We start from the raw sequence: 72,089 nt of genomic DNA, 5'->3' as shown, positions 1-72,089 counted from the left end.
AGTGTTCCTCACTCTAACTTCTTTGCAAGAACCACATGTGAGAGAGTTTGGCCATTTCACGCTTGCAAGCGGAGCAAGCCATCAGCACCCTCTGTGGTACAGAGATGCTTGAAAGCAGTCTGACTTAGGCCTCTTGCAAGCGAATATTTATGGAAAGAAAGCAGGGTACGGGCGAGAGTAAACAGGTTTCAGGGGTCACCTCTGCAACCGGTTTAATCAGTGCAGAGGGTCTTAGCTCTTTGTTTTACAAGGTTGTGGAAACAGAAACTAGTGGAGCATTTTAGATAACTAAGCAAGAATGTTTCCACATCATTTGGAAAGTTTCAACAACTGAATGTGGAAACTTTCTAGAGTCAAGGAAAGGTGAAAGGTTTTAACAAATTTGATGATTCTAGTCTACATTCCAACATATTCATACGATCACAATATGTCAACCCTAACACTTTTGTTGAAGTGTTCAAAGTGGACATAGTTGTTGAAATACATAGTCAGAAATCTACATTCATTAAAATTTGAAGTAATAATTTTAGAAAGAGTGGAGCGGTGTGTAAGGAAGATGATATAATAGGGCAGTGGCCCCCAAACTTTTTTCCACCATGGACCGGGTTGTAGTCAAACTGATATTTTTATCTCCAGCAACCCCCTGCAGTGGTGATAATATCCAATCTCGCTTTATATGCTTTACTACAGAAAGTGTGTGTGAGTTATTTTTTTTTTTTTTTTAAAGATTTTCTTCACGGCCTGTTACAAAGAAGTCTGCAGGCTGGCACCGGCCTTGGACCGGTGGTTGCAGACCACTGTAGTCGGGGCTGAAACGCTTGAAAAGCGAGAAAAGAAATCTCGCCATTTTTCAGAACACAAAGTATGCATCGGAGGGATGAGATTGGTTGACAATAAACACCTCCCCCTCCACCCCTGTGGCCAAAGAAATTGTGCACGGATACGCAGATAAAAAAAAAAACTCCCTATTTCTTAAGTTGACAAGTAGGATATGATGCAATTTGATTTTTACATTTTTTTACCTACATTTAAATGAACTTGACAGTCTTCCAAATATAACATTTCCTTCTTAGATGTATGCCTCCATTAAAATGTGATTCGATAAGTATTATTTTTAAGTACTATTATTTAAGTAGTATTTTCTTGTTGGCGCCGCGGTAGTGGCGACAGGTTTGCAGCAGCTCCGTCGACTTGTCTGTATATTGTCTCGTTTTATATGTTTTTTTGGACCATTTTTTTCTTTTTCTCAGTCCTGTTTTTTTCTTTTTTTAACGGGCAGAAACATGTTTGCAAAAACAGTGAGGCTGGCCCTTTTATTTTTCCTATTTTTCACCTGGTTCATCACCCCAGCAACCACCGAAGCAGGGAGTAAACGCTCCATTGTTTACACCCGTGGTCAGCTGTTAGCCCTCTGTAGCCAAGGGAAGCTAACCGGCTACAAGCCCGATGTTTCCCCCGAGCTGAAGAGGAGGAAAAGAGGACAACACTCGGGTGTTATGTGCCGGAAAAAGAAACGCCGCTTCAAGCCCACACTCCCCACCATCATCACCGGGAATGTGAGATCCATCTGTAATAAGATGGATGAGCTAACGGCGCTGGCACGGCACCAACGGGAATACCGGGAATGCAGCATGCTGCTGTTCACGGAGACCTGGCTAACGGAGCAAACACCGGACTCTGCCGTCGCTCTGGACGGATTTAACCGGATAAGGGCAGATAGGACACGAGAGAGCGGTAAGAGGAAGGGAGGGGGGGCTTGCTGTGTTTGTGAACGATAGATGGTGTAACCCTGGGCACATCACTATCAAAGAGCAACTCTGCAGCGCGGACATTGAGCTGCTCGCCGTTAGCATGAGGCCACACTACCTGGCGCGGGAACTCTCGCACGTTATTGCGATAACTGCGTACGTTCCCCCTAATGCTAATGCCGACACAGCCCGCAATGTCCTGCACAGCAGTGTAAGCAGGCTGCAAACACAGCATCCACATGCCCTCCTCCTTATTACCGGGGACTTCAATCATGCCTCTCCTTCATCCACAATTCCAACTTTATGCCAATATGTCACCTGCAGCCCAGAGGAAATAAAACACTGGACGTTTTTTATGCCAACCTTAAGGAGGCATATACATCATCCCCCCTCGCCCCCCTTGGAAGATCTGATCACGATCTGATCCACCTTCTCCCCCTGTATCAGCTTCTGGTGCACAGGCAACCAGCAGTCACCCACACCAGACAGATCTGGTCTGAAGAATCTCTGGAGACTCTTCAGGACTGTTTTGAGACCACGGTGTGGGACGTGTTCTGTGAGGACTACGGGGACGACATCGATGGTCTCACCAGCTGTGTCACAGACTACATTAACTTTTGTGTAGACTCCACCATACCCACCAAAACAGTCAGCGTTTTTGCAAACAGCAAACCTTGGATCACCCCTGAGATTAAAGACCTGCTCAGGGACAAAAGGAGGGTCTTTAAATCAGGAGACAGGGACCTGCTGAAGACGGTGCAGCGGGACCTGAAGAAGAAGATCAGGGAGGAGAAGAGCAACTACAGGAGGAGGACGGAGGACCAACTGCAGCGGGACGATGTCAGCAGGGTCTGGAGGAGCCTGAACACCATCTCAGGATGTAGCAACTCCAGACCTGCGTTGGACAGGGATCAGGAGTGGGTGAATGACCTGAACCAGTTCTTCAACCAGTTTGAACAACCAGCCACTACTCCCCCCACCCACCCAGCCGGAACTTCCCCCAACTGGAGCCTCTTCTGCTCCGAGGACTCTCACCTCAACCCCGCCCCCTGCTACTCCCCCTCCCAACCCCCCCAGCCAACTCTCAACTCCACCGGACCCACCAACCACCCTCCTTGCACCTCCCCCCCACCCCCACCCAGCATGGTGCTCTCCACAGCCCAGGTGGAGAGAGGACTGGCCAGGCTCAAGGTGAAGAAGGCGACGGGTCCAGATGGCATCACCTCAAGGCTGCTCAGATCCTGCTCCGGGCAACTGTGGAGGATCGTGGAGCACATAATCAACGTGAGCCTGAGGCTACACAGGGTACCACAGCTGTGGAAGACGTCCTGCGTGGTACCGGTGCCCAAGTCATCTCGCCCCAGCGACTTCAACCACTACCGGCCGGTGGCCCTGACATCCCACCTGGCGAAGACCCTGGAGAGGCTGGTCCTCCACCACCTGCGCCCCCTGGTGAGCTCCTCCGCCGACCCCCTGCAGTTCGCCTACCGGCCGAGCATCGGGGTTGAGGACGCCGTCATCTTCCTCATGCAGAGGTCCCTGGCCCACCTGGAGCGGGCAGGAAGCACTGTGAGGATCATGTTTTATGATTTCTCCAGTGCCTTCAACACCATCCAGCCAGAACTGCTGGGGAACAAACTGCACCATGCTGGAGCCTGCCAGCAGCTGACATCATGGGTCCTGGACTTCCTCACAAACAGACCGCAGTTTGTGAGGACAGGAGGCCGTGTGTCTGACACGGTGGTCTGCAGCACAGGAGCTCCACAGGGGACCATCCTGGCCCCCCTCCTCTTCACCATCTACACAGCTGACTTCACCCACCACACATCAACCTGCTACCTCCAGAAGTTCTCGGATGACTCCGGCATCGTCGGTCTCATTAACAACGGAGACGAGATGGAGTACCGAGAACTGAATCACAGATTCGTGGACTGGTGCCAGCGGAACCGCCTCCAGATTAACTCTGGAAAAACAAAGGAGCTGGTGGTGGACTTCCGCCGGCGCAAAGTCCCCCCCTCGCCGGTGAACATCCAGGGAACGGACATAGAGATTGTGGACTCTTACAAGTACCTGGGTGTTCACCTGAACAATAAACTGGACTGGACTGTAAACACTCAGGCCCTATACAAGAAGGGCCAAAGCAGACTCCACGTGCTGCGCAGACTGAGGTCCTTCGGAGTGAGGGACGGCCTCCTGAGGACCTTCTACGACTCTGTGGTGGCGTCCGCCATTTTTTATGGGGTGGTCTGCTGGAGCAGCGGCATCACTGCAGCGGAGGGGAAGAGGCTGGACAAGGTGGTGAAGAAAGCCGGCTCTGTCCTGGGCTGCAGTCTGGACGGGGTGGAGGTGGTGGGGGAGAGGAGGATGGTGGCTAAGCTGTACCCCATCATGGACAATGTCTCCCACCCCCTTCATGAGACTGTCAGAGCCCTGGAGAGCTCCATCAGTGACCGGCTTCGTCACCCACGATGCACCACCGAGAGGCATCGCAGGTCCTTCCTCCCTGCTGCCATCAGGCTGTACAACCAGGCCGATCACTGTAGCTAACGGAAAATAATAACATGCAAATAACGTGCAATAACCATATGTGCAATCATATGTGCAATATCTGCCTACCTCACACTCTTTTTACCTGCTTTTTTTCCACTGTTTCTTTCTTCCTCTGCACTATTTTTTATATATATTTTCTTTTTTATCGCCACTGTATATTGTATATTGTGTATATACTGTCAATATTTTTTAATTATACATACCTTTTACTTTTTAAAATCTTTTACCCCCTTCCCCGCATGCGTGTGTGTGTGTATATGTTAAGTGTACTGCTGCTAACACAGGAGTTTCCCCATTGAGGGAATAATACAGGATTATCTTATCTTATCTCAATATAGTTCAAAGTGGAATGATTAAATTTTGTTTGATTAGATGCATTCATCTTTTAAAACCTAGAAACGATTTCCTGGTTCTAAGCAGTTTTCTACACAGTTCATCAAGACTCTGTCTATGAACTATTATATGTTGATATGTCATGTCCCTAATTGACCCTGTGACCCAGTGAGTGTGGGCGCGGCTACACACCTGTGTGCAATCAATAAATGGCAGCAGCTCATTCACAAAGGTGATCACATGCAGGCCGAACCATGTTCATGTCTCTGCGTTATATTTGTCCTCTGCCTTTATCAACTCTTACCGCAATAACCAACAGGTTATGGGCCGAGTACAGAGTTTGGGAGCCGATGGAACCATTTATGTTTTGACGGAGATGAAAAGAATTATGAGCTGTGGGAAATCAAGTTTTTGGCACGCTTGCGTCTGCTTGACCTCAAAAGCACCATACTGAGTGAACCCCCGACGATGCGGATGATGAAGGTGCCGAGGAAGACGCCGGTAAGAATGAAGAGGCGTACGCAGTTCTGATTCAGGTGTTGGATGATAAAAGTTTGTCCCTTGTAATGAGAGATTCTGCCGATGACGGCAGATCCTCCGTGACCATTACGGAGGGAAAGGAAAGCCGCGCGTAATAGGTTTGTACACGGAGCTCACATCTCTCCAAAAAGGTGTGAAGGAAAGTGTCACAGACTACATTATCCGTGCAGAGACTGCTATTACAGTCCTGCGTAATGCAGCAGAGACTTTAAGTGATGGCTTGTTAATGGCAATGATCTTAAAAGGCCTGCCTGATACTTATAAACCATTCTCTGTACACGTTACGCAGAGTGATGAAAAGATGACATTAGCTGAGTTTAAAACCAAACTGAGGAGCTATGAGAGCACAGAAAAGTTTGGCGCTTCTGGCTCTGGAGAGGACAGTGTGATGAAAGTCAGAGGAAGAGACAATTGGAGCGTAAAGCTTACCTGTTACACCTGCGGCCAGAACGGCCACAAGGCTGCGAACTGTGCGTCAGCTACTGGAGAAAGCAGAGATCCGAGGCAGTGGTGCAGCTTCTGCAAAAGCGTCACGCACAAAGACGCGCAGAAAGCGGGACAAGGTGAAGCAAGCGGTGGATGAGGAGGACCATACGTTTCCATTCAAGGTCCAACTGGAGGACGCCCCGGTCGGAGTCAAGGTGAAGGGTCTTCTGGTCGACTCAGGAGCGACAAAACACATCATTCAAGATTCAAGAGTTTTTATTCGCCATGTTTGAGCGTGCCAAACAAGGAATTTGACTTCGGTAAATCACACCCTCTGTTCAACATTTAGGTGACTAACAACACAGGACATGTGAAAAATGGCAAACATCCCCTGATCTTTAACTCCCAAAAGGGGCAAGGAAAAACTCAAAACTCCAGCTAGGGGAAATGAGAAACCTTGAGAAGAGACCACTGATGCGAAGGTCCCTCTTCCAGGATGACCAGGCTGCAATGGATGCAGAGAGGGCACATAGTACAAACAGTGTAGACAAATTCAAAAAAGGTGTGGAGAGCAGGATGTTATTGCACAGTAATGACTGAGACTCTAAGAGTGGTGTGAGTTCATCAGAGCAACAGCCTGGGGGAAGAAGCTGTCTCTGTGTCTGCTGGTTTTGGCGTACCGAGCTCTATAACGCCGTCCGGAGGGGAGTAGTTCAAAGACTGCAACCTGGGTGAGAAGGGTCTGTAGAGATGTTCCTTGCACGTTTCCTGGTCCTGTACAGGTACAAGTCTTGGATAGATGGGAGGTTGATTCCAATTATCTTTTCTGCAGTCCTGATTGTCCGTTGCAGTATGTGCTTGTCTTGTTTGGAGGCCGATCCAAACCAGACAGTGATGGAGGTGCAGAGGACAGACTGGATGATGGTCTTCAGAAGCTCTCGCGGCAGGTTGAACTTCTTGAGCTGTCTCAGGAAGTACAGCCTCTGCTGGGCCTTCTTCCGGACAGAGTCTATGTGGCCGGTCCATTTCAGGTCCCGAGAGATTGTGGTTCCCAGGAACTTCAAGGTGTCTGTGGAGAGAATAGTATTACTGCGGATAGTGAGGGGTAAAAGTGGTGAAGGGACTCGCCTGAAATCCACTGTCGTCTCCACGGTCTTGAGCGGGTTCAGCTCCAGGTGGTTTTCGCTGCACCAGTGGACCAGTCACTGACATCGGGAGATTTGTGCAGTTTGACCCAACATTCAAGGCTCAGAGCCATATTCTGGAGTTGGCTGATGGAGAGCGTGCCACCGGGATTGCGCAGAGGAAAGGGACTGCCAAGTTGCACTTGAGAGACGGTAAAGGCCGCGTTGTGGATATGTTCCTGATGGAGGCGCTCTATGTGCCATCATTTTCCCAGGACATCTTTTCTGTTAAAGCGGCTACAGCGCAAGGAGCGACAGTCATCTTCAAGGAGGGACAGAATCGGCTCATCCATAAAAAAATGGTACGAGTTTTGACATTCATATGAATGAGAGACTGTTTTATTTGAGTACTGTTGAAAATGAGACTGATAAATGTAGTGTGTCATGACATTCAAACATGGCATGAAATTTTGGGACCCAATATGACATTTGAAGTATGTATTAAAGATAAATTTGCTCAGAGCAGAAACATAGATGCAGATGAAAAAGCTAAGGACATTTTAGAGCTTGTGCACGCAGACCTGGTTGGACCTATAGAACCTGCTGGAAAAGGTGGTTTCAAATTTGCTATAGCTTTCACTGATGATTATTCTGGAGCTGTTTACTTATTTTCTTAAAACCAAGAGTGACACTGTTGTAGCTACTGAGAGGTTTATTGCTGATGTAGCCCCTTATGGCAAGATTAAATGTATAAAGTCAGATCATGGAACTGAGTTTACCTCTAATGTGTTTCAGTCTTTGCTATGTAAAAATGCTATCTACTGGGGAAACGCAGTCATTGCAGGCAAAATGACTAAAAAAAAAAAAAGTTTAATAATACAATTTGTTCAGGGTTGGCGGGCCGGATTAAACGGTCCCGTGGGCCGGATGTGGCCCGCGGGCCGTAGTTTGCCCACCCCTGGGCTAGGTGCATGTTAATTGAGTAACTTACCAAACAAAGTATATGGAGTACAAACAGCTGGCATAATCAGAAATAGATGCTATAATAGACGACTTAGACAAACCCCATATTTTGTATTAACTGGGAAGAAGCCAGACTTGTACAAACTGAGAGTGTTTGGGTCAGAGTGTTATGCATATAAATATGATAAGAAAAAGTTGGACACACGCTGTGAAAAAGGCCTATTTGTTGGCTATGTAAATATTGTTTTTGTTTCCTGCACTGTTTACATGCTTTATCACTGCTGCACTCATACTTATCTTATTTCATATTTATATAGTAATGTCACTATTTATTCAGCCGAAATATCATTTCGTTGTGGAGAGCCGTCTGCAACGAAATTTCATTTTGTGTGCACCAAGTGTTTACAAAATGACAATAAAGTCTGTCTAAATCTAAGTCTAAGTCTATGACAAAAACAGTCCAGCATATCTTATTTTCTATCCAGAGACAGGGAAAGTACCGTATTTTCCGCACTATTAGGCGCACCGGATTATAAGGCGCACCTTCAATGAACGGCCCATTTTAAAACTTTGTCCATATATAAGGCGCACCGGATTACAAGGTGCATAAAATAGAAGCTATACTGCAACAAACTGAGGTTGACTAGGGTTGTGGTATGCATCCACTAGCCAATAACCAACGAGCCCTCTGTAAACAATCGCGTTTCTCAAACGATCTCCTATAAAATGATCGGAACTGACTAAAGTTCGATCTAACGCATTGGTACTACTTACCTATGTTTCCCTTCCATATCGATCCGTAGATTTACTCAAAACATTAACAAAGCAGCCTATTTTGACATGAAATAGCCTGGTGCGTATAGCAGCTATCGTTATAGCATTAGCCATCCGCAAATTACCATGAGCCTCAGCTCGCAATCTCCCATGAGCCTCAGCAAAGTGTAAACAATCGCGTTTCTCAAACGATCTCCTATAAAATGATCGGAACTGACTAAAGTTCGATCTAACACATTGGTACTGCTTACCTATGTTTCCCTTCCATATCAATCCGTAAATTTACTCGAAACATTAATGGAATAGCCTCGCGGGTACAACAGCTATTCGGTGACGCCCCCTGACTACAATTGCCGTAATGTTGGGAAGCGATGCGACCTTGTAATTTACTAGTCGTACTAAAACGTACTGAAACATTTTGGCAGAGCACTGTGTACAACCAGTGTGGATCAACAAATTCATCAATTGATCCATATATAAGGCGCTCTGCATTATAAGGCGCACTGAGGTTTTTTTTAGTAAAATGTAAGTTTTTAGGTGCGCCTTATAGTGCGGGAAATACGGTAACCAAAAATAGATTGGTGAAGTTTGTTATAAAAAGGTCTATTGAATGTGACACTCAGACACATGACCTGTATGAACATTTTGAGTCTGAAAGGAGGGTGGAGACCCCACAACCAACACCGGATGAGACGCAACCAATCCCACCTGATGTAAATATAGAGGTTTGTGATACAAACTTAAAATGTAATGGTGATAGCAGCCAGAGTGGTCGTTATCCAAAGCGAGAAAGGAGAGCCCCTCAATATTATACAGATTGTGATTATGAGGTAAAATGTGATGAGGCATTCACAAGTATTGAATATTGTTATCATGTGACTTGTGATGTCCCACAGACCCCAAAAGAAGCTTTGAGCTCTTCTAGTATATCAGAGCAGTGGGCCAAAGCTATGAAAGAGGAAATTAACTCTCTAATAGAGAACGATACTTTTACTTTGACGACTTTACCTGAGTAAAAACATACAGTGGGGGGGGGTAGATGGGTTTACGCTATTAAAGAAAATCAGTTGGAAACCATTTACAAAGCCAGATATGTCGCAAAAGGTTACAGTCAAGTGGCAGGATTTATAATGAAACCTTCTCACCAACTGCTGATATGACTTCTGTTCGTAATTTGATGCAGCTCGCAGTACAGTAAAATTTAGAGCTACATCAGATGGATGTTAAAACAGCATATCTCCATGATCCTATAGACTGTGTGATTTACATGGAGCAGCCTGAATGGTTTGAGGTTAAATCCAAAACAGGAGAGAAACTAGTGTGCAAGGTCAATAAGTCACTGTATCGTTTGAAACAGTCAGGACGAAACTGGAATAGGATGTTACACGATTTGCTTATTGAAAATGGTTTTGTTCAAAATATTGCTGACTATTGTGTTTACTGTAAAAATGTTGGAAATGACTAAATCATATTGATTATTTGGGTTGACAATCTTCTTTATTGCCCTACAGATGATATGGTGGCCGATGTTTTTACTAAACCTGTTGCTAAGGTCAGGATGGACACATTTGTATGTTTTCTATTTGGTAACTGAACAATGGACTTGGGAAATTGAAATGTGCAGTGTATGTTTGTGTGTCAATTAAGGAACAAGTGGGGTTGTTGATATGTCATGTCCCTAATTGACCCTGTGACCCAGTGAGTGTGGGCGTGGCTACACACCTGTGTGCAATCAATAAATGGCAGCAGCTCATTCACAAAGGTGATCACATGCAGGCCAAACCAAATTCATGTCTCTGCGTTATATTTGTCCTCTGTCTTTATCCGGCTGCACCAGCTCTTACCGCGATGGCTGTGCCAGCATCATACATAAACAGATAAAATGGTCTGAAATTTAACATGTTACAGTTTCCCTTGAAGAGTCATCAAGACTGTAAATCCATATGTTTCATCGCTTCCTCATATACTTCACACTACAAATAAGATTTTTTTAAAATCAGAAGTCAGGAATAATAGTTTGTTCAACTATTGTTACTCAAATAGAGGAGTTGAGGACAATAAAATGCTTGCAATATCTGTGTTACAATTTATTACATTTTGAACTTTTGGTAAAGACTTTAGCAAGCATCATGGAGGTTGACATGCTCGAGTTGCTTTTGCGAGCCACATAAAATGATATATGGCAGAACTGGTTTGGCCCAAGGCCTAGAGTTTGACACCTGTGCTTAAGGCTATTGTGATACTAGGTCAGTAAGTGAAATCATTTTTATTGTAAAATATTTGATAGGGTTGACAAAAGCCCAGTTGGATTCAACTCAGCCACTGTAAATTACAGAGAGTGCTGGACCCCAAATTTCGGAGCGGTGACTATAAAGGAGTCCTATCGTTTTGGGTTGGGTATCTCACTGTCAGTGAAGCAAACAACGATCCCCACTCTGACAGGCGATGGGATGTTCCGGTGTCTCTGTTCACCTAGAAACAATGGGGACTGCACTAACCAGGTCGATCCTCTGCTGCATGGTGGCTTAGTGTGCCATAGTTCACTGTTTTATCTGAATAGACTGACCGACGAGGTCGACCAAAGGGACAGATGGACATATGACAAAAACCATGAGGACTGGTTATGGGACCTAAAACCCCCATAAAATCCAATACCTGGTACCATTCACTTAGAAGCCACTGTGACGAACGTTACTAAAGCAAAATGTATGGCCTCTATGGGAGGAGTTGGAGATCAACATCATGCCGTCACTGTCATTGACACGGACCCTTACCCGCCTGGAGTTGCAGAGGGAACCTGTGATCAACTCTTCTGGATAAATCTCAATGTAACCATCAAAGGACAAAAACACCACAAGTGGCCTATTTAAAGAAAAACCATCTGGAATAATTTACACGAGTTTCATCGAATCATATCAAACCCACACGTGCATTAATGACAACTGCCCTCCAGGAGGAAGCTGGTTGTGAGCCTTGGACATCACCGCTGAGTGCCAGGATAGAAGAGCTTCTTCTATTGGCGAGGGCTTTCCGACCAACATGGGCACACCATCAAATGGAACTTCTTCATACAGAATGACTAGTGGCTTTGTGGTCACAAGGTTGAGCTGATGCTGCCCGCCAACTTGACAGGAGTGTGTGCACCAGTGTGGGTAACAGACCACTCTTACAAAATACAGCATAATCAGCTGACAACCACACACAAATCCGGACGTCAACGCAGGGCTATTACAGCCTTTAAACCACATGATCTCATCTGGGTTTCAAATGTCCCAGACAGCTGTAAAGTATGGTCTGTCGGAGTTGTCCATGCTGTATTTCCTACGATCAGAGATGGATAAACAAGCACTCTATATAGAAACACTGAACTATCGTTTTAAATCTTTTGTGAATCTCTCTCTGCAGGACAATGTCGGACAAAACAGAAAGATGCAGGCTACTAGATTAATGGTATTACAAAACAGGATGGTCCTGGACTTGATGACCGTAGCACAAGGTGACGTATGCCATGTTATTACTTCCTGTTGCACCTACATACCAGAAGAAAATGACATCATCAAAGTTATGGCCTAACTAAAGAACTTACAGCGGGTAATGTCAGAAGCTAGAGTCCCACAACAGTGGTCTCCTCATGGTTAACCTCTGGCATCTGGTGGCAACTGCTGTTAAAGTTGTGAATCCTGTGCTTGCTGTACTGGTATTGTTATGCTTATTTCCATGTTTAAAGTCTGCAGTATCAATGTCTGTCTCCTCTACCTTAGGGTACAACTAAAACAATTTAGGCATGTCAAATGTATCTGTATCACACTACAGAAAGAACATTACGATAACTGTGAGGATGTTGTGTAAACAAACATGCATTACAAGGAATTGATGAGTTCACCATCAAAAACGTTGCTTAGCAAGTGATAGAGATACGATACTCTGTTTTCTTGCCTATGATTGTTACCAAGGAAGAAATAATCATATGGTAAATAGGAGGGAAATGATAGGGTTGACAACTTATTTTGAAGTGTTGAACGGAATCATTAATCATTAATTGTACGAAGGCTTGCATGCTTGTACAACATGGTCCGCCCGTAGGGTGGAAATTGTTACGCCCTTTTGCTTATGTTGTGGAAGCTTGCATGTTGTTGTCCAAACAAGCTCCACTGGTATATGTTTGCAAGATGTTGTAAAGATAAAGAAATAAGAGTCTCAGGTGGGGTGAACCAGTTTGCAGAGACGACACCAAACCTATTCACCCCACCCTGATTTCTTACAATAAAAAGTTGTTGAAGAGAGGAAGGCTTTAGAGTTGCTTTGGCTCTCCCCTTTTTTATGCAGAAATACAAAATGGCCAGACTGTCTCCTGTGGTTCTTAGGAAAAGGTAAAAAGACTGTGGAAATCTCCATCAACATTCATCTGTGGTCTGTTTGTTATGTCGGACCACAGTCCTTCTTTAGTTACCATCGTGAGGTAAATTCAACGTATACTGTATAATTAAAACCAATAAAGAATCTCAAAACACAATTTTAAAAGCATCTAACATCAGTTCAAGCCTGCCCAACCTACGGGTCCCGAGCCGCATGCGGCTCTTTGCCTGGTTTCATGCGGCTCTTTTACGTTCATATCAACATTTGTGGGTTTTTTTGTGCGTGTTCGCTTCGCTTGAGTTCATGATCCACCATCCGGCGTTTCAGGAGGGGGAAGCAGTGCACAGTCAACAGTGTTTACAGTGGAGATGGCATGCTGCTGACCTCGACTCGGGACATTGTGAGTCGGTGGAGAGAATACTTCGAAGACCTCCTCAATTCCACCGACATGCCTTCCAATGTGGAAGCAGGGCCTGGAGGCTCTGAGGCAAACTCTCCAATTTCTGGGGTCAAAGTCACTGAGGTAGTTAAAAAAATCCTTGGGGGCAAGGCCCTGGGGGTGGATGAGATTCGCCCAGAGTTCTTAAAGGCTCTGGATGTTGTGGGGCTGTCCTGGCTGACACGCCTCTACAACATTGCGTGGACATCGGGGAGGGTGCCAATGGATTGACAGACTGGGGTGGCAGTCCCCCTTTTTAAGAAGGGGGACCGAGTGTGTGTTGCAAACTACAGACGAATCACACTTCTTATTCTCCCTGGTAAGATCTATTCAGGGTCCGTCGGGAGGTCGACCGTAGAACAGTGGACCAGGTCTACACCCTCGGCAGGATCCTCAAGGGTGCATGAGATCAGTCAACATGTGTTTTGTGGACTTGGAGAAGGCGTTCGACCGTGTCCCTCGGGAAGTTCTGTGGAGGGTGCTTCGGGAGTACGGGGTGCCGAACCAACTACCGTTTTTTTCCATGTATAATGCGCAAGATTTAACTAATTTATTGTCCTAAAATCTGTGGTGCACATTATACATGGGAACAAAAAAAATAAAAAAAAATTTTTTAAATCCGGATATCATACGGAGACCGCCATTACAGATGCACTTTCTTCTCTGCTGTTCACTTCAAACACTCTCCATACGAACACAATGCTCTTGTATCAGACGCTTGCTAGATCACCTGCTCGTTTGCTGTCACAATGTACCCTACACAAATCCGAAACATTTCTTCGCTATTGAGTATGCTAGCGCATGCGCAGTGATACTGACCGGCAGAATAACATCCGGTTGTTCCCAAAGATTATCTTTTTTCTGAAATAATTTTACGTTCACGGACTTAAGTAGGAGTCAAAATTTGGGTGCGTATTATACATGGGTACAGGCTTTTTTCCAGCATCAACATGCCATTTTTAGGGTGCGTATTATACATGGGGGCGCATTATACATGGAAAAAAACGGTAATAAGGGCGGTTCGGTCCCTATATCATCGATGCCAGAGTTTGGTCCGAATTTCCGGCAGTAAGTCGAATTCGTTCCCAGTGAGGGTTGCTGAGTCCAACTGCTATTTGTCACCGATTCTGTTCATAAATTTTATGGACAGAATTTTAAGGCGCAGCCGAGGCATTGAGGGTGTCCGGTTTGGGGACCTCAGCATTGCGTCTCTGATTTTTGAATATGACGTGGTGCTATTGGCTTCTTCAAGCCGTGATCTCCAGCTCTCACTGGAGCAGTTTGCAGCCGAGTGTAAAGCTGAGACCACGGTCCTTAGTCGGAAAAGGGTGGAATGCCCTCTCCGGATCGGGGATGAGATCCTGCCCCAAGTGAAGGAGTTCAAGTATCTTGGGGTCATATTCACGAGCAAGGGCAGGATGGAGCGTGAGATCGATAGGCGGATCGGTGCAGCGTCGGCCGTGATGCGTCCTCTGTACTGGTCCATCATGGTGAAGAGAGAGCTGAGCCAAAAGGCAAAGCTCTCAATTAACCGGTCGATCTACGCTCCTACCCTCACCTATGGTCACAAGCTATGGGTCGTGACCGAAAGAACAAGATCCCGGATACAAGCGGCCGAAATGATTTTCCTCCGCAGGGTGTCCAGACTCTCCCTCAGAGATAGGGTGAGAAGCTCAGTCATCTGGGAGGGACTCGGAGTAGAGCCGCTGCTCCTTCATGTTGAGAGGAGCCAGATGAGAGGACGAATGAAAGCCAAAGCTCCCATAAGCCGGAGTGCCTGAGAGAGCGGAGGCTTCGTGGCCGTTTGTCTACCGTCGATCATCGGACACAAAGTATGGCTGCGGATCAAGAGGTTTGTATGGCTTTGTGCACCAACTGCACCCGTCCAAAGTCATCTCGGTCTACTGGCCCTCACATTTTGGTCATAGGTGACTCCACTACCCGAAATATCACGCTTAAAAATCCAGCCACGGTAATGTGTATTCCTGGGGGCAGAGCACCCGACATAGAAGCTAATTTTAGGGAGCTGACTCACAATAGGTCTAGTCAACAGCGTAGTTCCAACAACACTAGCTACTCGGACATAGTGATACACGTCGGCTCCAATGATGTTAGGATGAGACAATCAGAGATCACAAAGAAAAACATAGCGAGGACTTGTGATCTCGCCAGAAAGATGAGTCAGCATCGAGTATTTGTCTCGATGGATGGCTGGGTTCAGTAAAAAACAGGGACTGTATTTTATAGATAACTGGCCCTCCTTCTGGGGCCGCCCCAACCTGCTGAGGAAGGACGGCCTTCACCCTAACCGTGAAGGCGCCTTCACTCTTTCTAGGAATATAGATTCCTGCTTGAGCCACTCATGACAGGTCACTTTAGAGCAGGCCGGGGCACAGGTGATTAGACAGCCTGTCAGGATGGGTTTGGAGTCTGTTAAGCTAAAGTTAACTAGCGCTAGGCTAGACTTCCAGCATGCACATAGCTCCTCGTGTAGACTAGAGCGTGACAGTTTGAATAGTGCTACAGTACACATAAACACACTTTCTACTGGGGTAGTAGACAAATTCAATCACTCCACCCCGACCGGTTTTGCTGATGAAACGGTGCCTGTTTCAGACAATTTTACATGTGTAACAAATATTTACTATCAAATTCCCACGGTCGTATTGTCCCACCGCGCTAACAAACATTTGAGAGGAGATGTCAGGCCCAGAGAACACAATCTTACTAGCATCTCGTTTACAAATCCTTCGATAGATACGCACCCTGATTGACCGATCACATTTAAACTCGGTTTTATGAATATTAGATCGCTTCATACGAAAGCAGTTCCCGTTAATGATCACGGAACATAATCTAAACGTTTTTGGTCTCTGCGAGACCTGGTTAAAACCTAATGAACTGCTGCCGCTTAACGAGGGCTCGTCTCCAAATTTTATGAGCTTGTATGTGGCGCGTCCTCGAAAAAAGGGTGGGGGTGACGCCCTCATCTCAAATCACGATCTTAGATTTAGGCCTCGTTCGATGAACGTATTTAAAACATTTGAAGTTCTCACTGTCCGATCCACCGCTTTACCGTCATTTTATCTTGCTGTTATTTACCGTCCACCCAAAGCTTACTCTGGCTTCTTGGATGAATTTTCAGAATTCGTGGCTGATCTAGTAACCAATGCGGATAATATAATTATCATGGGCGATTTCAACATCCACATGAATTTACCGTCAGAGCCACTTACGTCAGCATTTCAGACTTTAACTGATACGTTTGATTTTACGCAAGAGGTACAGGCAGCAACGCATAAGAATGGAAATACCTTAGATCTGGGATTATCCCGAGGACTTGCAACTTCAAATATAGCAGTACTGCCATACACTACTGTTCTGTCTGATCATTACTCAATAAAATTTGAAATTTTAGTTCCCTGTCAAAGACAAGAGAGCTTAAGCAATTATGTAGAAACCATGAGCGCAGGTGGCGTTTAACCAAACTTGAGGTTTTCCATCAGGCATGGCAGGATAGCCTCCTGAAATATAAAGATGCGCTTATTTTAGCAAAAATGTGTTATTTTTCGCAAGTTATTAATCTCAATAAAAACAATCCTAAACACATATTTGATACAGTGTCAAAGCTGACTCTACGCCAGCCGACCCTCGATAGTTCCTTCCACTCAGCTGACGAGTTCATGAAATTTTTTGCTCAAAAGATTGAATCCATTAGGGACGAGATCAAGAATACCATTCCAATCGCTCAGTCGAGACCGCCGTTTACCAGCGCTGATGATCATGAAATAACCCTCTCAAATTTTAAAAGCGTGTCCCTTGAAAGGCTTACACAATTGGTTAGTGCGGCTGAACAAACATGTTTACTCAACCCTCTTCCAGCCAAACTACTTAAAGAATTATTTCAAATTTTAGGACCATCCTTCTTAAATATAATCAATCTGTCTGTCTCCTCTGGGATAGTGCCAACAGCCTTTAAAACCGCTATCATTAAACCGTTACTTAAGCGACCAAATCTTGACCCGGACTGTCTCAGTAATTATAGGCCAGTTTCAAACCTCCCATTGATAGCAAAACTTCTTTAAAAAGTAGTAGCTCAGCAGCTTATTGATTACATGGTTGCCAATAATCGATATGACTCTTTTCAGTCTGGTTTTAGAGCTAATCATTCCACTGAGACACCACTTGCTAAAGTGACTAACGATCTCCTCATAGCTATGGATTCAAACATTTCATCTGTACTGTTACTACTCGATCTTAGTGCTGCCTTCGACACTGTAGACTTCGATATTTTATTAGGGCGTCTTAAAAGTTGTGTTGGTATTTCAGGGTCAGCACTAGGCTGGTTCCATTCCTATCTATCAGACAGGACGCACCGAGTGGTCCATGGCAATACGTCCTCTGAGCTCTATAATGTTACGTGTGGTGTCCCACAGGGATCGGTACTCGGACCAATTCTATTTAATATTTATATGATTCCGTTTGGGGACATAATACGTAAATATAATATTAGTTTTCAATGCTACGCGGATGACACCCAATTATATATGCCGTTATCGATGACAGATCCGCGGGATTGTTGTAATCTTGAGGCGTGCTTTGCGGAGATCAAGCAATGGATGTCTCTCAACTTCATTCGTCTTAACCCAGATAAAACTGAGATGTTGATAATTGGTCCAACTCGTTATCAACACTTATTTAAGGAAACCACTATCACTCAGAGCGATACTGTAACTAATCTCGGGGTAATATTTGACCAAACGCTCTCCTTTCAAAACCACATTAACAATATAACCAGAATTGTATTTTTTCACCTTCGTAATATTGCAAAGATTCGTCCAATCCTCTCGACCGATGATGCGGAAACTATTATTCATACGTTCGTCACGTCTCGCTTGGACTACTGTAATGTATTATTCTCTGGTCTTCCTAAATCCCGCATTAAAAGTCTACAGTTAGTAGAACATGCTGCTGCAAGGCTCCGCTCACCGACAAGAAAATTTGATCGCATTACCCCAATATTAGCCAACTTACATTGGCTCCCGGTCCATTTAAGATGTGACTTCAAGGTTCTTCTATTAACCTATAAATCACTGCATGCCTTAGCGCCTTCATATCTCGTTGTTATGTTCCGTCTCGTAACCTTTGTTCGCAAAACGCTAGTCTCTTAGCGACACCGAGGGCCAAGAAAATGTCTGCAGGGTCTAGAGCATTTTCTATTCGGGCTCCAGAGCTTTGGAATGCCCTACCAATGGATATTAGAACTGCTACCTCAGTAGAAACATTTAAGACACATTTCTATGATATGGCCTTTAATTAACCTGTAGTGGCCAATTCGGCTGGAGTTTGATTTCTCTCCCTCTCCCCCCACCCCCCTCCCTGGCCGGGGAGGTGGTTAGGTGGCATGCAAGCTGACAGCGGCTATCTGGATTCTCGTGGGCCAATTCAGGATGGGGGAAGTGCAGCTCAACCTCCTCGAAGACACTGCCAGGACAATTGAGGGCTCCTCTGGCAGCCCTTCGGTCTGACTTGGACATCCACTTTTTTTCATTGATTTTCATATTATGTATTATTTGTGCCCTCTCTGCATCCATTTCAACCTGGTGATCCTGAAAGAGGGATCCTTCCATCTGTGGTCCCTTCTCAAGGTTTCATTTTCCCCTGGCAGTTTTTTTTTTAGTTTTTCCTTGCCCTATTGGGAGCTTAAGATCAGGGGATGCTTTAAGAATAATTGTCAATTTTTGTCTATGTGAACCCCTTTGAGACTGCTTGTAATTTAGGGCTATACAAATAAACTTGACTTGACTAGATGATGTGGCTCGGGCATCTTATCAGGATGCCTCCTGAACGCCTCCCTGGGAAGGTGTGCCGGGTATGTCCCACCGGCAGGAGAACCTATGGAAAGCCCAGGACGCGCTGGAGAGACTATGTCTCTCAGCTGGCCTGGGAACGCCTTGGGATTCCCCAGAATGAGCTGGACGAAGTGGCTGGGGAGAGGGATATCTGGGCGTCCCTTCTAAAGCTGCTGCCCCCGCGTCCGGATCCCGGATAAGCGGAAGAGGATGGATGGTTGGAAATCTTGAAAAAATAAGTGAGAATGATAATAGCAAAAAATACAACTGTTCAAAAAATTTAACAAATGAACCTGAACTAGTGCAATAAACCCAAGACCAACAAACTGTTCACTAAAGTTTCTTTAATGCACAGTACAATTGGTTGCAAGGTACATTAGTACAATATATTGAAAAAGCTGAAAAAATGATAGTTCATTTTGCATGTGTTATTTCTTGCCTCTTAATGTTAGTTACACTCTGTTCCTTGATCAGGAATCAGTGTGCATTTCAGTCAAACCAAGACAGTACAAAGAAACAATAAATCGAACAAGTCTACTTATATCTATTTCAAATTACAATCAACTAGACAACTCAACTTCACAGAAACATAAATGAACACAAATCATGCAGGTATAGAGGAGTTCGGAATTCCATTAAGGCAATCATTTTCCTTCATACCCAGACCATATGTTCTGCAAAGGAGTAAAAGCAGAGCACACCATTACCAAAGCAACTGCTGTTTTGGCAACAATGTTTTCCTGAAATCATTTATCTTAATTTACCCCCGCCAATTTGTTTTGTAATAATACATTTTAAATCATTTGTCCATTCAAAACGGGTTAATCTTCTGAAAGTCACATGATGCGTTGACATCTGTTATCTGTTGAGTGAAACATTAAACATTTACAGAAGCTGTGGACTGGGGGTTAAGCATTTTTGAGTGCCTTTGTTTCCCAAGACAACAAAGAAAAATGAACTCAAATTAAAAGAATGACATGTCATTCAAGCAGCTCTCAATACAATTGACCTTTTGTTCTTTTTGTCACCAAGTATTTCTGCAAAAGAATGAACAAAACAATTGAATTAGATAGTCATCGTGTCAAGTTTCAAGTCAAGTCAAGTTTATTTGTATAGCCCTAAATCACAAGCAGTCTCAAAGGGCTTCACATAGACAAAAATTGACAATTATTCTCAAAGCATCCCCTGATCTTAAGCTCCCAAATGGCTCATGGCTTTATGTACACAGTGCTCATCATGAATACCGATGTAGCCCCTGATTTTTTATTTTATTTTTTATCCAAATCAACTCGTCAGTGAACATGAGAACCCTTATCATTTTGATGCGGTTGACTTACCTGTGGTTTAATTCCTGAGACTTACAATGTTACATGTAGTATAAAATAATGTCATATATTTGCTAAACTTTCATGTGCACATAGACATTTTTGGCAACATAATCAAGCAACATTACCAAAAAGTAATTTTCCTTTACTCTACACCGTGTGCACAATTATTAGGAAGTTGTATTTTTGAGGATTAATTTTATGTTTGAACAACTACAGTGACCGCAGTCAATCCAAAATGTTAATTAACTTCAATTTGATTAATTCATAAAGTAAAACTGAGGTTTGGGCTTTTTAAGGAGAAAATTTGTGTGTGCACAATTATTGGGATACTATTAGTGTACAGAAGTATGATGCGACTAAATGAAAAACAACCATGTTTCCCACATCACTTGTTTATTTTCATCTGTTTAAGTGAGAATAAAACTCAAAATTTACGAACTGACATTAAAAAAAAAAAATAAAGGGGAAAAAATAATCAAATTCTTTTCAAAAACAGCCACAAGGCTTCCATTCATGGATTCTGTTAGTTTCTTCATCTGCTGACAATCAACTTTCCGTGCTGCAGCAACCACAGCCTCCCAGACACGGTTCAGAGAGGTGGACTGTATTCCTCTACTGTAAATCTTCCATTTGAGAAGGGCCCGCAAGTTCTCATTAAGGTTTAGGTCAGGTGAGGAAGGGGGCCATGTCATCATCCTTTTATCTCCAAGGCCTTTATTGGTTAGCCATGCAGTGGAGTATTTCGATGCATGCGCTGGAGCATTGTGCTCCATGAAAATCATTATCTACTTGAAATATGCAGAATATTTCCTGTACCACTAATTGGAGAAATTGTCTTTTAAAAACTGGCAGTAAGTTTGGGAGTTGAGTTGGAGTCCATCTTCAACCCGATAAGGTCCAACTAGCTCATCCTTAATACCAGCCCATACCAGTACTCCACCTCCACCTTGCTGGTGTCTGAGTCGAAATGGAGTTCTGAGCCCGACACTGATCCAGCAACGGGCCTACCCATCAGGTCTGTCAAGAGTCACTCTCTTCTCATCCGTCCATAAAACATTTGGATATTTCTTGGCCCAGTCTTGGCGTTTCAACTTGTGTCTCTTGTTTAGTGGTGGTCGGGTTTCAGCTTTTCTTACCTTGGCCATGTCAGTGGAGTACTTTGATGCATGCAATTGAGTATTGTCCCACAGGCTACAGGGAGTAGAGATACAGAAGTACTTAAGAGTCAACAGTCCAGAGCAACGGTGAGTGTGGAAAAGAGGTGAAGAAGCGCATCAAAGCAGGGTGGAATGTGTGGAGAAAAGTGACAGGGGTGATGCGTGATAAAAGAGTATCGGCAAAAATGATGGGAAAGTTGTACAATGTGAGACCAGCTATGTGGAATGGTTTAGAGACAGTGGCACTGGGGGAAAAGACAGGAGGCAGAGCTGGAGGTGGCAGAGATAAAGATGCTGAGGTTCTCTTTGGAAGTGACGCGGTTGGATAGGAACAGGAGCAAGTGCATCAGAGGGACAGCGCATGTTAGGTGTTTTGGAGATAAAGCCAGAGAGGCCAGACTGAGATGGTTTGGACATGTACAGAGGAGGGATAGTAAATATATTGGTAGAAGGCTGCTGAGGATGGAACCACCAGGCAGGTCAAGAGGAAGACCAAAGAGGAGAAATATGGATGGAGTGAAAGAGGACATGAAGTTAGTTGGGGTGAGAGAGGAAGATTCACAGGATAGGGTGAGATGGAAACAATTGGTTCCCTGTGGCACCCCTGAGATGAAAAGCCGAAAGGAAAAGAAGTTGAGTATTCTATGCAGGCATAAAAATCATGGTCTACTTGAAACTTTTTACTGTGCCACTGGTTGAAGAAAGTGTCTTTTAAAAACTGACAGTGTATTAATTTTGATTCATCCATCCATCCATCCATCCATTTTCTGTACCGCTTTGTCCCCACGGGGGTCGCGGGCGTGCTGGAGCCTATCCCAGCGGTCATCGGGCAGTAGGCGGGGGGACACCCTGAACCGGTTGCCAGCCAATCGCAGGGCACACAGAGACGAACAACCATCCGCACTCGCACTCACACCTAGGGGCAATTTAGAGTGCTCAATCGGCCTGTCAAGCATGTTTTGGGGATGTGGGAGGAAACCGGAGTGCCCGGAGGAAACCCACGCAAGCTTGGGGAGAACATGCAAACTTCACACAGGGAGGGTCGGAGGTGGAATCGAACCGGCACCCTCCTAACTGTGAGGCGGACGTGCTAACCAGTGCGCCACCAACCGCCAATTTTGATTCATTTTTGTTTTAATAGGTCCTAGCATCTCATTTTTAATAATACCAGCCCATACCAGTACTCTGCCTCCACCTTGCTGGTGTCCTATTTGAAGCGGAGCCATTACTGATATAGCCATGGTCTAACCTGATCCATCAAGTGTCATTCTCATCTCATCAGTCCAAAAGATCTTTGTCAAATCTGTCTAATGATATTTCCTGACCTATTCTTGAGGTTTCAATGTGTATGCCTTGTTCAGTGGTGTTACCTTTCCATACCTTGGCCATGTCTCTGAGCACTAAACACCTGGTATTTCTGGGCACGCCAGGTAGATTGAAGTTCCAGAATATGGTAGTACTGAAGGATAATGGATTCCTGTTCTTAATGTTTCAGTTTTCTCAAATCTTTGGCAGTTCATTTGCATGTTTTTCCTTAATACAAACTGGATTCGGTTGAAGTTGGGAAATTGTGTAAAATGTAAATAAAAACAAAATACAATGATTTGAAAATCCTTTTCAACCTATATTCAATTGAATACACTACAAAGACAACTTATTTAATGCTCAAACTCATAAACTTTATTTTTCAAATATTATTTAACTTAGAATTTCATGGCTGCAACACGTGCAGTAGAAGTTGGGAAAGGGCATGTTTACCACTTCGTTACATCACCTTTCCTTTTAATAACACTCAAAAGTTTTGGAAGAGAGGAGACTAATTCTCTTAGCTTCTCATGTGCAATTCTTTCCCATTTTTGCTTGATGAACCGCTTCAGTTGTTCAACAGTCCGGGGTCTTCCCTGTCGTATTTTACGCTTCATAATGCGCCACACATTTTCAATGGGAGACAGGTCTGGACTGCAAGCGGGCCAGGGGAGAACCTGGAATCTTTTACTTCAAAGCCACGCTGTTGTAACACGTGCAGAATGTGGCTTGGCATTATCTTGCTGACAAAAGCAGCGGCGTCCATGAAAAAGACGTCGCTTGGATGGCAGCATATGTTGCTCCAAAATCTCTATGTACTTTTCAGCATTTACGTTGCCTTCACAGAAATGTAAGTAACCCATGCCATGGGAACTAATGCACCCCCATACCATCACAGATGCTGGCTTTTGAACTTTGCGTTGATAACAGTCCCGACGGTCCGCTTTCTCTTTGGTCCGGAGGACACCATGTCCAGTATTTCCAAAAACAGTTTGGAAATTGGACTCATCAGACCACAAAACACTTTTCCATTGTGCATCAGTCCATTTTACATGAGCTCGGGCCCAGACAACCCGGCGGTGTTTCTGGATGTTGTTCATAAACGGCTTTTGCTTTGCATGGTAGAGTTTTAACCCGCACTTACTAATGTAGTGACCAGGGCTGTGGACTCGGACTTGGGGACTCGGACTCAGTCGGACTCGGTCATTTTTGCCGGACTCTGACTCGGTGCAGATTTTGAGTCCACCGAGTCCGACAATAAAAAAAATACGTTAAATTTTATTTTCATCATGCTGCTGAGAATGCGCGTAGGAATACTGTCCACAGCTCTGCTACGGTTACACAGGCGTTGCTACACCAAAGGGAGGGGAGATTGTGTCTGTAGCAACGCTGATTAGCTAAAGAATGCAGTGTGGTGTAAATTAGCACTCAACCAGCTGTTCGTCTCCCATTGTTGGCTGACTCGTCCGCGAGTGAGATCAGATAACTTGAATTGCCGCTTTTCATCGCAGATGGCTCAGACATCGATGATGAAGTAAGTATAGTCTAAAATGTTTTTTTACATTTTTACAAATGATGAAAAATGTATCGATCAAAACTCAAAACGAAAATTGCAGATACTCAGATACATTATCACTTTGGCCATTTCACTAATGATTTTATTTTTTTCTCAGGTTTGTGACAGCGAAAGTGACGCGCAAGACGATCCAATACATGGTGGACCGTGAGGAGTTTCAAAAGGCGGTCATTTCTCTGATTGTTCATGATGGCCTCTCGCTCGTCACATTCCAGCAGTCTATGCGGCTATGCGGACACTGCTAGGGCCCGCTGCTAATCAGCTCTCTGTCAACCTAAACAGTGATCAGATCCGCCACATGGTGGTGGCTGAGGCCGACAGGTTGAAAGACGAAATCATGTCGGAGCTGAGCCAGGAATGCGTATTCATCAAGGCAGACGCCGCCACCAGGCTCATGCGGAACTACATGGGCATCAACGTCCAGTACTTCGGCGACGGGGAGATTAAAATCAAGACTCTTGCCATCAAGGACACCGACGGGGGGCATGACAGTGAGGCGGTCAAGAATGTCCTCAACGCCGTCAAGGATTTTGACCTGCATGTCCTCTCCATCGTCGTCGATAACGCAGCGACCATGAGCAAAGCCGTGCGGCTCATCAATGAGGACGACGAAGATGCTGATGATGAAAACGAAATGGATGAGGACGAGGGGGGCGTCAATCTGGACGACGAGGTCCAGCTTGAGAAGTTCGCTGAGATTCAGGATGCCAATTTTCGAATGATTCATCACATGCGCTGTGCTATTCACACGCTGCAACTGGCAATTCGTGACGGATTGAAGGTGGAGCATGTCATGAAACTACAGGATAAAGTCGACGGGTGGTGAAGAGAATGCTTGCTGTCCTCCGTCGTCGAGGAGGTGTTCTCCCTGTCGTCGATGTGCCCACCCGTTGGGGAAGCACCTACCTCATGACAAAACAGCTCCTTCATCTACGAGAGCATGTCCAGGACGAGTCAGAATAGAAGAAGCTTGAGACCTTGGCCACGATCCTCAAGATGCCATACGATGTCACGGTCAAGCTCCAGTCGGCCTCAATCAACCTCGGCAGCTTTCTCAAGGAGTGGTCGGCCTTGAAGGCAGCGTTGCGCAAGCAGCCCCCTCTGGCTTCACCGATCGCCAATTCAATGGAGCAACGAGAGGACAAGCTCTTCGACAATGATTTTTTTCTGGCAGCCGTCTTCGTCGATGCGCGTTACCGCATTCTCCTCAGCGAAGAGCAGATGGAGCGCGCCAAGAATGGCCTCCGTGCCGTTGTGAGGCGAATCCGGTCTCGTACCCACCAGCACCTGGAAGAGCCGTCGATGGAGGCCGAGGTTGATTGCTCCACATCGACGGAGGAGGATGAGTTTGAAAAAGAACTTGACAGCATTGAGCGCCGCCAGCGTTTGTCGGCCGCCACCTCGCCAACCGACATAGATGAAGACATTGGGGCAATGTTGGCACTTGGTCGAATGAAAGAGAGCCCATTTGTTACAGCTGATCGTTATCCGTCCGGCCTCAAGGCAGCGACTCGGACACTAACAGCAATGCCAATCAGCCAAGTCAGCGTAGAGCGCCTGTTTTCCGGGCTCAGGTTCATCATGTCTGATCAGCGCGGCGCAATGAAGGCTGACTTGGTTGAGGCGATTTTGTTCCTAAGAACAAACTCAAGTCGTTGAATTGAAACTTGAAAGTATATGTTTATTGTATTTTGTTTATATGTTTAATAAACCAAAAAGCCATCACAAAACTGTTGTAATTATTTAGATTTTGATCTAAATTAGCCTTGAATAAAGACTAAGCAGTCACATGAATTAACAGAAACAATGGACAGCCGAACTCTGACTCGGGGTCAAGAGGCCGGACTCGGACTCGGTGCAAAAATCCGACCGAGTCCACAGCCCTGGTAGTGACAAACTGTATTTACTGACAGTGGTTTTCTGAAGTTTTCCTGAGCCCATTTGGTGATATCCTTTATACACTCATGTCGTTTTTTAAGGCAGGGCCGTCTGAGAGATCGAAGGTCACACTCATTCAGTCTTGGTTTCCGGCCGTGGCGCTTACGTGCAGTGATTTCACCAGATTCTCTGAACCTTTTGATGACATTATGGACCGTAGATGTTGAAATCCCTGAATTCCTTTCAATTTTGCTTTGAGAAATGTTGTTCTTAAACTGTTAATCTATTTTCTCGCGCAGTTGTGGACAAAGTGGTGAACCTCGCCCCATACTTGCTTGTGAATGACTGAGCATGTTTCGGGAGGCTCCTTTTATACCCAATCATGGTACCCACCTCTTCCCAATTAGCCTGATCACATGTGGGATGTTCCAAATAGGTGTTTGATGAGCTTTTCTCAGCATTTTTTGCCACCTTTACCGTAATTTTCGTACTATAAGTCACGTTTTTTTTCATAGTTTGGGTAGGGGGCGACTTATAATAAGGAGCAACTTGTGTTTTTTTTCAAAAATTCCCCCCCCCCCCAAAAAAAGTGAAACGGCGATAAACGAACCACGATGTAGCAAGGGATTACTGTAATTTGAATTTCAAGTGACGTCAGCAGCGCGAGGCGGCGTGGCGGTTGTTTACATAAAAGAAAAGATTGATTACGGGATGACGAAGATGACGAAGGGCCCCACGTACTACCGGCATCATTAGCGGCTTTGTTTCTAAGTGACATGGCGGACGAAGAGTTTGAAGGATTTGGAGTGACACAGAAGGTTTGAAAAACTATCATGGCTTTTACCCACGCCCGGTCCTACTCTTCGGAGCTCTCTTTCACCTCCGTGGATTGAAGTCGGGGGCCGGCGCTCGGCCGGGTGGCTGTCCGGGGACGGTGGATGGGGCTCGGTCATGGCTTTTACGCATGCCCGGTCCTATTCTATGGATCTCTCTTCCACCTCTGTTAGGGTTTACAGAATATCTTCATCGTATGATTATGTTGGAATGTAACCTGTAACAATTTACCTAGCTTGTCTTGCCTTAAAAGTAGTAGAACAAAGTGCTAAGATCTTTTCAACTGATTGACTAGCAGAGGAAGCAATCAAAGTTGCTTTGTTTACACAACGTCGTAAAAGACCCCCTGCTATGTTTTAATCAGCAGGCCAGGGGCTTCACCCCATCCTGTCCACCCACACCCCCACTTTCAACCCCACTCTGTTTCTCTCAATAAATATGCACCTGATGAGGCCTGAGTCGGATCTCACTCGACCATCGCTGTAAGCACAGCGACGAATGAACTCTCCACCTGCAGGTGTCTAAAACGACCAACTTGTCTCCAGTGTGGTTCTTGCAAAATACGTTTGAGTGAGCACCACCCTAACAACCTCCATGGCTGGAAGTCCACGCCGCCACACGCCTGGAAGTTTGTTTTGTTAAATAAAGAGCCGTTTACCAAACCCACGTCTTTCCTTGTACTTTGTTAAGGCTACAATATAGTTATATACTAGATCTGTGGAATAACGACGAGGCTGACGTCAGGGCTCACGTGCGGCGTTGTTGACAAAGGACGAGGAATTTGATCGATGGATTTAATGATTTAGAGTGCACAGATGGTTTGATAATATTATTGCTTATATAATAGTTATTTGATTTCTAATTTATATATCGTTATATGGGCCTGTGGAATATTTAAGTGCAAGCGCCGTCAGCGGCGCGCACCCATTGTTGACAAAGGACGATCGATGGATTTAATGAATTGGAGTGACACAGATGGTTTTATAAACGTGTTATTTATGTAATAGTTTTTTTAAATAACTCTGAATGTTACGTCAGGGCCGTTCTCAGCTCTTCGTTTGTGTTTATGTCACGTTAGCATACCTATCGTTTAGCCTGTTGTTGCTCGTTCATGACTGTTCTTGGTGATGGATTTTGTCCAATAAATTGCCCCCCAAAATGCGACTTATACTCCGGAGCGATTTATATATGTTTTTTTTTAACTTTTTTGGGCATTTTATGGCTGATCACTTCATATACTTGCATGGAGTAACCTTTCAAGCTTATACAGCATGGAGTTGGAAAATATGAGTAAAAACTATCATATGGTTAAAATATACACTTGCCTAATAATCGTGCATAGAGTGTATTGTACACACACACATATACAGTACATACAGATACATAAATAGATACATACATTTAGAAAGTAATAAATGTTCTTTCATACTTGCACGTTTTCAAAGTGCTTGAAGCTTTTGCAATGGGTGATCTGTGTGTCTTTACTTCCACTGAAAAAACGGTTACACGCTTTGCAGAAGAAGCCTGTTTTAGGAACCAAGAATTCCATACCTGAGAGACGGAGAGAGAGACACAGAGAGAGAGAGAGAGAGAGAGTGAGAGACGGAGAGACGGAGAGAGAGAGACACAGAGAGAGAGAGAGACACAGAGAGAGAGAGAGAGAGAGAGAGAGAGAGAGAGAGAGAGAGGGAGGGAGAGAGAGAGGGAGAGGGAGAGAGAGAGAGAGTCATTAAAATCTTGAACCCCGCATGCAATAGGACAATTACCAAAGGGTAGTCAACAAAACCTGTTGCATGCTAAATCAAAAACCTGCTACTTGTCAGACCGGGAAAACGTTTTTCTTTTTGATTTATGAACCTCTCCACAACATAAGTGCAGATATCCCTGACTCCATAAAAATAAAATTCCACTTCAGTCAACACCTGACACCAATGCCAGTTTATGTAAATGATACAAATTCATGCAAATTGGAAGTGCATATTCTCACTGACAGAATCTTGTATTTACTAAATCAGGGGGGCCAACCCGCGGCTCGCGAGCCGCATGCGGCTCTTTGGCGCGTTTCATGCAGCTTTTTTACGTTCATATCAACATTTGTGTTTATTTTTCGTGCGTATTTGCTTCGCTTGAGTTAAATATGGTATTTTGGTCAAACGCGCATGCGCGTGAAGTGAAATCCCGCAAAGGAGGAGGGACAAACCCATTTGAGGAGTGTCAATTTCGCTCTCCAAATGGCAAGGAAAAAATGCACAGCTAAACGAATATATGACGATGAACACAGGGCAGAGCGATTGGTTTTGCTGGGTTTTTAATGAATGGCGACTGTGACTACGGGGGCCCATTAGGTCCAGAAAAGCTGACAAGGCGCTAACCCAGGGGTGGTCAACCTGGCCAAAATGGCAAGGAAAAAATGCACAGCTAAACGAATATATGACGATGAACACAGGACGTTTTTAACAGATTTAAAGTTGTTTTTTGTTGAACGCTATGGCAAGCCATTCTGCCTTGATATGTCGGACGTCATTAGCGCATTTAAAAGCTTCAAATGGTCAGCGCCACTTCAGCTCACTTCATGCCAATATCGATAAAGACTTTGCAAAAGGGACTGAATTTCGCAAGCACAAGTTTGGACACTTTGAAAAGTCAGGCAGAAAAGTAGGTACAGCTTTTCCAAAAAATTACGAAGCACTCAGAGACTGTCACACTTGCAGTGTTTCAACTGGCTTGGAACATTGCACGGGCTAAAAAGCCACACAATGAAGTGGAGTTCGTTAAAAAATGCCTCAGTGATGTTATTGAAATCTTGTCTCCTGAAAACGACAAAGTAAAACGAATGGTCTGTCCCGCCACACATAATAAGTGAAAAAACTCATTGTTTTTGTCTGTGGAATTTGTTGAACTGAGAGTTTGTCTGTGTGAGACAATACACACAATGTTCATTGTTGAAAATGTGGTCTTTGGTCTGTGGTTTTAGTACTGTAGGAGTCAATTTGTCATTATCATGTTGGTGCGTGACATAATAATGTCACACAAATGTGTGTGTGTGTGTGTGTGGGGGGGGGGGTGTTCATGTGTGCTCATGTGTAAGATGTGGCTCTTTGCGATGACAGTAAAAAATGTGGCTCTTAGTCTCTGACTGGTTGGCTACCCCTGTCCTAAATCTTTAAATTACAATATAATTGGGGAGAGGAATTTAATCAATTATGTTATCAAATATTAACCACTTAAAAAGACTGCACAACAAAAAAACATTTCAGTATAAACAAATCAGTTAAAAGCACCTTTTTGACACAACACACATATAACAAATTACCCAATACAATTTTCTCATGATGTGTATACTGTGTATCATCCAATGTTTGTAAAAATACAAAAAAACATAGTTACAGTACAACTTTTTGATTCAGTCATTCAATGTTCATACATTTCAAAAGACGTCTTACCAACTGGTATGCTCGGATCAAAATGGACAGTTTTGTCTGTGGCCATGAGAGTTTCTGTTCTTGGCTTATCCTCACTCTTCTTTTCAGTGACTTTTGGAGTGTCAGACATCATGTGTCTCCCTATGTGAACATAAGATAATACAGAACAAGAACAGAACAAGCAATCTTAGGTTTTCATGAAAAATCAATGACTTCATCTAAACCCCATATGGCAAAATGTTAGTTTGTTCATTCTTATGCACTAAACAACAATATTACCAAAATCAAAATGAGATGCCGTAACAGTGCTATCCAGGGCTGTGGACTCGGTTCGGACTCGGGGACTCGGACTCTGTGCTGATTTTGACCGAGTCCACCGAGTCCGACAATAAAGAAAAGAGGCAAGACGCACCCAGAGAGTGTCAGGTTACAGTCAGCGCGGTAGGAGTTGGAAGAAGCAGTAAAAACTCCACCAAACTCGTCGTAATGACCCGTGATATATGTTATATCCTTACTATTTTCCAGGTTCTTAGATAGCAAGAATAGGTCGGACAACGACGTGAATGATAACTGCTTTATTCCTTACTCACAGTGCGTTCACAGGGCGTACCACAACAACACAGAATGCGCCCATCCCACTTCCGGGGGTTTTCTACTACGGAATTTGAGTTAGCCCAAAATACACAACATCTCTTCCCCTCTTACAATGAACGTGCTATATGCATGAATGCGACCAACATAGTCTTATGCACCTATAACTTGACATCTTCAAGATCTACCAATAACTACCATTAAACAATTATCATATATGGTCCAGACAATTATGACAATAATATTCCCATGAAACCTTAACTTTGGGTGAGGGTGGACTACGTCGAATTCTACCGAATTATAGCGAAAAACCGATGTCGTACGCCGTCAGCACTGTTGTTTTCAATAAAAACATGAAGAACTCACGTTTGCGTCAGTCAATTTTAATTTTTATAAAGGATTATTCTCATTTGATGTCTTTAAATTCATCCGCGTTCTGCCATTGAAGCGGGGTGCATTCAAAGACCAGTCGTACAGACGGAAACGTTTTGTGATCAAATCTTTCATAACGAGAATGATTTGAGGTAATTGATTTGAATGAATAATTGAGAAGAAATTTCAGTTCTGAAGGCTCCTTTTGTCCCTAGCAAAGTGACCGATGGTGGGGAGGGGGGATAAAAATTGTAAAATCAATTCACTCAAATCATTCTCGTTATGAAAGATTTGATCACAAAACATCCAAAAGAACATCCATCTTCTTCTTGGGAAATGGAAAACAATTAACACTTTAATGTGCCATATCAAAGTCCATGCAACAAACAAAACGATAAACCAACAAACTGAAAATAAACAACAACAAAGAATGGTCGAAAAGGAGTAGGAGGACACATTGCTTTTTAGATTCCTGCACCTTTCTCACTTTATCCATTAAACTAATGATTCAACGTATAAATCTACAAAAGAACACAAGTAGACAGACTTATTTTCCATTTTGGTTGTGTGTAGCCATTTGCCATTTTTTAGTCCTTGTACCCGCTAAACAAAGTCAAAGTCAAAGTCAAAGTCAAAGTCAGCTTTATTGTCAATCTCTCCACATGTCACAACACACAAAGAGACCGAAATTACGTTTTTCTCTACCCCACGGTGACGAGACAACAAAGTTTAGTAATTTTTTTTAAAACTGGTGGATATTTGGACTTTGCTTGAGTTCCATAGACTGTTCCATAGTTTGACCCCGGTTATAGTTATACAGAAACTTTTTAAGGTTGTTCTTATGTTTAAGATTTTGAAGTTGTGATTCCCCCTTAACGTATAACCTCTCTCCCGATTCCAAAATAAGTTTTGGATATTTTCTGGTAGTTGTTTTGCTTTTGCCCTATATATGATGATTGCTGTTTGATAAGATACTATGTTAGTGAATTTCAATAGTTTGGATTGTATGAAAAGTGGATTTGTGTGTTCAAGTAGTTGACTTTATAAATAGTCCTTATTGCTCTTTTCTGCAGGATGATAAGTGCCTGTAGTGAAGTTTTGTAAGTATTTCCCCAAACCTCAGCACAGTAATGCAAATATGGCAAGACAAGTGAACAATAACGTGTCTGAAGTGAATGATAATCAAGTAGTTCGTTTGCTTTGTATATGATAGCAATTTTACTTGATATTTTGGATTGTACGTGGCTGATGTGTGACTTCCAACTCACCCTGCCATCTATTATAACCCCAAGAAATTGGTTTACCTGCACCCTTTCAATTTAAGTCCCATCTTTTTCTATTCGTACCTTTATGTTCGCTGTGCCTTTGCCAAATAACAAACTTGGTCTTACATACATTTAATGATAATTTGTTCCATTCAAACTATCTTTTTATTTTTTTAATTTCCTCATTTAACACCGATTCCACTTGTTGGATGTTATTACCTGAACAAAAGATACTGGTGTCATCTGCAAAATTGATGAGTTTTAGTTCTCTAGATACTTTGCACATATTTATGTACAAAATAAACACTTTAGGGCCTAATACTGACCCTTGTGGGACACCACAAGCTATGTCCAAATATCCAGAGCAGTGATTACCCAACTATACACACTTAGACTTAGACTTAGACAGATTTTATTGTAATTTTGTAAACACTCAGTGCACACAAAACGAAATGACGTTGCATACGGCTCTCAACAAAAGAATGACATCTCGGCTGGATAAAAAGTGACATTTCTATATAAATATGAAATAAGATAAGATAAATAAGATAAATATAAAGTGCAGCAATGAAGGAAACAAAAACAGTATCTACAAAGTGCGCAGGGGAATGCTCGGTTGACTGTTCAACAGTCTGACGACAGTAGGGAGAAAACTATTGCAGAACCTGGTAGACCTGCAGCGGATGCTGCGAAACCTCTTCCCAGAGGGTAGCAGGGAGAACAGTCCTTGGTGGGGGTGTGATGGGTCACTAATGATATTTCGGGCTCGGGACACGCAGCGCTGGGATGACAAGTCCTGAATGGAGGGAAGAGGAGCCCCGATGATCCTCTCTGCTGTCCTCACCACTCTCCTTACGTTCTTCCAATCGGAGGCGCTGCAACCCCCACACCACACCGAGAGACTGCTTGTCAGAATGCTCTCTATGGTGCTTCGGTAGAATGTCCTAATGATGGGTGGGGGCAGGTGGGCTCTCCTCATCCTCCGCAGGAAGTACAAACGCTTCTGCGCCCTCTTGACCAGTGTCGTGGTGTTCCCAGTCCAGGTGAGGTCGTCTGCGATGTGGATCCCCAGGAATTTAGTGCTGCTGACCACCTCCACACCTGAGCTGTTGATGATCAGTGGAGCGTGGTGAGGCCGGTTCTTCCTGAAGTCGACGATGATCTCCTTCGTCTTCTTCACATTCAGGATCAGGCCATTGTCTCTGCACCAGACAACCAACTGCTCCACCTCCTCTCTGTAGTCTAGGTCGTCGTCATCGCTGACGAGGCCCACCACCGTTGTGTCGTCTGCAAACTTCACGATGTGATTGGTGGTGAACCTGGGGACGCAGTCGTGTGTCATCAGGGTGAACAGCAGGGGGCTCAGGACGCAGCCCTGAGGGGAGCCTGTGCTGAGGGTGATGACATCTGAGGTGTTCTGTCCGACCCGGACTGACTGAGGTCTGTTGGTGAGGAAGTCTAGCAGCCAGTTCCGAAGGGGGGTGCCGAAGCCCAGGCGTTCCAGTTTTCCCACCAGATGCTGTGGAATGATGATGTTAAACGCTGAACTGAAGTCCAGGAACAGCAACCGCACGTGGGTGTTCCTCTCCTCCAGGTGAGCCAGGCTCAGATGAAGAGCGGAGGAGATGGCATCCTCAGTAGAGCGACTCACGGTCGGCAAACTGTAACGGGTCGAATGTCGGGGGGAGTCTGGAGACGATGTGGTCCTTGACCAGCCTTTCGAAGCACTTCATCATGATGGGAGTCAGTGCCACCGGTCTGTAGTCATTGAATGAGGTGATTTGAGGTTTCTTTGGCACCGGAATGATGGAGGCAGCCTTGAAGCATACAGGCACCGTGGCTTGGCCCAGCGAGATGTTGAAAATGTCTGTGATGACACCAGCCAGCTGACCTGCACATTCCTTTAACACCCGCCCAGGTATGCTATCAGGGCCTGGGGCCTTACGTGGGTCTGCTCTGAATGCATCTTTTATATTCGAATAAACCAAGTCCAGAGTGTTCTCTCCCCGAGTTGGAAAATCCACGTGTTGGTAGAAATGAGGGAGAATAGTTTTCATGTTAGCAAGTCCCCAGCAATGATGAAAACACCATCTGTGTGCGTGGATTGCAGCTCACTGATTGTTCGATAGAGAACGCTCATGGCCTCTTTCGTATTAGCGCTGGGAGGGACATACACGGCCGTGATGCTAACAACAGTAAACTCCCTGGGCAGGTAGAAGGGTCTGCAGTTGACAGTCAAAAGCTCGATGTCCGAAGAGCAGAAGCTGGCGACAGATCTAGCATTTTTGCAACAGCTGTTGTTGACGTAGACACACAGCCCTCCTCCTCTGGATTTACCGCTTAGGTCGCTGTTACTGTCGGCGCGGAATGTAGCTAGCCCCTCCAGGCTAACGGTGGAGTCCGGAATCGATGAGTTCAGCCACGTCTCCGTCAGGATGAAAGAGCAGCAGTCTCTAACCTCCCTCTTTGAAGAGAGTTCTAGTTGTAGATGGGCCATTTTATTATCCAGTGAGCGGACGTTGGAGAGGAAGATGGATGGAAGCGGCGGTTTGTAGGGGTTAGCCTTCAGCTTAGCCGTCAGCCCACCTCGACAGCCGCGCTTCCGCCGCACCTCCTCCGCTTACTCCTTCTCCGGCGTGTGCTGCCCGGCGAGCCCGCTGCATCATGAGCTTCCGAGGCTAGGGCCCGGAGCATTCCGGCAAAGGTAGTTGCGTCTACGAGTCCATCTAAAACACCTGATGACCCTACCTCCAGCAGGCGCTGGCGATCATAAACTAACCTACTGGATGGACAACCTAAACTTTGAGTTGTAAGTAGTGCCCTAGGCGGCATATTACGTGAAATTTGTGAAATCGCGGTGAGAGCAGTAGCAGCCGCAGCCAACTGGGGCGCCGCCATCTTTAATTGCCGTTCTCTTAGATAATCCTTTATCCAGTCTAATACTAATCCCCTTATCCCATATTTTTCTAGTTTATTGAATAGTATGTTAAGATTGATTGTGTCAAAAGGTTTTTTGAGGTCGATGAATACTATTGCATGTCTTTTGTTGTCTGTGATGTCCTCGATTGATTCCATTAATGCCTGTGCTGTTGATCTGTTAACCCTAAAGCCGTATTTGTTCTCTGCAAATAAGTTATGTTTTTCCAAAAATCCATCCACTCTACTGTTAAAAAGCTTTTCCAATATTTTTGGGAGTTTTGGCAATACAGTAATCCCTCGCTACATTACGGTCCGTTTATAGCGGTTTCACTACAATCCGGATTTTTTTTCCAAATTAAAAAAAAATCATCCATCTTCTTCCGGTTATCCGGGGTCGGGTCGCGGGGGCAGCAGCTTCAGGAGGGTCTCCCAGACTTTCCTCTCCCCAGCCACTTCATCTAGCTCATCCCGGGGGATCCCAAGGCGTTCCCAGGCCAACTGAGAGACATAGTCTCTCCAGCGCGTCCTGGGTCGTCCCCGGGGTCTCCTACCGGTAGGAAATGCCCGGAACACCTCCCCAGGGAGGCGTCCAGGAGGCATCCTGATGAGATGCCTGAGCCACCTCATCTGGCTCCTCTCAACGTGGAGGAGTAGCGACTCTAGTCCGAGTCTCTCCCGGATGACCGAACTTCTCACCCTATCTCTAAGGGAGAGCCCGGACATCCTGCGGAGAAAACTCATTTCGGCCGCTTGTATCCGGGATGTCGTTCTTTCGGTCACGACCCATAGCTCGTGACCATAGGTGAGGGTAGGAGCGTAAATCGGCCGGTAAATTGAGAGCTTTGCCTTTTGGCTCAGGTCTCTCTTTACCACGACGGACCGGTACAGAGTCCCCATTACTGCCGACGCTGCACCGATCCGCCTGTCGATCTCGCGCTCCATCCTCCCCTCACTCGTGAACAAGACCCCAAGATACTTAAACTCCTCCACCTGGGGCAGGATGTCATCCTCGATCTGGAGAGGGCATTCCACCCTTTTCCGATCGAGGACCATGGACTCTGATTTGGAGGTGCTGACCCTCATCTCGACCGCTTCACACTTAGCTGCGAACCGCTCCAGTGCGAGCTGGAGATCATGGCCTGAAGAAGCCAACAGCACCACGTCGTCTGCAAAAAGCAGAGACGCGATGCTGAGGTTCCCAAACCGGACACCCTCAACGCCCCGGCTGCGCCTAGAAATTCTGTCCATAAAAATTATGAACAGAATCGATGACAAAGGGCAGCCTTGGCGGAGTCCAACCCTCACTGGGAACGAATCCGACTTACTGCCGGAAATGCAGACCAAACTCTGGCATCGGTGATACAGGGACCGAACCGCCCTTAAAAAAAAAATTCTAAATTGAGGAATTATGGCACGGAAGTTGCCTACACGCCAGCAGAAGGCAGGGAGTGCCCACACAATTGCAGTGCGTAGACTTTTACCATCCATCCATTCATCCATCCATCTTCTGTACCGCTTTATCCCCACGGGGGTCGCGGGCGTGCTGGAGCCTATCCCAGCTGTCATCGGGCAGTAGGCGGGGGACACCCTGAACTGGTTGTCAGCCAATCGCAGGTTTATAAAAAAAAAATTATAATAAGAGTTTTAAAAACATATTTACAGTATTGTACCTTGTTATAGACAAATTGTTATAATAATGGAATAGTTCTAAAAAACATATTTACAGTATCTACACTTGTACCTTGTTATATTTTTTTATAATAAAATCTGTTCTAAAAACATATTTACAGTATGTGTAAAGAATTCTCCATGTTATTTATGTTATTAAGCCGTGCTTTGATTTGAGGTGGGGTGCTTTATTTTGAAGGCCGTTTTCAGGCGATACCACTTCCTGTTTCACGTTTGTGTACATACATATATACAGTGGTACAGCAGTCATTGACGACGTAAGTGGGTCTCCTAACAAGAGACATGAACGATCACGTGTCTAACCTTTAGGACAATGTAGTATTGCTCCAATCATTCGTTTACATTCTTTTAGAGGTCCGTTTTCACGTGTTAGCACAATCGCGAATTAGCATCTTTCTGCTAACTGGTTAGCCTGCCCAGTACTTCTTGTTAACATGTGTGTTATTCACTTACAGTCACATCTGCATGTTACACACACACACACACACACACACACACACACACACACACACACACACACACACACGTATAATATTTATATTTTAAATATTTATACAAATTTTTCAATATGTTATTTGTACTATTGTATTATTTACATGTTTGAAATAATGATTTAATGTTCTAATAAAATATGCACTTAAATGGTTTCATATACATTTATTGACACAAAAAAGTACAGAGAGGGTGACCCTACTTCGCAGATTACACTTATCGCGGGTGTTTTTTTAAACCAATTATCCCCGATAAACGAGGGATTACTGTATTGAGATAGAACTGTAGTTTGTAAAGTTGTGTTTGCTCCCAGTTTAATAAAGTCAAAGTCTGCTTTATTGTCAATTTCTTCACATGCCAAGACACAAAGTAATCGAAATTACGTTCCCACTATCCAGTGGCGTAGCCAGGAATTTTTCCAGTAGGGGCACATGCCCACAGGAAAAAAAATCAAATATCACCCACGCCATTCGCTGATCGCAAAAACAACATCCGGGTCCGGGAGGCAAACGGTGAATGGATAACATCGCGCACATAGAATAGCGCAAGCACATTCGCGCAAGACTGAAAGAAAAAACGGCATGAAAATGAAGAATCGAAAAAGCTCAATTATTTTCAACCGGGGCGCAGGGAGTCCTAACCGGGGCGCCGCCCCGGCTCCCCCCGGCTTGGCTACGCCACTGCCACTATCCCACGGACAAGACATAGTACACAACATACATACAAGTAAACAACACAAAAAAATAAAAACAAGAAGGCACAAACAATGAATAAATAAGAGTGATGAATAAATAATAAATAAACAAATAACAAAATAAATAAGAGGAGCAAAAATGGAGCAAGTGTGCATACAGCAGACAGTCAGAATATAGCGCAAAAGTACAGGACGCTACGCAAAAGGGGGGAGAGAGTTCAGGATCCTAACAGCCGAAGCTGTTGGTGAGTCTGGTGGTCCGGGAGCGCAGGCTCCTGTACCTCTTCCCAGAGGGCAGAAGATCAAACAAAGAGTGAGCGGGGTTAGGGTATATAATAATTATAATATATTAAAAGTGTATGTATTTGTTATTGTCGAAAGAGTTTATCTCCTCTACTGTGTCAATTATTGCCATGGAAGTTGAATGTTTTTTCCTGAATCCATACTGGCTATCCGTTAATATGTTATATTTTTGTATGAATCATTCAAGTCTGGCATCGAATAATTTTTGTAATATTTTTGAAAATTGTGACAATAGAAATGGGTTGGTAGTTTGTGAAAAGGTGCAAATCGGAGTTTTTAATCGAGTGGAATTACTTTTGCTTTTTTCATATCATGAGGGAATTTGCCAGACATAAATGATGAATTAAATGTGTGTTAAAGGCTTGGCAATACTCTCATTAACCCATTTTACAGTTTTCACATCAATTTCATCACAATCTGTAAACAGTTGATTGATTGATTGAATATTTATTGATCCCCAGGGGTGGGGAAATTCAGGCCCCAGCAGTATTCATACCACAGAGTGGGTATACAAAAGACACACAGATGGCATGAGCGCAACTCAATGAGCTCTCAAAAGGCTGCCACACAACGGCGCCACAAAGAAAGACCAAAAGTGCTCAAGATAAAAGCCAGTTTTGGTTTACATTTGGAAACAATGTTGATAACTTCCCTCTCATTTACGTCTGAAAGAAACAGAGTTGCTTTTCCTATCTACTAAGGAATTACAGGACTTACAGTACCAGTAATTTTTTCAGCTAATTTTTGACCAACGTCCACAAAGTACTTGTTAAACTTGTTAGCGTTTTCATTCATGTTGTCAAGTGTTTCTTTATTCTCGGTAAAGTAAGAGGGACACGTTTTTTGTGGAGTATTTTGGTTTTTAATTATAGAGTTGAGGATATTCCACATGCCTTGTACGTTGTTCCTGTTATGTTCTAGTAATCTATGGTAATAATCTTTTTTAGCAGACCGTATGATAGATGTCAATTTATTTTTGTATATCTTGTATTTGCTTTCAGCTTCAGGTGTTCTTGTTTTAATGAAGTTTCTATAAAGTGTTTTTTTTCTCTACAGGCATTTCTAATTCCTCCAGTGACCCACGAGTAGTTTTTATGCTTACAATTTATTTTCAGTTGTTTTAATGCAGTGTTTTTCAACCTTTTTCGAGGCAAGGCTCACTTTTTATTGAAGAAGTCCCGCGGCACACCACCAGCTGAAAATGCGAAAAAAATACCTAATATTTACAATATAAATGTTTTATTGTTAATATAAGCTTTTTTAACATTGAAGAATGACGTTGAATCGGACATCTTGAATAGTAATCTAATAAAAACAAAGACAAAAAGTATTTCACAATCGTTCATATTTATTCTCACTCAGTATGAAACCTGGGCCTGTTTGGATAAACACAGAGCAGATATCCTGGCAGGAATCGATGAAAGACACACACGAAGCTCTTCCTCCACAGCTCTAAGTCTTTCTCTGTTTTTAGTTTTTACAGCAGTCAGGGTTGAAAAGCTCACCTCACACAGATACGTATGTTGTGGAAAATGGGAGCAATGTCAAAATAGCTTTGTGGGCCAGCATGGGGAACTCCTTGGCGTGTTTTCAGTTCATTCAGATGATAAAAAATATTTGCCAGGTATGCCAGCCTTGCACACCACTCATCACTTGCAAGCAGCTTTGCGTAATCGGACCCGTCGTTTGTAAGAAACACTTCAAGTTCCTCTCGCAGCTCATACACACGGGCCAGCACCTTGCCGCGCGACAACCATCGGACCTCCGTATGAGACAGCAAGGCTTTAGGCTCCAGTCCCATTTCCTCACATAAAGCCGCAAATATGCGAGTTTTCACAGGTCGCGACTTTATAAAGTTTACCATGCACACAACATCATCCAACACAGGAACGAGGTCTGCCGGTAAAGTCTTGGCTACGAGGGCTTTGCGGTGTAAAAAACAGTGCGTAATGATCACATATTTTCACCACATACCAAGCACAATGGAGTAGGTGCCGTTGCATCTCCGGTAAAAGTAAATCCAAATGAAAGATAGTTTTCGTTGTATTGCCTTGTCTTTGCTTTCTTTTTACCTCAACTCATACTAGGGCTCTCATCTGGGTCCGGATTTTGTCTAGGGTCCAGTGCAGTGTCAGCATTTTTTTTCTCTTCAAAAACTTCTCCATCACTTTCACTATCAACTCGTCTCGCTATCCACAATAACGTCGCCGTCAATGCTACCTGCCGCTGCATCCATGCGTCACCAATTTTCTCGTCTGCAAGCACAAGGAAAATCGCTACCTGCTCCTGCCATCTTCTGATATGGAAGAGTACTACATGATTACTCTGCCGGGCGCTACACCGCACAGTCACACAAATTGGAGAATTTCCCACGGCACCCCAGACAATATTTTGCGGCACACCAGTGTGCTGCGGCACCCCGGTTGAAAAACACTGTTTTAATGGACAATGTTTGTTAAGTAGCAATTTGAATGAGTTAAGGAATATACTGTAAGCTTTATCGACATCATTACGGCAATAAACCTCATTCCAATTCTGCTCAATTAAGTCATTTTTTAGTGCATTAAGAGTCTCTGGTGACTTGACTCTTTTCCAAATTGTATTCTTGCTTATCTCCTGCAGATTAGATTCAGCATTGAAAGAGGTAAATATTGGCAAGTGATCACTTATATCGGTGACTAGAAGTCCACTAACAGAATCATTGGCTACATAATTTGTACTGTGTTTTTCCATGCATAATGCGCAAAATTTAACTAATTAATTGTCCTAAAATCTGGGGTGCGCATTATGCATGGGTACAACAATTTTTGAAAAAAATCTCCCTCGAAATAAAACTTGAAATCACACCTTTCTTCTTGTTTGTTGTCAATCACGCATCGCATTCAGCCATCCTGCCCAACACACTTAGTCAGTAAAATTCATAATTGACGACACATTGTTTGATGCGATGGTGAAATCCTTGATGGTGTGTTATTGTCAAATATTGTTTGGTTTTTAATCTCCATCGCAAACCGGATATCATACGGAGGCCGCCATTACAGATGCGCAGAACGGATGCGCAAGACACGTCAGCTATATAAAGAGCGAGAGTTCAGTTCTCTACCTAAATGCGTATTACAGGTAATATTTTATTTCACAACACTTTGCCTTGTTCCTTTCTTCTCTGCTGTTCATTTCAAACACGCTCCATACGAATACAATGTTCTCGTATCAGACGAAGGGTGCCTTCTCCAAACTACACAAATCCGAAACATTTCTTCGCTATCGAGTTTGCTAGCGCATGTGCAGTGATACTGACCGGCAGAATAACATCCGGTTGTTCCCAAAGATTATCTTTTTTCTGAAATAATTTTACGTTTACGGACTTAAGTAAGAGTCAAAATTTGGGTGCGTATTATACATGGGTAGAGGCTTTTTGCCAGCATCGACATGCCATTTTTAGGGTGCGTATTATGCACGGGGGCGCATTATGCATGGAAAAATCAATCAATGCGGCACTTTCAGATGTTATTCTGGTAGGTCTTGTAATTTTAGGGTGCAAGTGTAAACAATACATGGTGTTTAAAAAATCATAGGTGGGTTTATGTTCATTTGATTTTAACAAAAATCCCCACAAATATACAGTGCTCAAAAAAAATTAAAGGAACACTTTGAAAACACATCAGATTTGAATGGTGAAAAATGAAATGTTGGATATCTATACCAATATGGACAGTTTAATGTCTCAGGAACAAAAGGATGCCACATCTTTTGATGGAAATAAAAGTTTTCAGCCTCCAGAGGGCTCAGTATATAGACACCCCAAAAATCAAAGTGAAAAAATGATGTGGCAGGCTCGTCCAGTTTACCTAAATTCTATTTCTGCAACTCAAAATTATTTTCATTATCTTGATTGGCCCCACGTGCTTGTATGCATGCTTGACAACGTCGCGGCATGCTCCTAATGAGACGACGGATGGTGTCTTGTGGGATGCCCTCCCAGATCTCTCTAAGGGCATCAGTGAACTCCTGTAAAGACTGAGGAGCAGCGCCTGATGGACCGAAACATTATGTCACGGAGGTGTTCTATCGGGTTTAGATCAGGTGATCGTGAGGGCCATACAATTGTGTCAATTCCTTCACCTCCAGATACCGTCTGCACACTCTTGCCACATGAGGCCGGGCATTGTTGTGGATCAGGAGGAACCCGGGACCTACTGCACCAGCGTAGGGTCTGACGATGGGTGCAAGGATTTCATCCTGATACCTAATGGCTGTCAGACTGCCGTTCTCTAGCCTGTAGAGGTCTGTTCGTCCCTCCATGTAAATGCCTCCCCAGACCATCACTGACCTACCACCGAACCGGTCATGCTGAATGATTTTGCAGGCAGCATAGAGCTCTTCTTGGCTTCTCCAGAAACTTTCACGTCTATCACAGGTGCTCAGGGTAAACCTGCTCTCATCTGTGAAAAGCACAGGGCGCCAGTGGCGGAATTCTGGTGTTCTATGGCAAATGCCAATCGAGCTCCACGGTGCTGAGCAATGAGCACAGGGCACACTACAGGACGCCGTGCCCTGAGGACACCCTTGTGAAGTCTGTTTCTGACTGTTTGGGCAGAGACATTCACACCAGTAGCCTGCTGGAGCTCATTCTGTAGGGCTCGGGCAGTGCTCAACCTGTTCCTCCTTGCACAAAGCAGCAGATGTCGGTGCTGCTGATGGAATGAGGACTGTCTACGGCCCTGTCCAGCTCTCCTAGAGTAACTGCCTGTCTTCTGGAATCTCCTCCATGCTCTGGAGATTGTACTGGGAGACTCATCAAATCTTCTTGCAACAGCACGCATGGATGTACCATCCTGGAGGAGTTGGACAATCTGCGCAACTTCAGGGGGGTTAAGAAATAACCTCATGCGCCCAGTTGTGATAATGACTCTTGCTAAAGCCAACACTTGTGGAAAAACAGTTAAAAAAGATCAAGAGGGAGGAACTTGAAATAGACTCCACCTGCAAAACCAGTTCTGTTTTGGGGACCATCTCGTTGTTGCCCCTCTAGTGCACCTGTTGTTAATTCCATCAATACCAATGCAGCTGAAACTGATTAACAACCCCCTCAGCCACGTACCTGACCAAAACCTTATCAGAAAAATGTAATTGAATTCATGCCATACCCTGATAAAAAAAACTGTACTTTAATCTTTTTGAGCAGTGTACATCGTTGTATCTGATTTGAGCGAAAAGGTAGAGTCTATCCAGTTGGTAAAGGTCTCGAGGCAAGAGCCTGGAGCTCGATTAACACAACTAATAATAACATTTTTCTTTTTTATAACAGATTTCAATTGAAATGCACTCCAAAATATTTCCAATAGCTATGTTGTGGTCAACGTCATTAGGGTTCCTAGATGCAGCAATCTTCAGATCCAGTTTATGTTCTACCTGCTGGATGTTTGTTGAGGAGCAGTTGTCCCTTTCAGAGAAATTATCCATATGTATTGTTTGTTGATTAGTTAGTTACCTTAGTGAATTGTTCGTGTGAATTGATCCAGATCTTCCAGCTTTTTAATAATCAGAACCTTTGCCTTCTTTGGTGTTCCCTTTAGTTTGATGAAGACTTTGCAGTTTGTTGTCTATGTGCTTTGATTTTTTCCTTGTTTTCTCAAAGTTTGTGCTTTCCAGGCAATTTCAGCGTTGATTTTTGTCAGGTGTTCATTCATATACACGTTAGTTCCCTTTAACATTCTACCCTGTTTTAACAAGGCGATCTTGTGTTTTCTGTTGGCAAACCTCATAATTACTGCTTGTTAGCTATTTGTGTTCCTTTTGGGTAGCAAGTGACAGGCCTTGATGCTGTCATAATCCACAGAAATACCTTTGGAGTTGAGGAAGGTGACTAGATGCTCGGTAGCATTAGCTTCCTGTTTGGTGATCTCACCTCCATTCTCATCGGGTGTCACAGCACGGGCATAGGACCGGGGTTTGATGTGAATCCCCGTAACAATCACGTCGTTCATCCTCGTGTACTGTTCGAGGTCCGCCATCCCTTTTTTACCTCAAAAACATCCGACATAAGGGACTCAAGAGACTGTTTAAGATTGCTGATTTCCCCCAGGAATGGATTTGGCTTTGGTCCCATTGTTCAAACTTCGGCGTCAACGTCTTCCGGATTTTCAGCATCTTCCGGATTTTCAGCGACTCTTCTGGGTCTCCAACCATGGACTGTTCTTATTTTTATTTTTTTATTACAGTTTTTTTCCGTGTATAATGCGCCCCCATTTATAATAAGCACCCTAAAAATGGCATGGTGATGCTGGAAAAAAGCCTGTACCCATGTATAATACGCACCCAATTTTTTTTTTTTTTTTTGTGTTTGTTTTTTTAAGTCCCAATGATCGTCACACACACAGGGAGGCAATGGGTCCCATTTTTATAGTCTTTGGTATGGTCTTAACTAGGCTGGATGTATTTTTTTTTGTTGGCGTTGATTTCTCCGACTGCCCGTAAAGGCACCACCGCGATCAGTGCGGACATGTGAAAAAGGCGTGCGGACATGTGAAAAAGGCGGCTCTCTATGGGAGAGAAGTTGAAGAGGAATAAAAACACCCTTGGAAACCAAAACTTGCCCCTCGTCGTGACTCGGAGCCGCAACAAATGTTTCGGATTTGTGTAGGGTACATTGTGACAGCAAACGAGCAGGTGATCGAGCAAGCGTCTGATACGAGAGCATTGTGTTCGTATGGAGCGTGTTTGAAGTGAACAGCAGAGACGAAAGGAACAAGGCAAAGTGTTGTGAAATAAAATATTACCTGTAATACGCATTTTGTTATTTGCTGATTGAAACTGCTAATTAAACTGTGAATTGAAACTAATAGGAAGAAAACAACTCTCGCTCTTTATATAGCTGACGTGTCTTGCGCATCCGTTCTGCGCATCGGATCCATAGTGCGCATGCGCAGTGATACTGCCTCCGTATGACGTCCGGTCCGCGATGGAGATTAAAAACCAAACAATATTTGATAATAACACACCATCAAGGATTTCACCATCGCATCAAACGATGTGTCGTCAATTATGAATTTTACTGACTAAGTGTGTTGGGCAGGATGGCTGAATATGATGCGCGATTGACAACAAACAGAAGAAAGGTGATTTCAAGTTTTATTTCGAGGGAGATTTGTCATGTCTTGTCCCCAGTTTTGCTATGTGTCTAGGTTGCCATAGTTTCTGTTCGCGTCGCCCCTCCCTTCCTGTGTCACCTCAATCAATGTAACGTGTTTTGTATTTAAGTCCTGTCTGCCCCTCGCTCACCGTCGGATCATTGCATGTGTTACTGTCATGATGTCTGTTTGGTTTCTGTTCCTGTCTTTGGTAATGTCACCCTGTCTTTTTGTTCCACGACTTTGTCGGTCAGTCCTGTTGTTGGTTTTATTGTACCATGATTTTCTTAAAAAAAAAAAAAAAAAATTGCACCCATGTATAATGCGCACCCCAGATTTTAGGACAATAAATTAGTTAAATTTTGCACATTATACACGGAAAAAAACGGTATATGTATATAAGTCGCTCCTGAGTATAAGTCGGTAAGTGGAAAGGAATGTGCAGGCTACATGAATTTGTTTTCTACAAAGTATTGTGGAACAGGATGTCCAGACAGGGAGGACATCTCAAGGCCGGTGAGGAACGCGAATAACAACTCGTCTTTGTGGTCCAGACACCTGTGCTGAGCAGGGGAAAACCCAAACGAGGAGGAGATGACCATCGACCAATCACCACACAATATTTTGCATGCTTGAATATTCATATTGTGTTTCTTTAAAACTGGGCAACCCGGAAGAATGTGTTGTCTTTTGGTGGTCACAGAAGGTAAACGAGTTTTTGTGTTAAGGACCAGAGACCTAGGTATTAGCTTGCTTTGTCAGGATTAAACAATTGGTAAATTCGGCCTAATTGATCTACTGGTCTTCTCTTTGACAGAACGAACTTGCAAAATTGTTAGGTGCGACAGTGTGTGGATTTGGACATAGCAATTCTTGTGTTAACTGTTGATCACAATTTGGAGTCAGATCAATAACTAAAATCCGTAGCCTAACAATTTCTTGGTGACCCTGATGTGAGGTCAAGAGAAGGGTAATTGACTAACTCGTGGTCTGTATCCAAGTCACTGGACAGTTTGTCTGGGACAGCTGTCTCCCGGTCGGCGTACCGTTTGGGAATAAGGAATAAGCGCACAACGTTGAGCTGGTACGACGTCTCCCCAACCCTGAGATGTGTTTAAATAATCCCTAATGAATGAATGAATGAATTGGAGTGACACAGATGGTTTTATAAACGTGTTACGTAATAGTTTTTTTTAAATAACTGAACTTTACGTCAGGGCCGTTCTCAGCTCTTTGTTTGTGTTTATGTCACGTTAGCATACCTATCGTTTAGCCTGTTGTTGCTCGTTCATGACTGTATACTCCGAAGCGACTTATATATGTTTCTTTTCACTTTTTTGGGCATTTTATGGCTGATGCGACTTGTACTCCGGAGCGACTTATAGTCCGCAAATTACGGTATTTCCTTCCACTCTTGAAATCCTTGGTTTTGTTAATTCCTCTCCACGATTGTTTCTTTCACTCTTAAAAGCCTTGGTGGAGTTGGGAAAGTTGGAACCAAGGTTTGATAATCACTGGCAAAAATACCACAACACAAATCCTCGCTGCAACGCAGCAGAACAAAGTAGCGAAATAAACAGCACAGGAATGGCTCGTCTATGGCGACAAAGTAACAACATAAACAGCAAAGGAATGGATTGTCTGTGGCTACAGAGTAACAACAAAAACTGCACAGGAATGGACCATCTGTGGCAACAAAGTAACAGCAAGAACTGGAAAAAGGATCATGACTTGCTGCTGTTTGGAGGCGTTAGCTGCGTGGCAAGCTTTTTCCTGTTCGATGTCGCTGATTGAACTAATATCAGCAAGAGATCTCCACTGAACGGAACATTACCACTGTAGCACTTCTTTCCGCACCATTACTGTACGCTACCTCTCTTTAAATCTCCCTCCTGAGCAGCCAATATGTGCAACACGAGTAGGCTAATTTTCTTCATTAGAGCCCAGCTACAAAGACTGACAAGACCAGTGTCTGTTCTTAGAGGGTTTATAAGTAACGGGAGAACGGTGTTTAAATACACACTGATAGTGCGAGGCGTGCCTCTGAGCATTGTGAGTCATTGCGGGAAGCACGGCAGCCAGCCTGTCACGAACAAGGCAGGACAACCATGTGCAACACGGACTGTTTATTTAGGGAATGCGGGAAGAGGAAAACGGAGGCTAGAACGCCAACAGAACAAGTGGATGAGGAAACTGATGAACGGTTAGCGAGCGTGTGTCTTGTTACACAGTGGATCAACCAAATGGGAATCAGGTGGTAGGCGTGTGTGTCAAGGCAGACAACCAGTCAGGCGTACCGATACACAGCGGTTCAGGCAAACGTAAATCAGGTGACAAGTGTGCGTGTGTCAAAGCAAGGCGAGACGGCGAGGACTGACAGTGATCGGCGTCAATATGCATGGCCTAATTAGCAGTTAACATGGAACAGGTGGTGGCGATCAGCCCCGATTAGCATGCAGTTCCGTATTGGCGAAAAGAGCTCCAACTCTGTCAGATTGGTGAGAATTAATTGATGAGACTCAATCTGGCTTTGTTGTGGCAAGACAATATCAGGAGAACCTACATGTTCTTCACGATACAGACAAATGTCATGTGCGTTACAATTGGCCTTGATGCAAAAAGGGCATTCGATCAGGTTAGGTGGGATTTTCTTCATCCAAACCCAGAGAGATTCAGATTTAATGATTTAATGATGTATCAAATACTTATTTCATGCAATAAAATGGAAATTATTTAAAAATCATACAATGTGATTTTCTGGATTTTTGTTTTGGATTCCATCACTCGCAGTTGAAGAGTACCTATGATAGAAATTACAGACTTCTACATGTTTTGTAAGTGGGAAAACCTGAAAAATCAGCAGTGTATCAAATACTTATTCTCCCCACTGTATACTGTATTAATAATCGGATTATTATTTTCTCACTTATAACTATCCTCACATTCAAAGGCACATGGATATTTAACATATATCGATGGACTTTATTACATTACTATTAATTAGGTACATTAGTTAATATTTGTTTAATTTCTCTCCACTGTAGAAAAATTAATACACAATTTTGTACTTACTGTAGGCGGCTGCTGTACTCCCAAAACTAACTTTTAGTGATTATGTTCAGGAGCTACAGTATCAAGAGGGCCTCGCTCAGATATGATTACTATACGTTTATATTTTTCAATTACAATCAGTTTCTCACTCAAGGACTGGCTGATTCCAAAGTAAAATGCATTACAGTTATTCATCCAAGATGTGACAAATGGCACGAATTACCGTATTGGCCCGAATATAAGACGACCCTGATTATAAGACAATAGGGGTGTAACGATACATCGATACACATAGATTAATCGATATAATGCTCTACGATTTATTGGCATCGATGCTAAACGTAAACATCGATTTATATCGCCGTGTTTGACCTCGGACATTAGACGCGACTTTATTTTGAAATCCAGTTCATTGTTGCTTGCTTCCTCTTTCCGGGAGCAGGGAGCAGTGCGCGGCGTTGTGTCGTGAGCAGAGCACGCACGTGAAAGGGGAGGAGTCGACAGCTAGTACGCCGCTCCTGGGCTGGTGCTATGGCTAGTGTCCAAAAAGACGAGGAAATTTGCTCTCCTTTAGGCTTCAAGTCATTCGTTTGGAAGCACTTTGAATTCCAAAGAAAAGATGGCTCAACGGACAAGACACGTGCAGTTTGTAAATCCTGCCATGCGGTGATCAAATATTCAGGGAGCACAAATCTCGCCGCACATTTAAAGAAAAAACACGACATCAAAGTTCAGTGTTAAAATAAGCACTTTGTATACTGCAATACTCTTGTAATTTCCTAAATAAAGAGTTTGCAGTACCTTGTTGATTTGCGTATGAATTGTTATAAATCAGGATATTGTTCTATATTTTTTATTAAAAAAAAATAATAATAATCGATCGTAGAGCACTATATCGCGATATATCGTGAATGAATCGCAGCAGGCTTTAAGATATCGGCAAATATCGTATCGTAGTTCTTTGCATCGATATTATATCGTATCGAGACAAAACCCGCGATTTACACCCCTATAAGACAAACCCCTCTTTTTCAAGACTCAAGTTTCAAAAAAAACTTTTTGAACACCAAATTTAATTTTTATACAGAAAATGATTACATCTGAAACAAATGATTATAACAATATATTCGAGAGAAAAAGCATATTATTTTGCCTCATTCAAATCATGGAAAAACTGTCTGTCACATCTTAATATCTGAACATTTAAATATGTAAACTAAAGTGCAATCACATTTGTAAATGAATGGCTTCTGGTTTTTGAAATGTAAATAAACCAATCTGCTGTGATAAAACAACAAAATTGCAATAACTGCATTAATCATCAAAGTGAAGTCTAACTGTAGTCTTGAAACAAATCTGAATAAGGAAAAACATTGCAATAAAATAATGCAAACTGCTACCACTATTGTTGGGGCGCCTGAGGACTGTACAGGGTTGGCTCAGATGGTTATGCTCTTTTCACCCACGGGTGTCGGTCAGAACACAGGATGGAAGACGTGGTTCGGTTTTGATTGCTTTACTGAATTATTGGCAAAAAAATACTAATAAATAACCATAAATGAAATACTCTCAGCAACACACCAAACATAAGTCATCAATCAAGACAACAAAATACATTTGCTGGCGACCGTTAGTCGCTGTGTCGCTGCGTAACGGCTACTCGTACGATGCGAGGCAAACTTAAAGGAGCGCGCCGGAGCTGTCAATCAAACGGCGCGCACACGAAGCAAACCGCGATCGGACAAACGGCACAACAGTGGGCAATAGTAACAATGAAATGTATATACTCACTGTGTCGAAGACGAACACAATCACAGCAATATACTCAGTCAATACCAGCAACCTTTAACTTACCGCTGCGCAAAAGTGAAAATGGGTAAAATGTCTAGAACCCGAATATAAGACGACCCCCACTTTTTCAGTCTTATTTCAATGCAAAAAACATCGTTTTATATTCGGGCAAAAATGGTAGTACTCTTTCAAAGTGCTGTCAAGAAAGAAGAGGCTTGCCTAAGCCAACTTAGATGGAAGATGATGGAAAAAGGTGGATTTCACAGCTGGTCGAATTCAAAGACCAAAGTTTGTGACTGTCTGCTTTAGATAAGACGCCAAGGGGCCCCAAGTCAACAGGGTGGCATGTACAACGGCCACTGGGAATACACACCAAAACTGCTATTTTAATTTAATAGAAATTAAAGAAATTCAGTCCCAACCAGGCCTTCGTTTCCTCCAAACAGAACAAAAGTAGCCTCAATTAGAAAGTGTCTTTTTTGCTCAGCAGGACATAGATCTGACAGTCATTCGCATAGCAGTGGAAGGAAATACCGCGTTTCCTTAGAATTTCTCATCAGACTTGCGTTCATCTCTACAATCAGAAATCTGTCAAACAATCTCATCCCTGATAAAAGGAACTTTACCTGGCTCAGCAGAAGAAAAGCTCATCCATGTGCCCTCTCTCATTTGCACATTTTCCATTACGGTCTGCGCTTCATTTAAAGGGCTCTTAACCACAGCTGTTGCTTTGTCTTTCCTTTCTTCTGCAGTAATATTTCCTGAAGTTATTTTCACCTTCATAGTGTGTTGATCTGATAGTGAGTCATCAATGACAGTTTTACTTGAAATAGGTGGTGTTGGAAGAGTCTCAATCATGATTATACATTCTGTGGCAGCGGAGAGTATATTTTCTATGAAGAGAAAAAAATCCAATAAAAAACATTACAACAACACTAATATGACAGTAAGTATAATTCTTAGGAGTACATCTTTAAAATATTCTACCTGTCTCATTTGTTTCTGGTTGACAAGTTGGCACTACTTTTTGGACGGCAGGAGAAAATTCGTGCCGAGTTTTTGTGGATGGGTTTGCAATTTTGCAACTCAGCATGCCAATCACATCTGATGATGCACTGACAGAGGTCCCAGGTGAAATTGTACGCTGATGTCCAAAATCTGTAATGGAATCTTCAATGATCATGGGCTGATGCTGACAATCTGTTATAGGATAATCAGACTTCTCCTTAGACTGCGCGATCACATCCAAAGGTCTGACCTTGAAAAAGTAAAAAGTAAAAGAAAAAATTAAATTCGAAAATACCTCCTGTAGCTTGTGGAACACATATGAATGCTTTACCTCATGAGTGTCCTGTGGGACTTTTGTTTGTGACTTCTCTTGCTCTGTGGTTTTCTCTGAAGCAGCAGGAGAAGGCGGAAGAGGGAAGTCATTCAAATCAGTCACATCCCCAACTTCATCCACAGTCACAAACTCACTCATGGTCAATGGGAATGAATCAAAATCTTCAACCCTATCCTAATTGTACAAAAGGATACATTCAATATCAATAGTAGCAATAACTACTGGATTAACATGCTTTTTGACAAATGCAGCTCACCATCTTGGGCAATTCAGCATCTGATTTGTTAGAAATTCTTTGTTCACCCAGATTTGAGTTGCTTTTATATGTCTCAAACCTGCATGACTCATATAGTCCTGAGGACAGAACTCCATGTTCGTTCTTCCTCTCCATTTCCCTCCTCTCTTTTATGGTTCTTTCCTCTTGCTCCCGATCCCACTTGGTCCTTTGTGAATCCTTCTGGACCCACTGCTCCCTCATTTTTCGCCCTCTTCCCCTAAATTCCTTCTCCTTTTTTGCCTCTTTGTCAACTTTCTCACTCTCTCGAGTGTTTAAACCAACCTCTGCATCAACTAATTTGTGTCCACCTGACTCTTTTATTTGGTAAGCTGCCTTTCCCACTTCTGTCTCCAGATGAACTTCTTCATTTGCAGAGCCTGCCATTTTATTTCGAGGGTGATTTGTTTCTGCTCCACTGTCCACCTCTACAGTATCCTTGAGAAAATGAAAAGTCAGGAAAATTAATAAAAGCAACTGTTAATGACAAATATCTAAATCATGCTTTTTACCTTAGAAAACTCTGAAAATGCAATATCTGTAGAATCACATTGACCAACATGAATCTTTTCTAAATCGGTTGCATTTACAGTTGTCTGCAAAATAGTCTCATTTGCTGATTCATCTTTCTTGTTAGACTTAGAGACTGCTATAGTAGTTCCTACATTCTCTTTGTCAGTCTTTTTGTCTGGTTCAAGTGCAGATTCAGACAGCACATTCAAATGGTCCTGAGTGACAAGGCTTCCATTTTCTCCAGCCAGTTCATCTTCAATAGGCACTGTTTGAGGGCCCATTAATATATTGTGCTCTTTTCTCAACTCCACAGAATGTGCTATCTTATCTTGATCAGCTGCATCTGTATTGCGGTCTTCATCATTTTCAAAAATATCCTACAATATTAAAGAAAATACAGGTATGTAAAAAATGTTTGACAAAATTTGAATTTGAACGTGTCAACTAATAACCAAGCATACCTCACGCAAATGTAGGTTTGGAGAAAATACTTGAGTCTGTGTGTTAGTTTTGGGGTCAGGCTTGCGTGAAAAGAACAAAGGGTTGTTTTGTACAATGCATGGAAACCTCTGGAAGCGTTTGTAGACAGACAGGGCCATGGCTCCAGTTTCCATCTCACAAATTACCTAAACCAGAAGAAAATAAACAAGCTTTATGGCAGGGGTCATACGAAGCCTTTTTTTTCGGGCAGGCTTGGGAAGGAATGTAGTAGAAGTATCATGTTCCAACGTTACGTACTGAGGATATTAAAAACTAGTAAAACTGAACAAAACCATGTAAACAGATTATAGCTTTATAGCAGGGGTGTCCAAACTTTTTGCAAGGAGGGACAGATTTGATAAAGTGAAGGGGCTCGGGGGTCAATAGTATTTTCGGACATTTTTTAACTACAAGAATTTCATGCAAATACACACTGTTATAAAACAATTTTCATTGTCACAATTGTCTTTATTTTTCAAATGACAAAATAACCAAATATAAGCCACTCAGGCAGATGTGAACAACTCTAAAAACACAAATTCTACCTTTCATTCATATCTGAAGAGTCAGATAACATTGAACAAACTGTATGAAATACCTTAAATTTACATGAGTTTAAAATTATTTTTGCCTCATGAACATTTTAAACAGTAATTACAAGTAATGCAAAGTTGTCTGTTATTATTAAAACTTAAAACAAGTGAATTTTGCTCTAGTCATTTACAATATCTTTCAGAAAGTAATAGTTTGTGTCACGTCTACAGGTTCACAACATCAACAGTATTAACATGGCTACTTCGTAGCTTGCTTTAGTAGTATTTACTTTTGACTGACAGCCCTGCGTGAAGAATCACTGTTGTGATGCCAGTTCAACTTGGAGCTGCTGCACTTTAGCAGCACGGTCACTCCCTGTTAGCTTGTTGTATGTGTTAGCATGTTTAGTCTGGTAGTGTCTCTTTAGGTTTAAATCCTGAAACAAGGCAACCGTCTCTTTACAAATTAGACAAACACAATTGCCTTGATTTTCAGTGAAGAAGTATTATAATTCCCATGTCTCTTGAAAGCGACGGCCCTCAATGTCAACTTTCCTCATTTTCTTTGCAGTCGGCATGGCAGAAATGAGCGGAGAGGGGTGCGCGGCACGGATGCAGACTGATATTATTAAAGTGGTGCTCTCAGCCTTTTGGTAAAAGGAGGTATATAGATTATAGTTTCAAGTTTCATGATTTTTTTATTCAGTTTAACTGTGCAGGCGGGCCATAAATAATACATTATAAGACCAAACCTGAGAGCCGTATGAAATCTGATCGGGTCCCGGATTTGGCCCGCGGGCCGGACTTTGGACATGTCTGCTTTATAGGGATGCTCCGATCGATCGGCCACCGATTGTGATGAAAAATTGGAATGCTTGATCAAAGCCTTTTACTGCAGATCAAAAAATCTAGTCACCCGTATATCATGCGTTGCATTCTGCCATGAAAGACCAGCCTCCCTCCCCCCTCCATTCACGCTGCTCAGTGGGCACAAGTGGCACCAACAAACATATCTGCTGTATGGAGATTCTTTGCAATTGTTGAGAGCTTTGTGACATTGACATCTAGTAAAGTGTCATGAAACGGTACCTCGCAGTTTCAACATGGCCGAGTTAATCGCAGTTTGGAGAAGGCACCCTTCAAATCTCAGGGACCTGGAGCAGTTTGCCAAAGAAGAACGGTCTAAAATTCCCAGCAGAGCATTATAAGAAACTCAGTGATGGTGACTGGAAGCAGTCCTTCGCAATTATTTAGTCAAAGGTTTGTGCTAAAAAATATTCGGCTGAGGGTGTTAATACCCTTCTGTGTGTGTGTGTGTGTGTGTGTGTGTGTGTGTGTGTGTGTGTGTGTGTGTGTGTGTGTCAAAGTCAAAGTCTGCTTTATTGTCAACTTCTTCACATGCCGAGACACACAAAGAGATCGAAATTACGTTTTCTCTATCCCACGGTGACAAGACATAGTACACAATAGACATACAAGTAAACGACGCAATAAAAAAAACAAGAAGGCACAAACAATAAATAATAAGAGTAATAATAAATAATAAATAAACAGATAACACAACAAATAAGAGCCAGTGTGCATACAGACAGTAAAAGTACAGGACGCTACGCAGAACGGGGAAGCGAATTCAGGATCCTAACAGCCTGGAGTATGAAGCTGTTTGAGAGTCTGGTGGTGCGGGAGCGCAGGCTTCTGTACCTCTTCCCAGGCAGAAGCTCGAACAAAGAGTGAGCGGTGTGTGTGTGTGTGTGTGTGTGTGTGTGTGTGTGTGTGCGTGCGTGCGTGCGTGCATGCGTGCGGGATGGGGGGTAATGTTCATGGTTTCGGGAGTGACTTTGGCAGGCTGATGACCTGTGGCAAGAAGCTGTTGCTGAGTCTGGTGGTCCTGTAGCGCAGTGGTCCCCAACCTTTTTTGCGCCATGGACCGGTTACGTGTCGACATATTTTCACGGACCAGCCTTTATATAACTAAATAATATATTTATATAAATAAATGATACATTTATAATAAATATATAAATACGATGAAATAAAATGAGTTTTTGAATAATTTGAATGAGACAAAACAACATGCTTTTTGTCTCGAATATATTGTTATACCGTAATTATAAGTCGCGGTTTTTTTTTTCATAGTTTGGGTGGGGGGGGCGACTTATACTCAGGAGCGACTTGTATACATATATATGTTCATGTACACATATGGTTTTTTTTACTTTTTTGGGCATTTTATGGCTGGTGCGACTTATACTCCGGTGCGACTTATAGTCCGAAAATTACGGTAATCATTTGTTTAGATGTAATGTAATTATTTTCTGTATAAAAATTAAATTTGGTGTTGAAAAAGTCTTTCTTCAAACTTGAGTCTTGAAAAAGAGGGGGTCGTCTTATAATCAGGGTCGTCTTATATTCGGGCCAATACGGTACTTTTCGAAAATAAAAAATAAAAAAACTTTTTTGTTTCTGTAATCTATCAGCATTTTATTAAACCTACACATGTGTCAGATTGTGTGTCAGAAATGTGTCAGTTTGACCAGCTCAGTGGACTAGTGGTATAGAGTGTCCGGGACGTCAATGGGACGTCAAACGCTTTGTGTGGCGAGCTCCATCTAGTGTGGAAACTGAGAAGTGCAACAGAGTTGAGCTCAAGCTTCTTGTGCGGGCCATATTCAATTGTTTTCAGAATTTGCTGCGGGCCAATAAAAACTGGACCGCGGGCCGCAGTTTGGACACCCGTAGTTTACGACTATGTTTTAAAATGACAATAAAGGGCACTCTATTATATATATATATATATATATATATATATATATATATATATATATATATATATATACACACACGGCGGCTCGGTGGCGCACTGGGTAGCACGTCCGCCTCACGGTCAGGAGGGTGCGGGTTCAATTCCACCTCCGGCCCTCCCTGTGTGGAGTTTGCATGTTCTCCCCGGGCCCGCGTGGGTTTTCTCCGGGCGCTCCGGTTTCCTCCCACGTCCCAAAAACATGCTTGGTAGGCCGATTGAAGACTCCAAATTGTCCCTAGGTGTGAGTGCGAGTGCGAATGGTTGTTTGTCTCCGTGTGCCTTGCGATCGGCTGGCAACCGGTTCAGGGTGTCCCCCGCCTACTGCCCGATGACGGCTGGGATAGGCTCCAGCACTCCCGCGACCCCCGTGGGGACTGGGCGGTTCAGAAAATGGATGGATGGATATATACACACACACACACACACACACACACAAGGCCGGTGCGCCTTATATATGGACCAAGTTCCCTAAATTTAAACTGGCCCGAAGCATTGTGTCATGAAATCAATCATAAATGGCCCGCTAAAGACGATGAATCATGAATCAAAAAGAGTATGCATCATTAATTTGTGATTATAAAGTAATTTGTTGCGTCTGAAGTTGAAATAAAAAAGCTGAAATGGAGAATGATTTGAGTTGGATTAAAAATCTGACATGATGCATTAATGGTGCGCCTTATAGTCCGGTGCGCCTTATATAAGGACAAAGTTTTAAAATGGACCATTCATTGAAGGTGCGCCGGTATATATATATATATACACACACACACAAATCTGTTTTTTTTATAATTTGGCATAGTTTGGAGCAACATGTTATTTTCACACTAAACCACAAGAGGGCGCTCTAGACCTGTGTTGATAATTTCAACACTTCAGTCCGACGTAAGCAACGTAAAAGAGGAAGCCCCGCATCTTCGACCTCTGGAGTTAGCGGAGTCGTTAAACGTGACACAAAGAATGACGATTTCAATTATTCAGCCTATTGTTGCCTATTCGATTTTTATTTTAAATTGCCTTTCAAGATGACATGCCTGGTCTTGATGATGGATTTTATTAAATTTCCCCCCAAAATGCAACAAGTGTGAATTATATATTTTCCTTCTTTACAGTTAGGCGAGCTCGGCAGCCACCGCAGTGCTCTCACTCCCACACGGTCAACTATGACCCAAGAGCTCTTACCGTAAATTTTGGAATATAAGCCGCGACTTTTTTCTCAAACCCTGCAGCTTATAGTCCGGTGCGGGTTATATACGTTTTTTTCCGTGATTTTTGTGATGACTTGATCACTTTTATACACTCGTAAAAAGTCACTGGGGAGAAAAGTGGTGTGTTGTCGCATGTCCATCCGCCAGGCAAATAGTGCCGTAAAATTTACACAAAGATGAGACAGAAAGAGATCAAGACGGACATTACTGAAAGGAAGCTTTTATACACAAACCATCATTATGGGGGGCTTATATATGATTTATTTCCGTTTTTGTGATGACTTGATCACTTTTATACACTCGTAAAAAGGTTGTGGACCGCTGTTGTGCGGCATGGCTTTGCTGGACGGAGGGATATATGGACACGGTCACTGGGGAGAAAAGTGGTGTGTTGATCGCATGTCCATCCGCCAGGCAAATAGTGCCGTAAAATTGACACAAAGAAGAGACAGAACGAGATCAAGACGGACATTACTGAAAGGAAGCTTTTATACACAAACCGTCATTATGGGGGACAAAAGAAATGCATATGATGCCGCTTTTAAGCTAAAGGCAGTCGATGTTGATGACATTGTGTTGCATCACCCTTTACTTTATTTCGTGGTCCCGTCTACTCTGGAGCTATACGTGTCGCTCGCTAGTTTAATGTACAGTGCCTTGCGAAAGTATTCGGCCCCCTTGAACCTTTCAACATTTCGCCACATTTCAGGCTTCAAACATGAAGATATAAAATTTTAATGTTTTGTCAAGAATCAACAACAAGTGGGACACAATCGTGAAGTGGAACGAAATCTATTGGATAATTTAAACTTTTTTAACAAATAAAAAACTGAAAAGCGGGGCGTGCAATATTATTCGGCTCCCTTGCGCTAATACTTTGTAGCCCCACCTTTTGCTGCAATTACAGCTGCAAGTCGCTTGGGGTATGTCTCTATCAGTTTTGCACGTCGAGAGACTGGAATTCTTGCCCATTCTTCCTTGCAAAACAGCTCGAGCTCAGTGAGGTTGGATGGAGAGCGTTTGTGAACAGCAGTCTTCAGCTCTTACCACAGATTCTCGATTGGATTCAGGTCTGGACTTTGATTTGGCCATTCTAACACCTGGATATGTCTATTTGTGAACCATTCCATTGTAGATTTGGCTTTATATTTTGGATCATTGTCCTGTTGGAAGATAAATCTCCGTCCCAGTCTCAGGTTTTTTGCAGACTCCAACAGGTTTTCTTCCAGAACGGTCCTGTATTTGGCTCCATCCATCATCCCATCAATTTTAGCCATCTTCCCTGTCCCTGCTGAAGAAAAGCAGGCCCAAACCATGATGCTGCCACCACCATGTTTGACAGTGGGGATGGTGTGTTCAGGGTGATGAGTTGTGTTGCTTTTACGCATTTTTGGTTTCATCTGACCAGAGCACCTTCTTCCACGTTTGGTGTGTCTCCCAGGTGGCTTGTGGCAAATTTTAAACGAGACTTTTTATGGATATCTTTGAGAAATGGCTTTCTTCTTGCCACTCTCCCATGAAGGCCGGATTTGTGCAGTGCACGACTGATTGTTGTCCTATGGACAGACTCTCCCACCTCAGCTGTAGTTATCTGCAGTTCATCCAGAGTGATCATGGGCCTCTTGGCTGCATCTCTGATCAGTCTTCTCCTTGTTTGAGATGAAAGTTTGGAGGGACGGCCGGGTCTTGGTAGATTTGCAGTGGTCTGATACTCCTTCCATTTCAATATAATTGCTTGTACAGTGCTCCTTGAGATGTTTAAAGCTTGGGAAATCTTTTTGTCTCCAAATACGGCTTTAAACTTCTCCACAACAGTATCTCGGACCTGCCTGATGTGTTCCTTTGTCTTCATGGTACTCTGCGCTTTAAACAGAACCCTGAGACTATCAAAGAGCAGGTGCATTTATACGGAGACTTGATTCCACACCGGTCCATTTTATTTATCATCATCAGTCATTTAGGACAGCATTGGATCATTCAAAGATCCTCACTGAACTTCTGGAGTGAGTTTGCTGCACTGAAAGTAAAGGGGCCGAATAATATTGCACGCCCCACTTTTCAGTTTTTTATTTGTTAAAAAAGTTTTAATTATCCAATAAATTTCGTTCCACTTCACGATTGTGTCCCACTTGTTGATTCTTGACAAAAAATTTAAATTTTATATCTTTATGTTTGAAGCCTAAAATGTGGCGAAATGTTGAAAGGTTCAAGGCACTGTATAAGCCGCACCGGAGTATAAGCTGCACAGGCACACGAGTTTTTTTACAAAGAAAGACAGTACACAGAAAGCCTTTTTAAAGTTTTAATAACATACTTTAACTACTGTACTACTGCTGCGTCACAGGCAATGTTTAGAAAGACATGTTAAAGTATGTTATTAAAACTTTAAAAAGGCTTTCTGTGTACTGTCTTTCTTTGTAAAAAACTCGTGTGCATGTGCGGCTTATAGTCCGGTGCGGCTTATATAAGAGAAAAACTCAAATATCCCCAAATTTTAGCTAGTGCGGCTTATAGTCCGGAAATTACGGTAATTGCTTTGGGACCAATATCTATTAAGGATGGATTTGCTGCGTCGCTTGATTGCAGGTAACTGGTAAAAGAATTTGCTAAACAAAAAGCTCGTAAAGTGATTAAGAGAAGCTCACTGATCATGTACATTTTTTTTGGTATGGAACATACACACAACATATTTGTGTATGCAATTGTATGTCAAAAATAGCCTCAATAGAAATAGAAACAATACATTTTTGGTTGTGGTGGTAGTTCAAAAGTAACTTGGAAATTGGTGGTGGTGGGGGCGCCATTTTTGGAAGTTGCAGAAGGCGACAAATACCCTTGGGCCAGCCCAAGGCACACAGAGACGAACAACTATCCGCACTTGCACTCGTAGTTATAAGCAATTTGGAATGCTCAATCAGCCTACCATGCATGTTTTTTGGATATGGAGGAAACCGGAGTGCCGGAGAAAAGCCACATATGGGGAGAACATGGAAACTCCACACAGGTCGTCATTGTAAATGAGAAAATGTTCTCAATTGACTTACCATGTAAAACATTTAATTTATAAAAAAAAATAAAAAATAAAAAATAAATAAATGGAGGGACAGAAGTGGAATCTAACCCGCACCCTCTGAACTGTGAGGCGGACATGTTAACCAGTGCGCCATCAGGCACTGAGGCAAAACAAACATTTTTTATTGTTCCTCTGAAAAATAAGGATTAGATACCAGTGATTTATTCATTGTTAAAAGTCTAATTCTCAATCAGCATGCAACAGTGAGTTTCATGTGAAATTTTATAATTTGTCCATTCAAGGTACAAATACATTTTTACTTTATTTTACTGAAGCTCTCAAGACCTAAATGTACAGACTATTTGATGACGACCGCAACTCAAAAGTATGACGAACCTGAAGCGGAGCACTAGCATATTGAGTGTTCTGCCCTGGATCTTCGTCTTAGATTTTTGGTGACAATCTAGTTGAAGAACTCCAGCAGCAAGCTCATGCAGGCAGTTGAACCTTATCGGAGATAATCACCTACCTCACAGAACCACCAATCTCACGGCATGCATCATTACTGGAGTATTGGAAAAGAAATAAAGAACGCTTTCCAGACTTTGCTCGATTAGCAAGAGTGTAACTACCTGCATCTTGCACAAACATGGCGAGTGAGTGCCTTTTTGGCTCTGCATCCAACATTTTGGATGGACTGAGGAATAGACTCTTTCCTGCTACAAAGTGGCAAAGTGTTCTGTGGAGTGATGAATCCACATTTCAAATTGTTTTGGGAAATTGTGGACACCCTGTCCTCCGGACCAGAGAGGAAACGAACCATCCGGCATATGGTCGCAAAGTTAAAAGCCAGCATCTGGGATGGTGAAGGGCTGTTAGTGCCAATGGCATGGGTGACATTCATGTTTTTGAAGGCACTATTAACGCTAAATGGTATATAAAGGTTTTGGAGAGACCTACGCTGCCATTCAAGCAATGTTTTTTTCATGGACACCACTGTTTATTTCAGCAAGAAATTCAGACCATGCTAAACCCCACCACACGTGTAACAACAGCTCGGCTTAGTAGTAAAGGAGTGAGGGTACTACACTGGTCCCCAGTGAGTGGCACACTACGAAGCGTAAAATACGACAACGGATACCCCTGACTATTGATCAGCAAGAATGGGAAAGAACCACACCTCACGAGCTTCAACAATTAGCATCCTCCGTTCCCAAACATTTATTAAATGTTAAAAGAAAAGGTGACGTAACACAATGACAAACATGACCCTGTCCCAGCTTTTTCAAAATGTGTTGCAGCCATAAAATTAAAAAAAAAATTGCTAAAACAATCAAGTTATTCAGTTGGAACGTGAAATATCTAGTCTTTGTAGTGTATTAAATTAAGTGCGGGTTGAACATGATTTGAAAATCATTGTATGTTTTTTATGTTCAACACAACATCCCAACTTCATTGAAATTGGGTTTACGTTAGAAGTTTTTTCAATAAATATACAACATCGATGTAAAATTAAAAAAAAATCATGATCAATATGAGACTGTAAAACAGTAAATAAACAATTATTTGTTGTTAAAGTTAAATAAAACTTGATATTAGTGTTAAAGAAAACCTTTACAGAACAGCAAGGCTACAACATCCTGAGCGAGCTACAGAGTCGCACTTCACAATGACATCCCCGCATTGTTTGCTGAGGCTAGAGCAAAAGTAAAGGGAGTGTGAATGTATGTAAGTTGCTAACGACATTTCTGAGTCAGAAAGCAGTGTGCTGTTCCTGTTTAAACAATATTATTAAGTTTCATGCACTTTAATGTGTTCAGCTGTACAGTGTTGTGCACTTAAACATATCTAGCTGTACAATGTTGTGTCGCTAATGCACTTTAAAAACTGTAGTATTTACATTTACAAGATGCCAGTCACATACCATGCTATAGCAGTGATCAAATTTGACAATACAATAAATACTGTCACAATATTGAATCATGTTTTTTTTTTATTTTATTTAGTTTTTTAAAATTACTTACCACATTGTTAAGTTCCAGAGTTTTGACCACAGTCCCAAAACGCTGAACTAGTTTCTTAACTTCAGAGGGGCCAGTGGGGGTGTCAGGAACATTATTGATCACCAAAAGGCTACTCCAACTAACTGGAGATGAATTCTCCTGAATGAAGCAGAACAAAGTTTGCTAAATAAATTATCATGCAGTTTTACAGTAAAACTGACCTAAATTTCTGCAACGTTAGATCCAAAGTTAAATACTGCTATCAGTATTACAGTATAATATTCCATTAAAGGCAGTATGTATTGAAAACTATGTCTGTAGAATATAGCACCAATGTAAAGGGCTTGATGTTGGAAAATAAATCATTTCCTCCACCAACAAATCCAATAAAAATGTCCCCTTCAATGAAAACAAAACACAAATGACAATACCATTCAAAACATGGAAAACTGGCCCTTTAAACACTTCATTGTGCGAAAACATTTTGTACTTCTAACATCATTGAATTACCAGGAATATTCCCTTCATTGTGTAAAAACAATTCCTGAACATAACAGAAAATACATCTAGGAGAGATTGCTCAGGAGACAGGCCCAGCTTCCCTCTAAATATTGATTAGGGCCTGAGTAGTGACTTTGGGAAAACATTTTTATTTTTATTTTCTCTGTAAAGTATTGTCATTTTTGACACCCTTAAACACGCACTGAAACTCAAATTTTGCACACTAATGATGAAAACCTGATATTTTAAAGTTGTCATAAACAATGACAATAAAATGGCTCTGTAGCACCACCTAGAGTAGAAAATGTGTAGCACCCCGAGACGGAATGATGCATGGGATACCAGGACCACGACCGTATTTCAGTGTCAAAAAACATATATGGAGTATCTCACAAAAGTGAGTACACCCCTCTCATATCTTGTCATGGGACAACACTGAAGAAATGACATTTTGAGACAATGTTAAGTAGTCACTGTAGAGCTTGCATAGCAAAGTAAACGTATTGTTACTTCAAAGTAACTAAAAATACAACAATGCATGTGTAAAATGCTGGAAACAAAAGTTAGTATACCCCAAATGAAATTGTCAAAATTGGACCCAAATGTCAATATTTTGTGTGGCCAACATTATTTTCCAGCACCACCGTAACCCTTTTAGGTATGGAGTTCACCAGAGCTTCACAGGTCGCCGCTGAAATCCTCTTCCACTCTTCCATGATGACATCACGGAGCTGGTGGATGTTGGAGACCTTGCGCTCCTCCACCTTCCATTTGAGGATGCCCCACAGATGTTCAAGAGGATTTAGGTCTGGAGACATGTTTGGCCAGTCCATCAGCTTCTTTAGGAAGGCTGTGGTCGTCTAGAGCCACCTAAAAGGGTTACGGCGGTGCTGGAAAATAATTATGGCCACACAAAATATTGACATTTGGGTCCAATTTTGACAATTTCATTTGGGGTGTACTTAGTTTTGTTGCCAGCATTTTACACATTCATTGTTGTATTTTGTACTTTGAAGTAACAATACATTTACTTTGCTATCCAAGCTCTACAGTGACTACTTAACATTGTCTCAAAGTGTCATTTCATCAGTGTTGTCCCATGACAAGATATAATTAAAACATTGCAGAAATGGGAAGGGTGTACTCACTTTTGTGAGATACTGTATGTTTCCACCCTCACTTATGGTGACGAGCTGTGGGTCGTGACCAAAAGAACAACATCCTGGATACGAGCTGCCAAAATAAGTTATTGCATAGTGTCTGGGCTCCCCCTTAGGGATAGAGTGAGAAGCTCATTCATCCGAGAGGTACTGCTCATCAGCGTTGAGAAGAGCCTGAGGTAGTGGCTCGGGTATTTGATTAAGATGCCTTCTGGACGACTTCCTGGTGAGGTGTTCTGGGCATGTACAGGGTTATACAAACTACTGTGCCACCGCCTAGCTGTGCAACGTGGCATTATACCCCCCCAAAAAAGAATAAAATTGGAATAGAATATTACCAAAACAATGCATTAAACGGGTTCCGGGATGGAAGGGCATTTACTGTACTAGGGCCAATTAATAAAGGCATTTTCCTGTTGGATACAGCAGTTAATCCTGTGAGTGAGGATAATAACTTACCAATGGGTGAAATGACTGCATCAGTAGATTGTAGAGTGCCACCTATGCAAAAATATCAGGTTAATCCGTCATTGTACGAACAGGATGTATATTACATAGGGCTCATCACAATTTTCTCATAGCCAAGTCAAGTTTAAACATGTGTAATGTTACTATAACTTAATTTATTTCAAAAATTGTAAAATAAGATCGTTAAAGAAAAATAATACATTGCATGTCAAGAAAGAAAGAAAGAAAGAAAGAAAGAAAGAAAGAAAGAAAGAAAGAAAGAAAGAAAGAAAGAAAGAAAGAAAGAAAGAAAGAAAGAAAGAAAGAAAGAAAGAAAGAAAGGAAGGAAGGAAGGAAGGAAGGAAGGAAGGAAGGAAGGAAGGAAGGAAGGAAGGAAAGAAAGAAAGAAAGAAAGAAAGACAAATACTAAATAAATATGAAATCAGAATAGTGCACTGCTTTATTCAAGATATGCTCAGGATTTTGACTATCAAAGAACCATTTGGGGAATCTAAGGTAATATTTGAAGTGTTGTACACGTTCGCTAATATAGGTCATCCTGCAACTGTAGAAAGCAGGAGATCTGTTTCACAACATAACTGGAAAAATGATAAAAGCCTTACTGGGGTATCAATGCAAACTAGCTCTTCGATATTGAACATCTTCACTTCACAGTCTTTAATCTTTGCAGGAATGGAGGTGTGAACTTTAACAACCTCTTGTGCAGTCTTCAAGTCTGGCAGAGACACAAGAGCCTGACATAAAAGGACATGCAATTAATAAGAGCCTGACATAAAAGGACATGCAATTAATGTTTCATATGACATTAACTGAGAGGCTTTCTTCACATTCAAAATCCCATTCTTTTTCCAAATCCTAATTTCTAGATTTCTTGGCCAAATCAAACTAATATACCACAGGGCTAATGCTCTATCAGGTGTACAGTTATTACGGATAATTGATGTGGAAGCATGAACTGATGTGCAGAGGTGGATGGTTGCCTTTGCAAAATCCATTCTGATAATCGTACACCTCAGAGGGCATTAAGATTGCTTACTTGTTGCAATTCTCTTTGGGAGTGACGAGGACGAACAGGATTAGGAATTAATATATCAGAGGAACAGCTCAGGTGGGACGGTTTGGTGATGAAATCAGAGAGTTGAGATTGAGATGGTTTGGACATGTGCTGAGGAGGTATATTGAGAGAAGGATGCTGAGGATGGAGCCACCAGGCAGGAGGAGGGAGGCAAAAGAGGAAGTTTATGGATGTGGTGCGGGAGGACATGTAGGTGGTTGGTGTGACAGCGGAAGATACGCAGGACAGAGTGATGAGGAAATGGTTGATCTGCTGCGGAGACCCCTAATGGAACCAGCCAGAAGAAGAAAAAAAAACAGTAACTTGCCAATGAGATTAATTGACAATGTCATACAATTTGTGAACCCACTGTCACATGTGATGCAGGATTTGAGACTAGAAGCAGATAGGAGATGAGACTGGGACAGTAAATTCTATAATAGGACTAGGTAGTACAATCTCAAAACATAGTAACTTGCCAATGAGATTAATTGACAATATCACAATTTGTGAACCCACTGTCACATGTGATGCAGGATTTGAGACTAGAAGCAGATAGGAGATGAGACTGGCAAAGTAAGTTCTATAATAGGACTAGGTTGTACAATCCCTTGTTATTAATGCACTCCTGAGGTGTGCCATGGTACAGACATTGATGGGTTGTCGATGAAACAGAGTGGTTTCAAGCTTCATTGGAGTCATCAGGTGGGAACCCTTCTTCTTCAGTGTTTCGATGACAGGCCCACAACCCCTCCAGAGGGCCCATCAACAACAGTTGGCATCCCAGGTGTGCCCCTTTCTGCTCTTAACCTTTCCATCCCACAGGTGCCGTTTTTGGGACCCAGGTGGCATTCTTTCTTTTAATCCAGAGTCAGCAGCTTGCTTATTCCGCTGCGGTTAAGAGGGCTTTGATGGTTTGGCATTGGGTTGGCCTCTGATTCCCAGGTCTTTAAGCAGCTGGACAGTTGTTTTGCCCATGACCAACCCATCTATCCAAGACTTGTACCTGTCCAGGACCAGGAAACGTGCAAGTAACATCTCCGCAGACCCTTCTCACCCAGGACACAGTCTGTTCAAACTCCTCCACTCCGGACGGCGTTAAAGAGCGCTGTACGCCAAAACCAGCAAACACAGACACAGCTTCTTCCCCGTCTGTCGCTCTGATGAACTCTCACCACTCATAGAGACTCAGAGTCTTCATTGTGCAATAACATCCTGTTCTCACTTAAATATTGTTAGTGGCCTGAATGTTGTCACTCACTTAAATGTTGTACAGAGGCTGAGATCAACCAAAGTCAAATTCCCTGTTTGGCATGCACAAACTTGGTCAATAAAGCTGATTCTAATTTTGAATCCTCTGCTGCCAACAACTGGGCAAACCTTTCCAGCCATGCTGCTCAGCGTCAGGTGCCAGCTCAGCATACTTGAGGCTCTTGCATTTTTGGGCTTCCTCAACAACATCCTCTCAGGGTACAGTCAGCTCTATTATGTAAACCTTGTGCACTGAAGAGGACAAAAGCACAAGATTTGATCTGAAGATTGTTGTAACAATCTCTGATGGTAAGCAGAGCCTTTGATTTGGGTCCGCCACTAACCTCAAGTCTCGTGCTCCTCCCGCTGGCCTAGGTCAGGTGTTGTACTGGCTGTGGTCTTTGTTAGCTTCACAACTTCTATTCTCCAACACAGCTGCAAGACATTTAAGCACCAAGTTGTGCCGCCAGGTGTAACGACCTTGTGTCAGGCTGGTCTTGCAGCCCATGAAGAAGTGCTTCAGTTTTGCTAAAGATGGGCAGAGTGAGCATGTTGGGTCTTCTTTATATCATTGGTTGAGGTTACTGGGCAGTGGCGTAGCCAGGAATTTTTCCAGTAGGGGCGCGCGCCCACAGGAAAAGAAATCGAACACCACCCACGCCGTTCGCTGATCGCTAAAACAACATCCGGGTCCAGGAGGCAAACGGTGAATGGATAACATCGCGCACATAGAATAGCGCAAGCACATTCGCGCAAGACCGAAAGAAAAAAACGGCATGAAAATGAAGAATCGAAAAAGCTCCATTTTTTTCAACCGGGGCGCAGGGAGTCCTAACCGGGGCGCCGCCCCGGCTTGCCCCGGCTTGGCTACGCCACTAATACTGGGTGAAGGCAGGACATCATAAGTTGCTCTCAGGATGAAGCTGGTGTGAAATGCTTCAGAGCTTGTTCCAAGAGAACTTCCTTCTCTCTACCCCTTCCCATCTTATCCACTGCCCCTTCTTTGCATGGGAGACAGTCATTGGACACCGGGCTGCCTGCTCCTGTCAGTGCAGCTCTTCAACGACCCGACCTCTGCGTTGAATAGGAGCTGTCTTGTGCCATGTTGGTCTGCTCTCTCCAAGGCCAAGTCCTCCTCTCCGTTGCTGCATGAGGCCCACAATGTTACGGTGCCTCAGGTCTGCCTTTGCCTATTGTGTAACTATGCTTGCAGGTCACAGGTCTGCCTTTGCCTGTTGTGTAACCATGCTTGCAGACCACTTCCTTCCGGTTATCAGAGTAGGGACTGTTTGGGCTCCCCATGAGTCCCAGGATTCAGTTAGTGTCATCTCCACGGATGTTACCTTGGACCAGCCGCAGCTGCAACTCTTGAGCTTGATTCCTGGAGTAGATGTTGCAGTCTCAGGTATTGTGCCGCCGATCATCTTTCTCTTCAGTTTCATTCCTGGGTCAATTACCAAGTTGTCTGCTGGTGAGTCAACTTCCGCCCCTCGCAGATTCCCCCTACCATAGGTAGCTAGCCTATAGCAGGCCTGGTGGGGACTTTCCCACCTGCTAGCTGTCTTTTCAGGCTTTTTCTAGGTAAGAGCCTTTATGTAACGAGCAAGGCTGGACGCAGAAGACATGGAAGGCAAAATGTTCTGACAATGTGTAATTTAGCAACTCAAGCTTACATAGAGAAAAAGGCTTCACCCAACACTGGCTGATTTGAAAGACTAATGATTTATAAAGAAAAACGTTTACATATAATTGACAAGTATTCCAGTAAGAATAGTAAACTGCTATGCCAACAACAAGCCTTGGATTATAAATGGGATCAAGGGCCTCCTGAATCACAAGAAGCCGGCCTTCATGGACAAGCAGGAGCTAAAGCAAGTGCAGAGGGAGCTCAGGGCCAAGCTCAAGATGGCGAGATTACTTTATAGGAAGATGTTGGAGCAGAAGCTGCAGAGGAACAGCATGAAGGAGGTATGAGACGGGATGAGGCTGCGGCCCAAAGCAGGTTGGGTAGTTTTTTTTTTTTTTTTTTATTATTTAGCACATATTATATCATTAACTGTGCAAGGAGGGAGACGAAGCTTAGGGCTTGTAAAGAGCTCCACTCCTTTTGGTGTGATGGGCAGACCTCAGTATGTGTGCATGGGAGGCACGGTGAGGAGCAGCGTGAGAGGACCGCAGGGAACGGTGTTTTGCCATGTGCAAAAGTTTAGGGACGACACCGCAATTGTTGGCTGTATTAAAGATGAACAGGGGGAGTACCGGAGCCGGCGCTTCGCAAGTTGGTCTGACTCCAACCACCTGCACCTGAACACTGCTCAGTCCAGGGAATTGGTGGTTGACGTCAGGAGGCTTAGGCCTACTCCTGAGCCAGTGACCATCAATGGAGACTGTGTGGAGTGCAGGCCTGTAAATATCTTGGTGTGCTGCAAACTCGATTGGTCTGCTCACGTGGATGCTTTGCGCAAAAAAGGACAATGTACTGTACTTCCTCAGGCAGCTCGCATCCTTCGATGTCTGCAATGTGATGCTGCAGATGTTTTATCATTCTGTTGTGGCGAGTGCCCTCTTTTTTGCAGTGGCGAGCTGGGGGGGGGCACCATCAAGACTGGTGAGGATGGCGGGTTATGTTGGGGGAACAGAGCTGCTTGGTCCGAAGTCTGTGGCAGAACACCGGGTGTTGGCCAGGCTGCTGTCCAACGACAACCCTGTCCACCCACTGGTCACTGTCACCAAGCGGAGGAGTAGTGGAGGATTTATTCTCTTTTTTTTATTTTGTTTGTCATTTTTGTCGTGTCTGATGTCTATTGTCTATTTGTTTATGTATTTATTGATTGATTCATAATATTTTGCATGTTTTTACATGTTATGTTACCACTGCATATCTGTTCTTTAACCTCTCATGTGCCCACTCTTGGGCGTGCATGCTGCACTGGCAACTGAATTTCCTCCCGGAGCTCAATAAAGTGTGTGGGTGCATGTGTTCAGTGCCCTTCTTCCGTCCATCCATCCACCCATCCTGTACCCATGTATAATACCCTGCCCACAACATTTTTTAAGGCAAAGATGTGAAATATTCTCGACAAATTAAGACTAAACATCTTATATATGATACACAGGAGAAAAGTTTACCATTCAACAAGGCCAAAGTGTCAGTGCTAAGTCGGTAACTGATACCTTTCCAACTGATGGAGCAGAGATAATGTCAGTAAGATTTCCAAAAGGCTGGATGAGTTTAAGGACATCACTCGCTGACCAGTCGACACCAGGAATTTCCGTGATCAACACCAAGCCCTTATATGGATTACAAAAATAAAATTAGTAAGCAAACAAATAGTTTTACTCAATATAATCTAACAGACATGAGCAATGAGGAAAAAGGCGATGGACAACATTCCACTAATTTCATCATGAGAAGATACCCAAACCAAGTTGAATGATCAGGTAACATTAATATTCATTCATTCACATTACAAAAATATTCATCTCTATTGAATTTTTTCACGTTACACAACAGAATTAATCCTATAATGGATCCTCACTCCTTCAAAATGCTACAAACGACACACAACCAAGATATCCCAGCTCTGAGAGACTGTTGCACACGTTTAAAATACATTAAATGTATAAACATTAAAATGATTGGAGAACACTCAACACTCAATCACAATTTTATGTATGCATTTACCTTAGCAGAAGTGTTCATGTCAGCCTCACTCACTTCGGTAGAGAGGTCTAAAACAAACAAGAGCAAAATGAGAGCATATATAATCAAAACTGTTAAAATTCCTGGAATCAAATCCGTTTATGCAAGTTTATGTGCCAAAAACACATTTTACTTTACAAGGCTTTTCCAATTAAAATGTAATCAAGTGTTACAAACGGGCATGGTCAGAAGCGTAACAAGGCAGTGGTTGCAACTACTCTGGCCATTCCGTATCAACTTTGCATGTATCCTTGTGGTAACAAGGCTTCTCTCAGATTGTGTCTGATCAGGTTCCTCCAATAGTCCAAACATTTTAGGATAATTGACGACCTCGCTTGTATAAATGATTCATTGTAAGCCAGGGATGTCAAACTTCCTCCTCAAGGGCCACTATCCTGCATGTTTTACACTAGATTAACTCCTTTACGAATGACAAACTTGACCCATTTACAGTTTGCCAACCATGTGTTGACTTTTCCTCCGTTTCACCCTGGGCTGTGTCCTTTAAACCCCAAATATCACGGTAATAAATTCTACTGGTTTACGTTTTACTCTTTTAGTTGTGGCCTATATAAAGGGGAAATACGATGCTTTTGTCTGAATTCCTTGTTTTGATACCATCACAGGTCCCTCTTTCCTACTTGTTCTTAGGTGCGGGTCAGAGCAAGCAGTTTTGGTGTGGTCTCTTTAAATGAAAATGAGATACTTCACAGCCCTCAGACCGCAAGGTGTGCGCCTCCCTTTCTTTAGCCGAGGTAGTGTTTACTTTTTTTTCCCCTTTATTTAAACGAGGTAGCATTTGCTTGCGCCGCAAACTTTTTGATTGATTAAAAGATATCAACGACAGAAGACTTGTCCATACAACCATACATGACCCGTAATAA

General features: G+C 43.1%; 1 protein-coding gene across 1 annotated transcript; it reads right to left on the bottom strand.

Annotated features, from left to right (window-relative positions):
- Positions 1-19,429: 19,429 nt before the first annotated feature.
- LOC133151474 (RNA-binding protein 20-like) lies at positions 19,430-70,780 on the bottom strand. Its single transcript, XM_061274546.1, has 13 exons — positions 70,677-70,780; positions 65,800-65,931; positions 65,189-65,230; positions 63,090-63,227; positions 53,493-53,657; positions 53,031-53,408; positions 52,501-52,956; positions 52,242-52,418; positions 51,890-52,160; positions 51,529-51,795; positions 30,627-30,746; positions 28,613-28,734; positions 19,430-20,142 (listed from the first exon to the last, which is right to left on the bottom strand). The coding sequence occupies exons 2-13, from the start codon at positions 65,836-65,838 to the stop codon at positions 20,101-20,103; spliced, it is 2,217 nt and encodes a 738-aa protein (XP_061130530.1). The 5' UTR covers positions 65,839-65,931; positions 70,677-70,780; the 3' UTR covers positions 19,430-20,100.
- Positions 70,781-72,089: the final 1,309 nt, after the last annotated feature.

The sequence above is a fragment of the Syngnathus typhle genome, linkage group LG3, assembly GCF_033458585.1.
Source record: "Syngnathus typhle isolate RoL2023-S1 ecotype Sweden linkage group LG3, RoL_Styp_1.0, whole genome shotgun sequence".
Taxonomy (NCBI): domain Eukaryota; kingdom Metazoa; phylum Chordata; class Actinopteri; order Syngnathiformes; family Syngnathidae; genus Syngnathus; species Syngnathus typhle.
Note: the sequence above shows the minus strand (reverse complement) of the source record. Positions and strands in the feature narration are given on the sequence as shown.

Coding starts and splice junctions, on each gene's coding strand:
- LOC133151474 (XM_061274546.1), bottom strand. CDS start 65,838: ATGTTCAATATCGAAGAGCTAGTTTGCATTGATACCCCA. Junction 53,658..63,089: donor CTCTGGAACTTAACAATGTG/GTAAGTAATTTT, acceptor CTTCTGGTTTAG/GTAATTTGTGAGATGGAAAC. Junction 53,409..53,492: donor CAAACCTACATTTGCGTGAG/GTATGCTTGGTT, acceptor TTAATATTGTAG/GATATTTTTGAAAATGATGA.